The sequence below is a fragment of the Henckelia pumila genome, chromosome 1, assembly GCF_033568475.1.
Source record: "Henckelia pumila isolate YLH828 chromosome 1, ASM3356847v2, whole genome shotgun sequence".
In the NCBI taxonomy this organism is placed as follows: domain Eukaryota; kingdom Viridiplantae; phylum Streptophyta; class Magnoliopsida; order Lamiales; family Gesneriaceae; genus Henckelia; species Henckelia pumila.
In genome coordinates, this window is record NC_133120.1 from 42,367,946 (window position 1) to 42,440,034 (window position 72,089).

At 38.6% G+C, this 72,089-nt stretch overlaps 3 protein-coding genes and 1 long non-coding RNA gene across 5 annotated transcripts in view; 1 reads left to right on the forward strand and 3 right to left on the reverse strand.

Annotated features, from left to right (window-relative positions):
- Positions 1 to 11,262: 11,262 nt before the first annotated feature.
- Positions 11,263 to 13,049, reverse strand: LOC140874870 (uncharacterized). Its single transcript, XR_012148245.1, has 3 exons — positions 12,930 to 13,049; positions 12,199 to 12,383; positions 11,263 to 11,369 (listed from the first exon to the last, which is right to left on the reverse strand). It is a non-coding gene; the product is annotated as an uncharacterized lncRNA (long non-coding RNA).
- Positions 13,050 to 26,309: 13,260 nt separating this feature from the next.
- On the reverse strand, positions 26,310 to 27,657 carry LOC140861607 (uncharacterized). Its single transcript, XM_073264632.1, has 4 exons — positions 27,461 to 27,657; positions 27,076 to 27,250; positions 26,770 to 26,901; positions 26,310 to 26,423 (listed from the first exon to the last, which is right to left on the reverse strand). The coding sequence occupies exons 1-4, from the start codon at positions 27,655 to 27,657 to the stop codon at positions 26,310 to 26,312; spliced, it is 618 nt and encodes a 205-aa protein (XP_073120733.1).
- A 6,781-nt stretch (positions 27,658 to 34,438) lies between these two features.
- On the reverse strand, positions 34,439 to 35,329 carry LOC140861617 (uncharacterized). Its single transcript, XM_073264641.1, has 2 exons — positions 35,191 to 35,329; positions 34,439 to 34,938 (listed from the first exon to the last, which is right to left on the reverse strand). The coding sequence occupies exons 1-2, from the start codon at positions 35,327 to 35,329 to the stop codon at positions 34,439 to 34,441; spliced, it is 639 nt and encodes a 212-aa protein (XP_073120742.1).
- Positions 35,330 to 66,648: 31,319 nt separating this feature from the next.
- The window catches only part of LOC140876328 (probable glucan endo-1,3-beta-glucosidase A6), a 6,510-nt gene continuing 1,069 nt past the window's right edge, over positions 66,649 to 72,089 (forward strand). The window contains exons 1-2 of one of the 2 annotated variants that reach the window (XM_073280267.1): positions 66,649 to 66,672; positions 71,357 to 72,089. The exon at positions 71,357 to 72,089 is cut by the window's right edge and continues 266 nt beyond it. In XM_073280267.1, coding sequence (XP_073136368.1) covers positions 71,393 to 72,089 — 697 coding nt within the window. In that variant the 5' untranslated portion in view covers positions 66,649 to 66,672; positions 71,357 to 71,392. Of the gene's footprint in view, positions 66,673 to 71,236; positions 71,280 to 71,356 lie in introns of those variants that run through there. The other variant, XM_073280266.1, reaches the window with a different exon arrangement.

A 72,089-nucleotide genomic window follows, 5' to 3' on the forward strand; every position in this document is an offset into this window, starting at 1 on the left:
CAACTCTCACAGTCAACTGGGTTCTCAGTACCCATCAACAACGGCGGATTAAACGACTGAAACCTCTTCAGCAAGGTTTCCATGGAGTAGCTGTAGCATCCAACTGATCAACTTCAGTGCTAGCTTGTTTAGTCATAGGAATGACTGGCGATGTGTTTCTGTTAATCACTCGACAAAGACCCATATGATAATCAAATGTTAGGACACAAGATATCTCAATCTCTACAATTCGGTGCCCTTACAGCCGCTTGGAATACCGGATACCAGTCGATAACAGAAGCAGTTATATCTCAAATAGTTCATGCTTTATAAATTAAATCACAAAATCATGTAATTGAATTAATTCTCAAATAATAAAGCATGCTCTCATGGAATTAAATAAACAATTAAATAATTCAAACACATGCGAGGAGCCAGTACATGCAGACTCGAACTACCCCGCTCACTCTAGTTCAACCAAGAATCTTAACGCTTTGATATCACTTAATGTTAGACCTCGGTTCTAAACAACTAATCTCGGATTAAACAACAATTAATCAACCCAGAACCCAAGTTAAAAAGCAATCAAAAGTTTTTTTTTTTTTAAAGAACGCCTCGCGCGCGCGCAAGCTGCTCAACCCGAGCCCAAACGAGGGCTCGCGCCCATGCAAGGTTTCATGCTTGGGCACGCACGGGCCAACAAACCCGAGCCCTCCAGGAAGCCACGCGCGCGCGCGAGGCACCACCTCTCTTGCGCGCGACAGACCTGGGCAGAAATTCTCAGGCTGAAAAACAAAGATTCCGCGCTTGCTTCCGACGTGCATTCGAATACAACCAATAACACAGGGTATAGAGAATACACAAAATCAAACATGCTTTCATCAAGCCTAAGAGAAACAAGAATCTAAATCGATACAACACCACATGCTTCGATTCTAGATTACAATCCGAATACAACAAATTCGAATAACAAACATAACAAGTTCGAGTTCTAACATGCTTCAATCTTAAACTAGATAAACATGTTGATTCGACTTCTAAACCGAGTCCCACTACTAACTCTCCCTCTTGCTGTTAACCAGGTCTTCACTGACTCGATCCTGTCCCACCTGTTTCCAAGTACACATACAAAACAAAGCAACAGCCGGATAAACCGGTGAGAATGATAATCCCAGTAAAAGCAGCATAATAATTAATACAACAACAAACATGCTTCAAGGTAACAACGTAACCAATATCATCGTAATGAAATGCATGTCTTTAAATCGGGATATCAATTCTGATAAACAAGGGATAGCTTCTGTGCTTTTTGGGATCTTGAGGATGAGACCACGTTGCGACTCACCGACTCTCCCAATCGAGGTGGTGTCATGTATCCCAATCCCCTAGACTTCGGTGCGACTATGAGGAGTATGCTAACACTAGGTGAACTTCTACAACCCAGGCCACTCGCAACATAGCCCCCAAAACGTCTAAACAAAAAGGGTTTTTCTGCCCGCTGAAATCAAAGTTGGCTCAAGATGAATGCATAACAAAACATAACACATAAGCCATATAACCAAACTCAATTAATCAACAAAATACGAGTTTCATATGCTAGAACAAGTATTAATGCAATATGTGATTTTAAGGGAAACTCGAGAACCAACTGTCCCGAGTATGCTATCCCGCTACGATGACTGCTTTTACCTTTCAATGCAGCAGTTCCAACTCTAGATAAGCTACAACAAAAGATTGTATCAAAGACTATACAATCTAACAACAACTATGGTTCAAGGTAAATCTCTTTACTATTCTTCGTCCAATCTCTCGAATCTCGAACGATTCTAAAAACATTCGAAAAATAGAATGTATCCGATCGTAGAAAAACTTACGATAGAACGAAGCTCTCGTAGCCGTGATAGCTAATTTGCCTTTAGAAATAAATTCTAACGGACGGATCGTGATCGGGGAGAAATCTGAAAGCTTGGGAATTGTTGGAGGCGGCTTCAATGGAGTATAGGCGAGATGGGGGAGAGATGGAGTGAAAAATATTATTCAACACTTGCTTAAATATCAAACAAATCCAATATTTGCGTTTTAGTCACTGAAAAATCCAAAATTTGCAAAATGGACCCTGATCAAAATTAAGTCGGCTCTTGAATTTTGGAAACTCTGATTATCTCAAATAAGCTTAATTAAGATAAAAACGGGGCGTTACACCATGTCTAGGCTTACAAATCGCTCAATGTACGCAATCATGCGGACACCATGCTCATGAACCGAAGGCCCTTCTAGCATATGTGTAGTCATGAGTGCCTTTACGGCTGTGAACCTTTCAGCTCTTTTTTGTGCACCATACAACTCTTGTAGGTGTATGTGAATGTCAGCAGCATTCATAGAATCTTCAAATCCCCTTTGTAGTTCATTTGACATTGAAGCCAACATATAGCACTTGGTTTTAAGATCATGGTCCCATCACGTCTCAAGATTCTTCAACAAATCAGGGTTGATGTCCTTAGCTGCCTCTTTTGGAGGTGCTTTCGTTAGTACATATGTTAACTTCTCCGACGCGAGTACTATTTTTAGGTTTCTTAGCCAATCGGTGTAATTTGGTCTAGTAAGTTTGTTGGTATCGAGGATAGCAGATAGTGGACTGCGATGAGCCATATTCGAAATATTTACTGAAATTAGAAACAGATAAAATGTTACTGATTATTTAATCAATTTAATAAGACATAAAATATGGTCTTTTATTTTATGAATTATCCTCCCACTTTTTTGACATTTTCACCACCCTTTAATAAAAACGGGAAATCATATTTCTTCAGTGAGAACATGAAGTCCAATTGGCTAATTTTGATCCCTGAATAATATCAGCCGATCTCAATTTCCAAAGGTAGTTTCCAAATACATCCAATGTAACCTTCATGTTATTCGCCTCATGATTATATATTAGCCCAATAATATGACGCCTCATATAAATTTCATGTCAGACCTACCCATCAATGTCGAGTTACGGTGGTCGGTCCAATAAGATCCCCCAATAATATGAGCCGAAGTCATGGGAGCTCCACCTAACTCACATCACGTATGTCAGTGGAAGTCACATGGGCAGCGTTCATCATGCAACCATTGTTGATGGAAGGCAGGAATCATTAAATAATTTAATTTTCTCTTTAACGGTCTTGATATAAATTTTGAATCATATTCAAAATAAGAGATTTTAATTTTGAAATTTATCTCATCTTTTGAACATTTCAAAATCATGCCATGTTTGTAGTATGTTTGCCGGATTCATGCAAATTTGTTATCGTATAACTCACATACTGATTTACTATATATATCGCATATATATCATAAATATTTAGGATGATCGATAACCGAGAGCTATGTCGATCCTTGTTTTACCGAGACAAGGATCTAGGTCGTACCCTAGATAATGCAGGTATGCAATGCAATCCTATTACATTGTATCATTTATTTTACACATCTTCGGTCTTCAATTTTGATCATCATCTCCATCGCCTTCACTAATTCTAATGTCGTACATTAAAATTTCATGGCACATAAAGGGATACATCACAAGCGGTGGGGATTGAGCTATAGAACAAGCTCATTATGCAATGATAATTCATATTTACAAAACCAAATGATAAATAAATCCTAGAATTCACTAGCACATTGGTCATGGTTCTCGATGATCCACGGAATAATAATATCATATATTATATAATCCATCAAGTGATGTATCTTGTAATTTTATCACTAACCGCCACAATTATTAAACGAATTAATAAATTAAATAAACTCCTTTATTTAATTTCTAATTATTTTAATAATAATTGATTTCTTGTAAAACTCATTTTACTATAAATAATTAAAATCATATTAAAATTATTTATTTCATAAGAAATTATTCAAAATTTTAAAATTATAAAAATCGCATCGGGCCCAAAACGCCTTTCGAAAAACCCATGGACGAGGCGGCCCGAAACTTTTCCGGGCAGCCCGCACCTACGCTCATATGATGCCCGAACAATTCGGGCAACCTTGCAATTTGATTGGTCAATATAATTAGGGGTGATTTTTCGTTATATCTTACTACAAATATTGGTATGAAAAAAATTCATATCGATACCGATAGTAAAATTTCAAAATTTGGTACATAAAAAATCCATATTGATACCGTATACATACCGAAAAAAAATTCGATATACCGAAAAAATGTCTCTATATCGAAAAAATTTCGGTACGCTATGCCAAAATTCCAATATTTCGGTACGGTATGCCAGCCCTAAATATTATTATTGATACCATGAGGTGACATTCAACTATTGGATGCATAATTCATCACATCTAGTGATTGAATGTGTGGGGATCCGGTTGCTAATCTCATCTTAGGGAAATAAACGATTAATAAACAATTAATCGAACAATAAAAGAATATTCAAACTAAAAGCTAATTTTTTTTTTTTAAAAAAAAAAACTGAGCACCTCGCTCGATCGGATAAATTCAGCCGATCGAGCGGGCAACAAAGTCCAGCTCTCGGGTCTGAATCCATATTGGTCTCGCTCGATCGGTGAAACTCACCCGATCGAGCGAGCCCAAAAGCTCAATACTCTGTTTTTGCAAACACAGGGCTCGCTCGATCCGCAAAAGTCACCCGATCGAGCGGGCTCCAAATTCTTGAAATTCTGCTGCAACTTAATGCTGTCAAACTTGGAATATAAAGACATATAGTCTTATACAAACTAAAAAATAATATACATGCATTGACAAATAAATCCTAACTCATAAATACATCAATTCATGAATATAAACTAGGATTTACGAAATAGAAACATGTACAAGATTCTTTGTCTTCTAACATGTTATTAACAATACATATCATCTGCTTAAAACTCGAGTCACCACATGCTATGACTCTTCTCGATCTATCCAAACCAACTCTAGCTTGATCATGCCCCAACCTGATGCAATGCACACATACAAACAAAGCAACAGCCGGATAACTCCGGTGAGAATAAATCTTAGTATGAAAGACATGCATATACATCATTAACGCATATGGAATCTATATGCCATAAAACTCTAAAATCATAAAACATGTAATAACATGTAGATCATAGAATCATCATCGACTCTTAAATTCTTACACATAACGATTCATCTAAAGCAATAGCATATAAAGCATAATAAAACCTTCATATCTAGAATGGCATATCACAACATGCTAGCATTTATAACTGCATATTCTAAACCATAGAAAACTCTAGGTTAATGCATAAATGCAAAGCATGTGCCAAGAAATAGCCTATCAAATCTGATACCAATAATCTTAGTTCTTGGGATCTCGGGGAATAAAATCTTTAACTAACCACCGACTCTCCCAATCGAGGTGGTGTTAAATATCTCAATTCCCCTTACTTTGGTGCAACTATAGTGAGTCATCTAGCTCTGGATATAAATCTATATTCCGTGCCATGAGTCATCTGACTCTGGAAGTAAATCTACATTCCATGCCACTCAACTACAGTTCTCCAAACGTCATATGCACTCTAGGCCATTCTGCCCTCTGTGCTATTCAAGGTAGGGTTCAAGATGAATGCAACATAATCTGTATGCATTAATCAAATAAATACTGATAAACATCTTGAACACATAAGTCAATATTCATAGCAACAAAAGCAAGTAAATCACATAAGAGCACTTAAACAACTAAGTATGTGATTTCCGGATAACTCGAAAACCACCACGTTCTCGAGTTGTTCTACCTGGCAAGAATAATTTCAACTCATACCATTCATCGCGATTCAAACCTCTTGAATCTGTTTTCAATGCTGATCATCTCAACGCTAGCCAAATCGGTCATCAAAATTTGATCATTTCAATCAGTGCTACTTGAAGGTGTTTTTTAACTGCAAACACTTCAAGTCATTCGAACTCGAACTCGTCGATTCAACTTCGATAATCTTCAATTCAAATCTGAAATAGATTATACCATATCTAAACATCAATTCCAATCTGAATCGATGATTCTTTAAAGCTTATACAATTCAAATCTTGCTAATACGATCGGAATTCAAACCGACGTCGCAACTATCCGAGTCCGATAATCTTTCGATTCAAATATCATCATATCTACATTCTCAACATAATCTCATATTCAATTCATTCACAATAAACTTGAAGATGAGCTCTAGATATTTAGAATGCATATCAATTCAAAATCTTGAACCGGCAGCATAACGGTACAATTTCGGTCTTTCCAAAAGCTTAAACATCAATATGACAATCATATCAATCTCATATCATCACCAATTCTACAGCTAAATTTCGAAATATGCAGCCCCATAATTTCAGAATTTCAACAATTCTTTCAAAAATCGAAAACATGTTCAAACGACGATCTTTTCACGATCCGCCTTAGATATGCTATCGTCGTATATGCTATAACATGTATATACAATCAAATCATAATTCTAACAAAAACTTAAAATTCAAACATGGTAGAACTTTATAAAACTTACGTCAAAACGTAGCACTCGGAGCTGTGATCGCAAATATATGTTCAATCGGAAATTCTATCGGGCGGATCAAAAGATATCGAAGTTTGAAATCTCAAAATTGGCTTGGAACCCTTTTCTCTTCCTCTCTCGGTTTCTTGCTGGGTTTCTGATCACTTTATTGTATTTACACGTTTTCTATATCAAGTTGCAAGGAGAATTGCATTTTGGTCCTGAACTTTGGCATAATTGCAAATTAGTCCCCGGACAAGCGATATAATTCAATTTCAATCCTAAATAATTTAAGAATATTAGAATTTAATTCTAAACTCTAAATATTCTCAAATTAAATATTCTCAAATTAAAATTAAATCATTTCGGACCTTATCGCATTTTAGTCCTTGAACTACTCAATATTTGCAAATGGGTCCTTGCTCGAATTCCATCCTCATATTAAATCCTTGATATTTTTAATCTTGGAATTACATCTTAAATTCCATAAATATCAATTCAAATATTTTTAATCTTTTACTTTAAGAATTCCGGATATTAAAATCTTAAAATCCGAAAATCCTCAAATTAAATATTTCTGACCCGAAATTGAAATCTCTAATTTCCATATTCTTAAATTCATATTTTTACTTTTATTCGAAATTTAATTCTTAAATCCCGTAATTAAGAACTTAATATTTTCGGGCCTTACAATTCTTCCCCTCTAAAGAATGATTTCGTCCTCGAAATCGCATTCGATCTTACTGCTGATTCTCGTAATCTGTATAGCTGACTGAAGTAGTACGAACTTTAATTCTCTGAGCTTTCGATATCTATTCTGATATCTTCTCTTCTATTGTATCTTAATCTTATTTCTGATTGCTTCTGCAAAACATATAATCATTGAGTCAACTTAGATCTAAGTTGCTCTTTCTCTTAATCTACCTCTGCTTAGGTTAGTCTGCCTTGCTTTCAATCTTATTGGCTTACATATTCTAGCTGATATTCTTCAGCCAATGCATATGGATAACAATTCATCTATCTGAAAATTCATGATTGAGTATTAATCAACTAGCTAGATCAAATACTTATAGCTTCTAAAATCTCTTTCTGAACCTAATGATGCTTGGGAAAGAATTTCTTTTCTAATCATTCTGTTCAGGCTTCACATTTCTATCTGTTACTCATTTTCTCATTCTGTCTATGCTGTTCTGTTCTTATTCTGTTCAAAGCAATCTTCACATTCGCTATCATTTCGTGACTCATAGCTGGTCTGATAGCTGATATTTCTGAAATTTTATTTCAATATAAAGACAATTCTGTGTTTCTGATCAATCAATCATCAAAATACTTTCTTTATATCTATCAAATAGCTGTCACAGGAATCATAGTAATCAAATGGCAAATAATCAATCAATTAGTACCGAATCTAGTACTATCGTTCTGAGAATATCCTCGCAAATCTGGATAATCACATCTGATAATCCACTAATCAGAGGATGGTATAATGAAATCTCATACAACGAAACACTCAGAACATCTGACAATCAATGCCACAATCTAGAAAACAAATCTAAAGTCTCTATCTCGACAATAGAGTTCAAGAATTCCTGTAATCTGATCATCTTGCTAAATACATGACAAGTATCTTCTTATATTTGTATCATATCTAATACAACATATTCATGAATCTGTCAAAATCTACTACACTCTAAACCACAAAATCATGACGATTCGTGTAGATTCAAACTAAAGTCGTTAACAAAGTTGATCTGTTTTCAACTCTTATGTAACTAATTTTTTACATAAACCACTTGTGTTCTTCTTTTCTGCTTCTTTTACTGGAATTTTCGTATTGGTAATGGTAATTCTGTCGTATCTGCTTTCAGTTCTTCTTCCAATACTGATTTCCAAGTAATGACTACATGTAAGGCATACATGTTTAGACAACTGAATAAATATTAAATATGTTTCAATATGCCTCTTTCAGAATCTGATATTCCATATCTAGAATATCTGGCATAATCAAACGATTAATCACCACAAACATTCATCTGTTCTGCTCTGCTGTCTTATCTCTTATCTTAATCTAGCGTTCTCAATCAATCTGTTGCTTTTATCTGTCCAAACTAATTCGAGTTTAGCTTGGATCACAACAATTCTGATTGTTTAAGTATCTGCCAAGCATAAACATTCAACAAGTACAGATCTGTACCCAATAATTCCAGCAATTAGCTAAAACACAGAAATCTTACTAGTATTCTGAATCTGAATTTCTATCAGTTACGAGCCAAATACTTCAAGATACACTGAATAAATTCATCAAATAATCAAAATTCTCAAATCTCAGCTCAAAGGAACTTGCTCAAATCAAGATCATCCAAAATTACATATTCTGAATGATAAAATCTGCTAAGTGATACCATATCACTTGCATCATAAAAATCAAGAAGAAGGAATCAAATCAGACTCTAGTAAAAAAAAAATAAGAGTCCATCAAACTCGATCGAGGTCGAATACAAAAACCTCAGAATCGATAGAAAGAAATTCAAGAATCACGATTTCTATGATGTAATAGCTTCAGCAAAATTGAAGATGACGCTCAACTGTAACTGATCTTTCTTGTTCTCTATTGACATGAGTTCAGTTATTAATTCTTAGCAGACAATAGTCGAATATAATCTTTTCGAATTAACTTATTTTCATAGAATTAATCATCATTTCAGTACTACATAACTCTGTTCTACTCAATCTTCTAGCTGTTTCTGGAGTTCTTCAGTTCACGTAATGCTCTTCAATACAAGTTGTCATAAAACCATTGTACTAGACACCACTCTATATAGAACTGCATTCATGTCATAGAAAAATCGATATATGTCATTGAACTATTTCTGTACATTCTAACCATTGACATATCTGTCAATTCTAGGTTAATTCTGTACTAGTTCAATATATCGACTAGACTTCTACTGACATTCTTCCACGATCATCGTGATATAAACAGTACCGACATAATAGAAATTTATTTCTGCAACTCATATCAAATAGATCTCTACTCATTGTTATTGCTGATCTAACTTAATCACTGCACATAATCAATCAATTCTTATCTGATACTCAGTTATTGCATTAATATCTATAATGCATATTCAATCTTATTTCCTCAAGTCTGCATTTCATCTTCTCTGTCTAATCATTCAAATGCATTTCTTCTACTCAAAGGCAAAAATCTCAGCAAATATATTGAATAAAGGCTCATCAGATACGGATTATAGCATAACAAATCACTAATCTATGACTGTATACTATGCAATCAATATATAAGCGGTTAACTAGAATTAACTCACTTACCTGTAATATTCTTATCTGATACAACTTGAGCCTTTCAATCTTTGCTACTGTTGCCACCATCTCTTGCTTCATAGCTATACTGCTATGGAATTTGTAGTGGAGGTGATGATCATAATTGTGAGGCTTGAATAAACATTCAACTCTGCCTCGTACTACCGGTTCATGATTTCGTTCTTCTGGTACTGGCTTGAAATCAACTTATGCTTCTAGTCTGCAAAGTTTACTGTTCTATCTTCTTTAGCATATACGGAAAGAAACAATTCTGTTTACTTACCTGCCAAACAATTTCAGTACTTCTTCTGGCAACTTCACCAACTTCTTGCTAAGTCTTGAAGTTGATATAAAATCAAGCTGATTCTATGTTCATCTGAATATTCTTTTCTTGAACAACTGATCTAGCTCTTCAAATCAACTCATTTCTAGACATAGCATATTCTGTATCTTTCTGAGTTGGTGAGTCATAGCTTTGGAGTTGTTCAACTCACATACTCCTCAGTGCATCGGCTCAAAAACTTACCTCAACACTGTTCTGTTCTATTTGCGGTTCTGTTCTGTCTGAGGTTCTCATACTCTCTGCATCATCTGTCTTATTCAATACCAGAAGCAATATATATGGCAGAGATTATAAAATACAATTGCAGTATAACATACATATAATCTTATGCTTCTGAATAGAACACATGCTTGCAAATTCTCATGCTTTTCACATAATACATGCTTGCAACGAATTCATTTATTCTAATGAATTCAAGAAATCATGCATACATATCAGCATATAAGCATGTAATTCGCATATCGATAAAGCAATCAATGTTCAATCAAACAATCATCGTCGCATACAATTCTGTAAAGCAAGTAAAGCAATATCATGCAATAATATAAATGCATGCGACTCAATCTACCCCGCTCAACTTCTATCTTATTCCAAGACTTTAAGCTCTGATACCACCTGTTGTGGGGACCCGGGTTGCTAATCTCATCTTAGGGCAATTAACAATTAATAAACAATTAATCGAACAATAAAAGAATATTCAAACTCAAAGCTAAATTTTTTTTTTTTTTAAAAAAAAAAAACTGAGCACCTCGCTCAATCGGGTAAATTCAGCCGATCGAGCGGGCAAGAAAGTCCAGCTCTCAGGTCTGAATCCATATTGGTCTCGCTCGATCGGTGAAACTCACCCGATCGAGCGAGCCCAAAATATCAATAATCTGTTTTTGCAAACACAGGCCTCGCTCGATCCGCAAAAGTCACCCGATCGAGCGGGCTCCAAATTCTGGAAATTCTGCTGCAACTTAATGCTGTCAAAATTGGAATATAAAGACATCTAGTCTTATACAAGCTACAAAATAATATACATGCATTGACAAATAAATCCTAATTCATAAATACATCAATTCATGAATATAAACTAGGATTTACGAAATAGAAACATGTACAAGATTCTTTGTCTTCTAACATGTTATTAACAATACATATCATCTGCTTAAAACCCGAGTCACCCCATGCTATGACTCTTCTCGATCTATCCAAGACAACTCTAGCTTGATCATGCCCCAACCTGATGCAATGCACACATACAAACAAAGCAACAGCCGGATAACTCCGGTGAGAATAAATCTCAGTATGAAAGACATGCATATACATCAATAACGCATATGGAATCTATATGCCATAAAACTCTAAAATCATAAAACATGTAATAACAAGTAGATCATAGAATCATCATCGACTCTTAAATTCTTACACATAACGATTCATCTAAAGCAATAACATATAAATCATAATTAAACATTCATATCTAGAATGGCATATCACAACATGCTAGCATTTATAACTGCATATTCTAAACCATAGAAAACTCTAGGTTAATGCATAAATGCAATGCATGTGCCAAGGAATAGGCTATCAAATCTGATACCAATAAGCTTAGTTCTTGGGATCCCGGGGAATAAAATCTTTAACTAACCACCGACTCTTGCAATCGAGGTGGTGTTAAATATCTCAATTCCTCTGACTTTGGTGCAACTATAGTGAGTCATCTAGCTCTGGATATAAATCTATATTCTGTGACATGAGTCATCTAACTCTGGAAGTAAATCTACATTTCATGCCACTCAACTACAGTTCTCCAAACGTTATATGCACTCTTGGCCATTCTGCCCTTTGTGCTATTCAAGGTAGGGTTCAAGATGAATGCAACATAATCTGTATGCATTAATCAAATAAATACTGATAAACATCTTGAACACATAAGTCAATATTCATAGCAAAAAAAGCAAGTGAATCACATAAGAGCACTTAAAAAACTAAGTATGTGATTCCGGATAACTCGAAAACCACCACGTTCTCGAGTTGTTCTACCTGGCAAGAATAATGTCAACTCAGACCTTTCATCGCGATTCAAACCTCTTGAATCTGTTTCCAATGCTGATCATCTCAACGCTAGCCAAATCGGTCATCAAAATTTGCTCATTTCAATCAGTGCTACTTGAAGGTGTTTTTCAACTGCAAACACTTCAAGTCATTCGAACTCGAACTCGTCGATTCAACTTCGATAATCTTCAATTCAAATCTGAAATAGATTATACCATATCTAAACATCAATTCCAATCAGAATCGATGATTCTTTAAAGCTTATACAATTCAAATCTTGCTAATACGATCGGAATTCAAACCGACGTCGCAACTATCCGAGTCCGATAAGTCTTTCGATTCAAATATCATCATATCTACATTCTCAACATAATTTCATATTCAATTCATTCACAATAAACTTGAAAATGAGCTCTAGATATTTAGAATGCATATCAATTCAAAATCTTGAACCGGCGGCATAACGGTACAATTTCGGTCTTTTCAAAAGCTTAAACATCAATATGACAATCATATCAATCTCATATCATCACCAATTCTACAGCTAAATTTCAAAATATGCAGCCCCATAATTTCAGAATTTCAACAATTCTTTCAAAAATCGAAAACATGTTCAAACGACGATCTTTTCACGATCCGTCTTAGATATGCTATCGTCGTATATGCTAGAACAGGTATATACAATCAAATCATAATTCTAACAACAACTTAAAATTAAAATATGGTAGAACTTTATAAAACTTACGTCAAAACGTAGCACTCGGAGCTGTGATCGCAAATATATATTCAATCGAAAATTCTACCGGACGGATCAAAAGATATCGATGTTTGAAATCTCAAAATTGGCTTGGAACCCTTTTCTCTTCCTCTCTCGGTTTCTTTCTGCTTTTCTGATCACTTTCTTGTCTTTACACGTTTTCTATATCAAGTTGCAAGAAGAATTGCATTTTGGTCCATGAACTTTTGCATAATTGCAAATTAGTCCCCGGACAAGAGATGTAATTCAATTTCAATCCTAAATAATTTAAGAATATTAAAATTTAATTCTAAACTCTAAATATTCTCAAATTAAATATTTTCGAATTAAAATTAAATCATTTCGGATCTTATCGCATTTTAGTCCTTGAACTACTCAATATTTGCAAATGGGTCCTTGCTCGAATTCCATCCTCATATTAAATCCTTGATATTTATAATCTTGGAATTACATCTTAAATTCCATAAATATCAATTCAAATATTTTTAATCTTTTACTTTAAGAATTTTGGATATTAAAATCTTAAAATCCAAAAATCCTCAAATTAAATATTTCTGACCCGAAATTGAAATCTCTAATTTCCATATTCTTAAATTCATATTTTCACTTTTATTCGGAATTTAAATTTTAAATCCCGTAATTAAGAACTTAATATTTTCGGGCCTTACAGAATGTCACCTTATATTGGGCACATTAGGTGAGCATGAAAAGTAAACAACATAACAAAACTCTCTCTATATATATCATAATTATATGACCCACAGTTGCAATCAAAGCAATTTCAAATTGCAATCAATCCACGCTGCAATTTGCAATCAAATTGTAATTTGCAATTCACAAAAGTTCACGAATTGCAGATCACGACAATTCGTTAACTGAAATTAAATTTTTTTTATTTTATTAAAATTTTGGAAAAAATAAATTTGAAGGCGTTGCAATTTTGCTGAATTTTCTTATACGGTTAGAAATAAAAATATTCAATATGAAATAAATCATACGGTATAGAGAACACGGTTCTGATACCATTGCTGGATCTCGGTTCTCTCGTGCCCAAGACGCATCAGAAGTTTAAAATTTTTTATCTTGACGTTCAAAATAATCTTGGACACTCGTATGATTTAAATAACATTCGTAGGGAGTTTATGAAATTATACCTTCGGTGAACAAATTCACTGGACTCCAACTATTTCGAAAAATTGAAAATAGCTCTTGTTGTATATCCCTACGAACAATCAACTGGATTTTCTCCTTTCTTCAATCTCCGAATTAGGTTCACGACTGGATTTCTTGTTCCTCTTCTAAATCGCACTTAAAAATAGAAGAGATTTTGTGTTGAGATTGAATGAAGAAATTGATCGTATCAATTCTTCTGAATGGCCGAATAGAAAATAGAGAGCAAAAGAGGGAGAGCCTCTCATGTTATGGCCGTCTGAATTAATTCATACTCACTACTGCCCCTCTATATTATTGCATCTAATGCAATCAATTGCAATATTTCATCTAATGCAATAAATTGGGTGTCGGCCAATAATTTTTTTATTTAAATATATAATATAAATATTTATAATAAAAATATGGTCCCACCATATTTTATATATATATATATATATGTGTGTGTATATTTCATGGGTGGTTTTTTTAATCCAAGTACAACTCGGAAAAAATTAATTAAACTTTTTAAATAATTTTTCATGATAAACTTATACTTTTATAAGTCTATTAATCATGCAACCATTACTTTTCTCTCAAAAATTTCTATAAGCTCTTATAAACTATTTATAAGTTTATCTATCGATCCAGTCAAATTTGTTTATCATAAATTCAACTATTTGAATTTATTATCTCAACAGAAACAGGAAAAATCAGTACTTGTGTGAGCCTCAATGGTTCAGAGATACAGCTAGCTGTGAGTTCATAACTCTTTGTAATTCATGACATTTTTCTTTATGTGGGCTTACCCTTATTAGCCCCATTTTATGTATCAACTCCTTGATCATAAAATGTCAGAACTCATTTTTGATTTGACCTATCGAATCATGGTAAGAGCGTCAAGTAGCATCATCCCATGATTCCCTAGGTATCACTGATAGTGTCTGCAAGAACCAGTAGATTATGGTTAACGTACAGTACAATCTCTTCATCTCATATATCCCGATCGAATCGGCAACCATTGATATATCGAGAATTTCCTATGATTCGATAACTATTTTATATCATTTTGGATAATGCATAGTGATATCGTATATACAACTAGAGAAACCATTTCTCTAAAACATATATCATGCTCTGGCAAGAGACTGAATACACTATCATTTACTCAGATCATATAAAATATCCACAGTTTATAAATGTGCGGTGAATTTCCGACTACAACCACTGACTCTCATGTATATCATAGCTACACCCAACAATGCCACTGTGGTGCTCTCCTGGAGCTAGTAAACTGGTGAAAGTGCAGTATTAGTACATAAATCCTAGTATTGTCTCGGGTCATAAGGACTAATGGTGTACAACCATAATGAAGACTTCATCCACTCAAAAAACTGATAACCACTTGGAAAGTCCTACGTGAGTAGTTCAATGAACACATACTATGTGTCATCATCTGTGTGACGCCTAGAATTTCTTAATTTAAGTTCATGTCTTATCAGTCTTTAATATTTATGATTTTAATTATTTTGACTTTCTATGTTAATTGGCTAAATATTATATTTTTTTCTCCCGCGCATTAGAATTTATTATTTTTTACTTTTGCGAAAAATTAGCATTTTAATTCCTGGACTAATAAAATAAATTTAATATTTTAAATTAGGATTTTTAAACTTGTATTTTTATTTAGTGCGATTTAATTTATAGTCCTAATTGCTAGTATTGGTTTAGCACTTTTTAAAAGTGTGTTGCACTTTTTCATGAATTTCATACACTCCTATTTTTCTAAGGTTTACCTACCTATACACTTGAGTTCAAGATTTAATCCTAGCCACACACACATACACTCAAAACTCGCACAACACATGCACACACACACACAAAGCGCCGACCTCCCTTGTTCTTCATGGAATCTGTTGGCTTCGCTTCTCTTCTTCATTAGCTCTTCAATCTTCATTTCCTTCTCCGGTGAATCACTCCAAGCAAGCTAGACGAGCTGGTTTTTCCCTTTTGAGCTCGGTTTCATCTCACTTTTGGGCACCTAGCAAATCACGGCCACAGCTCTTCGAGCTCTGGTGTCCTTCGATTTTTGTTTTTCTTTCTAGCATAGGCAAGGATAATGGAATTCTTTGCTTCACCTTGTAGATTATTATATGATGTGTGTTGCATTTTTGAAGTTTTGAAATTTATAAGCATGTTCTTGGCCCTGTTTGAAAGACTTTTTTTGCCCTGCACTTCGATTGATTTTCCGAAGAACTCTTGCATTTTATTTGACTCGGTTTGCTGCTATGATTTATGGATTTATGATTTGCATTTGATTGGTGGTTTTTCATAAGCATATGGTTCGAATACTTCTCAGATTTTCTTCGTGCTTGGTGTTCGAATTTTGTTCAGAAATTTGCCTTGGCTTGTTGTTCGAACGCTTTCCAGTTTATTGCCTATCTTGGTGGTTCAAAATTTCAGAGCTTTATAGCATGTTGTTCGATCATTTTTTTTTCCAGATTATTCTTTGGTTTGGGGTGTTCGAACATTTTCCAGAATTTTTCCTTAAGCATTGTGTTGGAATTTTCAGATTTTGTTGGCTTATGGTTCGACTTATATATCCAGATTTTTATGCATGTTTTGGTTCGAACACTTGGTGTTTGTTTTGTTTATTTGGATGGTGATTTATAGCTACCATGGATGATATGTAGTTCACATGGTAGAAACTAGGATGACTTGAAAATAGCTTGTGGAATGGAGTTGAGGTGCATTCGAATTTTGAGGATATGGGGCTCGCTTATGATAGGCTTTGAGGGGCTGCTTTCGAGCTGGGTTTAAGGTGATTCAAGGTGAGTTGTAGGTGCTGGAAATGTGGTGGAATGTTGGTCTTGATCCTAGGACTAGAGTCTTGGAAAATTTATTGCTAAGTTTTGGTTGAGTTTGAAATTGAATCTTGAGCAGAATTTTAAGAATGTTGGGGACGTCCTGTAATGTATATCTAAGGTGGGGTTAAAATCAAAATTTGGATAAGGGCTCGGGCCGGTAATTAGGCCAAGCGGGAATTAATTCGGTTAAGTTTTGGTCGGGTTATAAGCTTATGAAGGAATAGGTTCAGAATTTTAGTGTCTTAAGCTTGCTGCCCGGAAATGGAATTTTTATAAAATGATTGCTTAAGAATAAAATTCCATGGATGATTTTTCTACTTAGTTCTAAGTGTCATGGAGTCGTGGTTTCAAGCGGAATACTTTTTGAATAAGAATCAAGCAAGTTACAAATTTTATGTCGAACCGCTCCAATTTGTCTTAAGCGCTAAATTATGTTTTAGTTTCCCATATTTTGGTTTGTTTCCTAAATTATCATCCCGGTCATCCATATGTGAGTCATTTGTATGAATATCGATCAAACATTTACATGTACGTAATATTTACCTATGCATGCTAAGTCCCATATTCAAGTATGAAAGAAAATATTTTTTTAGGAACGAAGTGAGATGATTGTGATGGTTTGGACGGGTTGGGAGACGTTCTGGCTTCCCTTACCAAATTTATGGGTTTGGACGGGCCGGGAGAAATCCTAGCTTCCCTTACCAAGTATGGGTTTGGATGGGATGAGAGAAATCTTGGCTTCCCTTACCAAGTATGGGCAAGACGGGTTGGGAGAAATCCTAACTTCCTTGCGGCATAGTGCACTGCAGCCATGATCATGATCGAAACCATAGAGTCACAATCCAAGGATCTAAGTTAAATATTTATGACTATGTTCAGATCAGTTTATTCAGTTATTTATGTTCGACTTAGACATGCATGTGTTTTATTCATGTTCACTCCTTTCATTCAGAAATCATTTATTTAAGTTAAGGGAACAAAAGTATTTTATTACAAGTTATTTTTAATCTGTCTGTGCTTGTATTTATGTAATACTTGTTACCCCCCCCCCCCCCCATATTCTTGCTGAGTCTTTTAGGATCACTACACTTAGTGATTTTAGGTGAGGAGTATTTCACTGAGATCGAGGGTGCTGGCCCTTGACCGTCGTGCTTTTAGTTGTTCCGCAAACTCTGATGTTTTTATTTATGAGTTGTATTATTTCATACACTGTCAGTCATTTGCAGGATGTGTTTTCCCTGCTTTAGAATATTTGGCATGTAAACTTAACAGTTTATTTTTTTCGCAACTGTTTGGGATTAACTTCCCTTTCTAGATTCTATAATTATCGTATTTGGATTTATATCATGTATTTATTTTATTTTGATTTGAATTGCTGAGTGTGTCAGTTGGGCTTACAATATTTTAAATCGTGTCATGGCAAATTTTTTTTTAAAATTCCGCAATTCTTTATTTATTATTTATATTTAGAGGATTAGGGTCGTCTCAATCTGTATTCTTCGGACATCCAATGTCCATTACCAATGAAACATAAAGGCAAATTTTATTACTGTCTCAATATCAAGCGATCCTTATCCCTCTTTTGGGCGACTTAATCGGCTATGAACTATATTTAGAATATACAGTGGAATAAAGATGTGTTTCATGACTATCATCCAATGATGTCTCATCTTTCATGCACTATAGTATATTCAAGGTTTTTATCAATGCAGCTTGCATGGATATAGAGATAAAGATTGCCATATATAGAAGATAAATTGTATTAAATAAAGATTGTTTGTTCATAGAGTCAATAATGTCCTGCCAACAATTGGCCTTATGGGCACCTACTCTTACAGATCGGACGGTCCGAACTCTATTGGACAGATGTCAAAATCTAGTCAGATGGATGATGTCATGTTTGACATCACTAGGCCCGATCGGATGATCCGAAGAGGGATCAGACCGTCCGACTTGCATGCATGCGATGTGGATATCATGCAAAGATCGGACCGTCCGAACTGGCGATCGGACAATCCGAACTCTGTCTATAAATAGGGCCGAGATTTCTCATTACAAATGCAAAATGAATCCTGTCCTCTCCCGTCATGGATCTATTTTAAGGGCTTCGGGACAATTTTTTAAAGAGTTGAAGTAGGAAGTAATATTTTTAAAACGGACAGTGTCCGGAGTGGTGTCCAAGCAGTGGAGCTTTGGCGATGTGTCCAGGGGTCATAACAAGGCTGTGCCCAAGCTCTGGGACATTCGACATCATCGGGCTGACGACGGATGAAGGTATAGCTCTGGCTATTTATAGTAAATAGGGAGTATCCTATAGTTTAATTAAGGCTTTTAGAGCATGATAGATGATATTTGGTATGTTAGATAATACATGGTTATTATATGTTGTAGTGCTACATAGTAGGCTTGGAACCTAGATGGGAGCTTCTAGGATCTGCCTTAGAAAGGTACGATAGTACTGTTCGAGATACCCTGACTGAGTATTCATGTATTATGTGTTGCATGATTTATATGATTTATATGGCATGATTTTATTTGCATATATTATGAAATGTTATTATGCTGCATGCATGATCATCTTGAGCTTGTATCCTTGTGATATCTTGTAGTAGGGTGTTTACCCTATCTTATTAATGGATGGTTGGACACATGGAGTTGTGTCAGGTCACCATCAGTTGGGTATGTAGGTCACCTCCTGAAGCGACGGCACAACGTGCTACCTACCAAGGTCCCAAGTCTGTTCTTGATCAGATATTCTTGACTTCGTACCCGTACACTTTCATACATACACATGTAATATTGTATACTCATACTCTTGTACTGGGTTTTTTATGCTCACGTCTTCGTACTATTGTTTTTGGACACCCCATTCGATAGGCAGTTGCAGGTAGTTTTCCTAGAGATCTGGAGATTAGGAGGTGCAGGATTGCAGGGTCAGCCACTAGATTTTACCATGCTAATATTAAGTTATTCTAGTTTCCGTAGTTTATCTCTAATTATGATTATTTATTGTTTAATTGCATGCCTAAGTTTCTAATTAGTAGGTGATTCCGATGCGGGTCACTACAGATAAACTGCAGAAACTAGAATAAATTAATACCAGCATTGTAGTAACCCGTATCCAGAATTATTGATTTTTGAGTTATTTATAATACGATCATGTTTAGATGTAATAAAACATGATTAAGGGAGTCCCAGATGGATTAGCAGAGTTCGGAAATGGATTCAGAACGCTCGATAATGGTTAGAGGGTTGTCGAGTTCGGAGGCTCCGATGTTGAGTTCGGAGGCTCCGAAGTCAGAGTTCGGACGACCCGAAGAGGGTTCGGACGCTCTGATTGTTCTGCCGACAGACGTCATGGATGAAGTCATTATGCTGACATAAGCAATGATGTATTATTGGGTTCGGACGATCCGAACATGTTCGGACGGCCCGAACTCCGTCTATAAATAGGAAGGCCGAGATTCAGTTTTGAGCACACCGATCACCTCTTCTCTCTAGTTTCTTCAGTCTTCCAGCTTAGATCTAGGGCATTCTAGGTGTCCCGTTGGGAATCCGGAAGTGGCATAGCTGTTTAGGCATTGTAGCGAAGCTGTGGCCTAGTTTTGAGGCATTCGACAGCAAAGGGCTAACGACGGACGAAGGTATAGCTTTTTCTTCCTAAAAATATTTAGGAGTATGCTTTAGATTAGTTAAGGCTTTTAGAGCACTATAATGATATTCGTATCATTTGGCAGTGTAGTGTGGATTATAGGCGTGGATCTAGAGCTGATAGCACTAGCCTAGTATTTGAGGTACGAAAGTACTGTTCGAGATATCCTGACTGAGTATGCATGTATTATGTGACTGCATGATTTATATGTCATTGATTTATACTGCATACATTTGCATATTGAGCTATCTCGTTCGAGATGTCTATAGTAGGGTTTTACCCTATCCTGTTAGTGGTTGGACTTCTATCGATTTGGGTCCGGCATATCCACTGGTATTTTGGCATGGGAGCCATCTCCTGAAGCGACGGCACAACATGCTATATACCAGGGCCCGGTCTGTCACTGTTATCTGATACTTGACCTCGAGTTTATAAGGAGTTCACTTTGCATGCATGTATACTCATACTCTCGTACTGAGCGTTTTATGATCACGTCTCGTACTCTGTGTTTCTGGACACCCTATTCCATGGGGCAGGTTTGCGATTGGACGAGGCGGGTGGATCCAAGAGGGGCTAGGCAGTAGTTGATCAGCTGGAGCTTCGTTCTGTTGTTTTGGATATTTACAGATTCCTTTTCTTGGGATTGTATTAATGTTATGGTTTTTGCAGTTGAATTATGATTTTTGTTTAATTAAGTTAATTGCATGCCTAAGTTCTGTTTAGTAGGTGATCCGGGTAAGGGTCACTACAAGCATGGTAAAATCTAGTGGCTGACCATGCAATCCTGCCTTGTTCACCACCTAATCTCCAGATATCTAAGAAAACTACATGCAACTGTCCCATCGAAAGGGGTGTCCAAAAACAGTACGAGGATGTGAGCATAAAATGCTCATCATGAGAGTATGAGTATACAAATATTTTATGTGCATGAATGCAAATGTACGGGTACCAAGACACAAGGTCAAGAATATCTGATCAAGAACAGACTTGAGCCCTGGGTAGGTAGCACGATGTGTCGTCGCTCTAAGAGGTGACATACATACCCAACTGATGGTGACCTGACACAAGTCCATGTGTCCAACCATCCACTAACAAGATAGGGTAAACACTCACTACAGGATATCACAAAGATACAAGCTCAAGATGATCATGCATGCAGCATAATAACATGTCATAATATATGCAAATAAAATCATGCCATATAAATCATGCATCACATAATACATGCATACTCAGTCAGGGTATCTCGAACACTATTATTGTATATTTCTAAGACAGATCCTAGAAGCTCTCATCTAGGTTCCAAGCCTACCAAGCAGTACTACAATACATAATAACCATAAATTATCTAACATGCTCTAAAAGCCTTAATTAAGCTATAGAATACTCCATATTTTCTATAAGGAGCCAGAGCTATACCTTTGTCCGTCGTCAGCCCATTGATGTCGAATGCCCAAAAAATTTGGCACAACCCTGCTACGACCCCTGGACACCTCACCAAAGCTCCGCTGCTTGGCCACTACTACGGACACTGTCCGCTAACTAAAAAAATACTACTACCTACTCCAACTCTTAAATAAAGAGTCCCGAAGCCCTTAAAATAGAGTCATTACGGGAGAGGAGAGGATTGGAATGATTCAAAAATGGTCAAATCCGCCCCTATTTATAGACATAGATCGGAAGCTCTGTTCTTTGTAATCGGACGGTCCGATCTGCATGGCATACCACGTGTCACCATCTATTTAACACCTGTCTCGACAGCTGATCGGACGCTCCGATCTCCTCCATACGTCAGCTCCAACTTGACACCTCATTGGACACTTAGAAACAGGTTCAGACGCTCCGTTCTTAGATCGGACGGTCCGATCCTGTCCGAGTTCATTTTACAAGTTATTCTCTTAATCAATTCCTTAATCACATTTAAGTCTCTTAATCTTGTAAAATGAGATCGGACTACTACAGCGGGCCAATATGCAGGTCGTAGTGGTTCTCCAAAAATAACTTTAGAAGTAGTAGCTGATTACGATATTTGAATATGACATGCATATTTTGGTATGCCTGGATCCAATAATGATATAAATGAGTTGGAGGCGTCAGATTTATTGTCCAACCTTGCACAAGGTATTTATCCTATTGCTCATTGTATAATTGGAGGAAAATAATATGATATGAGATATTACTTATTAAACAACCCTAACTTCTAACTTTTAAATAAATAAAGAAAATACGGAATTTTAAAAAAATAATTGGCATGACCTATTTGTTTGAATAATAAACCCCTGTCACAAACAACAATTTAAGATAAACCTCAACCCAAGGTGAACATCACACAAAAGCATGCATAAACAGTAACTATTTTGACACCGGACGAAAAACATAAAAATAGAGTTTACATACTAAACATAATTTCAGGGAATAACACATTCTTCTACTAGAAAGGAATCAACATACACAGGTGTTACTTATTACAATAACAATATGCGGAAAGAAAAGAGCGGCAACGGTCGAGGGCGTTCCACCGAACACCTACGGACCCTGGAAATCCTGTCCCGCAACCTCGTTTGCATACTCACCTGCACCAAGTATAGTAGTGAGCCTAAAAGCCCAGCAAAATTTAAATAATACAGCAAGGGTTCAAAATAATGCATCAATACTAAAAATAATACTTAGTACACATATGAATCTCTCACGAAGAGGGAAAAATGTCATAATATTCTCGAAGTAAGAACAATAACAATATGCGATAAAAAAAAACACATTCATGATTCATTCATCCTTTACTTTTACTTTTGAATTCGTATCCTCGATTGTGACTATGGTTTTGATCGATCAATGGCTATAGTATACAATGTCGGCAAGAAAACCGAGTTCTTCTCGGCCCCACATTGCCCCTCTGATTTGGTAGGGAAGTCGAGATTTCTCCCAACCCCGATCTACACGTCTAATTTGGTAGGGAAGCCGATATATCTCCCGACCCCAATCTACACGTCTCATTTTGGCAAGTGACCCAGGGCATCCCCTGACCCATCATTGCACGTCTAAGTCACAACCAACTCACTTCATTCTTTAACTTTTCCTTTCATTCATCATTTTCTCATTTCAACATTTATATTTACAAGCATTCTTTAAATAAGACTTCGGGACTAGCATGAATTTGAAGTCACACATGCGAATAAATGGGCGTTGAATAATTTAAATGACATAAACTCAAAAGATAGCATAACATGAATTTTATGTATGATTGGAGTGTATGGGAGCACTCTCAGCTTAAAGGCTTTTCTCCTTACACTTAAGTTTACGCTCACAAAGGCCTAACTCGAGCGGTTAACCCATAAGATCCATAACTCATCCTATTAAATTCAAAAGGCTTTCTGTTTGAACCGACACCTCAAACACACCTTAAAATACTCCTATGACCAGTATTTACATTTTTATAATGGATCAAACAACCCCAACAATTTAGACTTTCGGACAGCCCATAGACAATAGAAAAATCTGTTCACGACACTCCAACTTAAAACGCACATAACTTAATAGATTCTTATCCGAAATAGGCCCAATTTTCCCCGACACGATCCTAACATCACATAAATTAAAACAATCAGAGGTAGCCCCTGTCCAGACCTTTAAAACCGACCCTAGAAGACCTGTTTCCCCGAGACATGACGCGATGGAAAAAATTCTGTTTTGGACAACTTGAAACTAGGGACTCCCAAGCTCATCCCTCAACCTATTGCACCTCAAAACCCACGAGAACAACTAGTAAATATGCCTAGACAACCAGCTAGGGCCCTTGGACAAGTCTCTGGCCCGACGCTACTTTACTTCTCCCTTTTTGCCCAAAACATTAGCCCAACGCCTTCCAAAACTCTACTAAACGGCCATCCAACTTAGTTACTCCATGACCAGCCTTATAGCCCATCTCTAACATATCCAAATACACATGTTTAACCCCATGAATATCCCATGGCAGCCCCTCAACTCCATTCATCCATTCACACAAAATTTCCAATTCAAACGCCAACTCAATTCGATTTACTTCATTTCAAAGCATATGCAATACATAACTTAACCAACATCATGTGGGCTTAAAAACCAACCAAACACACACGAAAATGGATCAACTCAATATGATGCATTCTGATTTTTCCTTCGAATCATACAAAATCTCATTTAGATGCAAGTAAATCGCTCATACAAGCTCACTATGTAAGCTAGAAATTAAATTATGCAAAACCAACCCTACAACCTATTGGCCCTGCTGAAACGGAACTCACACACACCCAAAATCACGTTCATTCTGTAGAAATTTCAAAGTAAGGCCAAGAACCTTAAAATATATAATCTATACTTGGGTTTTAAAGAGAGAAGAAGAACTCTTTCCTAAATCTTGCAAGACATGGGAGAAGAGAGGGGCGGCTGCCGTTGTAGGTCACGAACAGCAGTTTTTGTAGCTTCCTAAGGTGGCTTCGGGGTGGCAACACGGCGGCTAGAGGCAGGGAAGGTCAGCCGGCAGCAAGGAAATAGGAGGAAGGGGCGGCCGAGGGGCTTTCTTGGTTGGAAAGGTGAAGTAGCGTGAGGAAGGGGGAAAAATGGAGGGGGTGGCGGCTGATATGGGGTATGGAGGGCTAGGGTTTAATTTTTTGTGTGATATATTAAGTGTATGTATAGGTGTGAGTGTGTGAGTGTAGGGCAAGTCCAAAAAGTGCTTTTTAACTAATAAAAGTGCTAGTTTAGGTTTTACAACTTTGACTTGTAGAATTTCCTCTAATTAAAATTTATAATTCTAAAATCTTTAAATTTAAATGCCAAGAATGAAATTTCAGTTGTCCGGGTCCAAAAAGACGAATTTGGAAAATTTAAAGAATTATGCGCGAAAATGCGCTTACGCGATTTTTCTTTACAAGAAAGTTTTAAAAATAAAAATTTTATTTTATTTTCCTCATCTTTCAAGAATTTTTGTCACCTAAATTTAAAATGAATGATTTTCCCGCCGTGTTCGCCTTTGCCACGTGCCGAAGCTGAAAGTCACCAATTCAAGTATCTCAAGCAATTAAATTTAAATATCAACACAATTAAATTCCAAGGAGATTTAAATAATTTAAATTACCATGAATTTTAGAATTTCAAACATTAAAGCTAATTTAGGCATGGAATTTAATCTTATGGATTTTAGGCATCACAATTCCTCCTCCCCTAAAAGAAATTTCGTCCTCGAAATTAAAGCTTACCGAAGAGCTCCAGGTAGCGAGTCCTGATGTCAGCCTCTGACTCCCATGTAGCTTCCTCATCTGTATGATGCAACCAACCAACCTTGACCATTGGTATCGACTTGTTGTGAAGCCTCCTCTCTTTCCTTCCAAGAATCCGATCGGGCTTCTCCTCATACGTCATGTGGGAAGATAACTGAAGAGGTTCACAACTGAGCACATGGGATGAATTCAAGATGTACTTCCTCAACATCGACACGTGGAAGAAATTATGGACATCAAGGCTAGGTGGCAAGGCTACTCTATACGCCAATGCCCCTACCCTGTCCAATATCTTGAAAGGTCCAATGAACCTAGGTGCCAACTTCCCTTTCTTTCTGAACCTCATCACGCCTTTCATAGGAGCCACTCGGAAAAACACGTGATCTCCCACCGAAAATTCCAAGTCTCTCATCCTATGATCAGCGTAACTGTCTGCTCTGAGCACTCCTCATCCTGTCACCTCAGCTGTCTGCTGTACAATCTCCGGTCCTAACTCCGATCTCTCACCGGCCTCGGTCCACAACACCGGTGATCTACATGGTCTGCCATAGTGGCCTGATAGCTGTTATTAAACGCAAACTCCACCAAAGGTAATATCGATTCCCAACTGCCCGGAAAGTCAATAACACAAGCCCTTAAAAGATCCTCTAATATCTGAATTACCCTCTCGGATTTCCCATCCGTCTAAGGGTGAAATGTTGTGCTAAACAGAAGCTTCGTCCCTAACGCTGAATGAAGAGTCTTCCAAAACGACGAAGTGAACCTTGGGTCTCGGTCAGTCACTATGGAGACAGGGATACAATGAATTCTGACTATCTCACGGATGTACAACTCCGCATACTGAGCCATGGAGTAGTTCTTCCTTGCTGATAGAAAGTGCGTTGACTTAGTAGGCAGTCTACAACAACCCAAATGGCATTTGAACCCCTCACTGTCCTCGGCAAACCCACAACAAATTCCATCCTAACATTCTCCCATTTCCACTTGGGAATGGGGAGCGGCTTGAGCAAACCAGCGGGTCTCTGATGTTCCGCCTTAACCTGCAGGCAAGTCAGACACTCAGCCACAAATCGAGCAATATATCGCTTCATGCCCGGCCACCAATATAACTACTGAAGATCACGGTCCATCTTCGTACTCCCTGGGTGGATGGAGTACGGCGACGCATGAGCCTCTGACATGATCGTAGTTCACAAAGAATCACTTGCAGGCACCCAAAACCGTCCTTTGAACTTCACAATCCCGTCAACCACCGAGTACAAACCACTACTCCTCTCCTCATTTCTTCGTCTCCACTTACCTAACTGCTCATCATTAGCTTGCTCAACACGGATACGGTCAAACAGTGTAGTCCCCAGTGTCAATGAAGATAATCGGGGCGCTCTACCCCTGACATAAAACTCCAAATCAAACCTTTGAATCTCGTACTGGAAAGGTCTAGACACTGACAAGGAGGAAATTATTGTTGCCTTCCTACTCAAGGCATCCGCAACGACATTATCCTTACCCGGATGGTAACTAATGTTGCAGTCGTAGTCCTTCACCAACTCTAGTCATCTTCGTTGCCTCATGTTCAACTTCTTCTAGGTGAAGAAGTACTTGAGGCTCTTATGGTCCGTAAAGATCTTGCACTTTTCCCCATACAGATAGTGCCTCCAAATCTTGAGTGCGAAGACTACGGCGGCCAACTCCAAATTGTGAGTAGGAAAATTCTTCTCATGTCCTTTCAACTGTCTGGAAGCATAGGCAATCACTTTCTCCCGCTGCATAAGAACTGCTCCTAATGAAACGTCCATAACCTCTAAGCTTAAAATTAATGAGAAGAAAATACGGATTTTAAAAAAAATTTGCCATGACTTGTCTGTAAGTAATCAAGCCACCCTATCGCAAGCAACAATTCTAATATAAAGAAATTAGCGCGGTAAAAAGGAATCCATACTGCGATAATCATAAACTCCGAAAGGAAAGGCAACCTCCACATGGTTCAAAAATATCGATAACAAATTGCAAGACTAAAAGTTTAAGCACAGGGAAAATACATCCTAGCTAATACTGAAAGTCCTCAAGCTAAAATTCTTTATTACAAGCTTAGTCTTATGCGGAAACTTAAAAGTAGCAATGGTCATAGGGCCTTGCACCACCGGCAACCTCAACCCCGATGATCCTGCCCCTCGATCTCTAGATACTCCTCCTCACCTGGCAACCAAACAAGCATAGTGAGTCTAATGACTCAGCAAGTATAAACAGTGTAATAACAAGGGTTTAAAGTAACTGCAGTAATACTCAAAATACTGTACATAATATACTTGAAACTTAAACTGTAAAAAAAATGCGCATGCTACAAGAGAATGAGAAAACCTGTAAACAATGAACACACGCCAACTCACGCTATGAAACTCTTGAACTTTCTTAACTTATCATGAAACTGAACATGAGACTTTCATAAACTTTCCATGAACTTTACTTTCTTTTCTGAGAACTTAGATCCTTGAATTGTGACCCTCTGTTTTTTATCGATCAATGGATGCAGTGCACTATGCCGGCAAGACGCCGAGATTTCTCCCAACGCGACTTACCCCTTTATCTGTCATTTGGTAGGGATCTCGAGATTTCTCCCGATCTCACACTACCCGTCTATTTTGTTAGGGATCCCGGGAGGTCTCCCGATCTCGTTCTACCCGTCTATTTGGCAAGTGAGTGAGACATCCCCTAACCCATCAATACCCTGTCTTGTCACAATCAACTCACTTCGTTCAAAAAAATATTTTCTTTTTCCTTCTTTGACTCGACTCAAAATACTTAGCATGCATGAATAAAAACGACTCCCTTTATAAACATTCGCTCGGCTCAAAGACGAGACTCAAGCACACAAGTATGCAACTTTAGGAAATAAAATTCAACACAAAATTGTGGGTTTTAGGTGAGAGAGTGTCTGCCCCTAGGTGGAGATACCGAACCTTAGCTCTAATTCTCACAAACAAGGCATAACCCGAGCAATCAAACCGAAAAGCCCTTATCTCAACCTTACATTAACCGAATTCGACCCCGCTCAAGCCGACACTCTCCAAACACTACAAACTAACCATAGGACCAGTTTGTGACTTCATTTGACAGCCCAAGAAATCCAAACAAAAACAATTTCCGGTCAGCCCCTTAAACTTGTCAAAAATTCTGCACTAGACACCTCAACTTGAGAAACTCCTAACTTGACCAATACTAACTCGATTCGCTCCCAATAACCGACACGACCAACACATCCTAAATTTAACTTAGGACCAGGCCTCACCCATCCATTATTGCTCAACACGTTCAGTTTATTCAATCACTTAACAGCATAGACTTTGCTCTTAAAATTTCTGCTCCGACCCTTCAACTTAAATGACCCTTAACCTATCTAAATCTTAACCGAAACGAGCCTAATTTATACAAACGCGACCAAAACATCATAACCTTGACCTAGGACCAGACCATGACACAACCAGACCTGATTTGATGTCTCCCCTGCCCCTAATTCAGACACCCTTTCACAACGCATCCAACACTCTACTTTACTTCTACTTCCAATTCCAACTCTATACTTCTTTTACCTTAACTCTAACCCATTTCCAGCCCTTAGCAACATTCAACACCATCTCTTAGGACTTATACAATCACTAGGCAGCCCTCCAACCACACCACAACTCATTTCTTTGAAATTAGCAAAACACACACCAACATGCACCAAATGCTTGGACAATCAAAGAGACCCATGGTTTTTCAATGAATTACTCAAGACACCAATCAAAACTCAATCAAAACACAATGAACATTTCGAATTTAGGCCACGACACTTCTGAAATTTTCTGAAAAAAATTCGATATGAATCAAACTCTACATGCCTCATACCTAAATTCACCATACAACTCCTTGAACTTCAAGCCATGAGCATAACTCGATTTTTTTGAACATAACATGCTCTGGAAATCAGTAAAATCAAACACCACAATGCCAAAATCATAACCATCTCAAAATTTAAACAAGAACTATAGAAAGAAAATTAAATAGCTTTCTTGGAGCCCAATGGAAGCTCATACTTGCCTCAACCAAAAGAAACCACTACAAACCGATGGAAAGAGAAAAATGGCTGCTAGGACACGGCTACACAGCTACAGCACCTCCTAAACCTGAGCTCTGGCCAGCTATGGAGGCTACTGGACGGTGGCGGTGGTCGGAGAAGCTTGGAGGAGGAAGGAGCGATGGAGCGGTTAGGTGAGGGAGTGAGAAACGTGAGGGAGAGTGTGAGGCGTGAGAGAAAGATTTCTTTTGGGGATAGGGTTACAATTGAGTTGTATTTTAAGTTTAAGTGTATATGTGTGTGTATATTGGTATATCTGTCTATTGATAGGTGTGTGAGTGAGTTAAAAAAAATAGAACTTTAAAGTACTACAACTTTTGCCTACTAACTTACACTAATAAAATTCCTAAGTTTAAAACTCCAAATTAAAAAAAAAAATATTATATTGGGTTTTACTAATCCAGGTTTATGAAAATTCTAACTTTTGAAAAAAGTTAGAATAAGCTAAAAATGCAATAAAAATGATTTTTGACACCTGGAAAATTCTAAAAATTAAACTTTCATCTATTTTCCTCATTTATCCCAACTTAAAATTCTTGAAATAAAATCTAGGAATTTATCGCCGAAATCCACCATCGTCGTATGGCGGAACCAGAAGTCACCGAACTCAAGAATCTCAAGAATAATTAACTTAATAATTAAACAAATAACATCTGAAGGAATTTAAGCACTAACTTAGGAATTAAAATCAAAACTTTAAATATTTTGATGTCGCAACGATAAATAAGATTTTTAAATAATAAACAGAGCGATTAAAATAATTTAAACAAACTAGACGAATGTTTAAAAGTAATTTAAATAAATACACAAACGGAATAAAAATATTTAAAACGACTTGGACAGTTAAAAGAATTTAAAATAAATAAGCTAGACATTTAAAATAATTTAAAATAACTAACCGCAAAATTTAAGTTATTTAAAATAAATAAGTTGAGCAATCAAAAGTATTTAAATAAATAAGCTAAACAGTAAAAATCATTTAAATGAATAAACTAAACAATTAAAATCATTTAAATATGCAAGCTTAAACCTTTAAAATATTTAAAACAATTTAAATTGCACAATAAAATCATTTGGACAGATAAACCTAAACAATTAAAAATATTAATTAAATAGTTAGTAAAATAAAATCATTTGAATAAATATTAAAAATATTTATTAACACATAATTCACATAAAGAATTTTAATCAATTAAACTTAAAAAATAATAATAATTCCATATTTATTAAATTAATTGATGCGATTTAGTAGATTAGATTTTAGACGTCATGCCTAATCCCATCTTAGAAGCATCCGTGTAAACAACAAAGTCACCTTGCCCAGATGACATGGCTAAAACTGGCGCTGTCGTGAGAGCTGTCTTCAATACGTCAAAGCTCTCTTGACACTCCGGACACCAATCAAACTTAGCATTCTTCTTGGTCAGTGCGGTCAAGGGCACTGCAATGGAAGAAAAGCTCTTGATGAACTTCCTATAATAGCATGCCAAACCAAGAAAGCTGCGAATCTCCCATGTATTACTAGGTATAGACCACTCCTTCACTTCTTGAACTTTAGAGGGATCAACCTCTACACCACTCTTGGAGATTACATGACCCAAGAATGCTACTCTATCCAACCAAATGTCACACTTGTCGAACTTAGCAAACATTTTCCGATCTCGAAGCAACTCAAGAACTGTCCTCAAATGTTGGGCGTGCTCCACTCGGTCCTTGGAGTAGATGAGGATGTCGTCAATGAAAACAATGACAAACCGATCTAAATATGGTTGGAAGACGCGGTTCATGAGATTCATGAAGAACGTGGGCGCGTTTGTCAAGCGAAACGACATCACAAGAAACTCATAATGACCATAGCGAGTCCTAAAGGCCGTCTTAAACGCATCCGACTCCTTCACCTTCAACTGATGGTAGCCCGCACGAAGATCAATCTTTGAAAATACGGAGGCTCCTTGTAACTGATCAAAGAGGTCCTCAATCCTGGGAAGCGGGTACTTGTTCTTCACAGTCACTCCATTCAACTCCCGGTAATCAATACACAACCTTAGGCTCCCATCCTTCTTCTTCACGAAAAGAACAGGTGCGCCCCATGGAGAGAAACTAGGGCGTATAAAACCCTTATCTAGCAACTCTTGAATCTGCTCTTTCAACTCCTTCATTTCCGTAGGAGCCAACCTATATGGTGCCTTAGAAATTGTGGGAACCTCGGGTGCTAATCTAATCTTACAGGGCAATTAATTGCTAGAAATATTCAATCTGAATATTAGTCTGCTTAATAATCAAATAAATAATACAGGACATTTGGCGACGCAAAACCTTACATTTGGCGACGCGAAAACACGTCGCGAAAAGAATAATTTTTTTTTTCCCGCGCAAACCACACACGGACCTTTGTCCGGACCCTGCATGGACCAAGGCACGGGGTCCGTGCCTCTACTGGACCTGGGTCCGTGCCCAAGGCTGAATTCGACAACAAAGGGATTTCAAGGCAGAGTACACCCGGACCCCTGCACGGACCTTGGCACGGGGTCCGTGCCCTGTACTAAAAATTCGGAATTAAACATTGCAAAGCTGTAAACATGAGATATACAAGTCTTATTCAATCTCAAACCTCATTTACATGCATTCTTATGCAACTACACAGTCATAAACATGTAAACTACATTAATCCCTTCATCTAGGATACACAACATAAAATATAAACGAGTACTCGCAAACATATATACAAAGGTTCTTGTTTGTGTTCTAACATGTTTAACAACTCAAAAAAAATGTTCTCTTGCTTAAAACCCGAGTCCTCATGCTAAAACTCTATCTCGAGCTATCCACGTCGAGTCTGACCAGCTCCTGCCCCACCTATTTCCATGCACACATACAAAACATAGCAATAGCCGGATAACTCCTGTGAGAATAAAATCCCAGTATAAACAACAAAACATTCAATATAATAAACATGAATGCAATGCATGTTTCAAATAAAGGCTATCAAGTCTGATATCAATCGAATATTGGTTCTTGGGATCTCGGGAAATAAAATTCTCAAACAATCACCAACTCACCCAATCGAGGTGACGTCAAGTATTTCATATCCCCTGACTTTGGTGCACCTATAGTGAGTCATCTAGCTCTGGAAGTAAATCTACATTCCGTGCCACTCAACTACAGTCCTCCAAACGTCATCTGCACTATAGGACTTTCAGCCCTCTTTGCTTTTCAGGCTAGAGTTCATGATGAATGCAACATAATCTGTATGCATAAAAGACTGTAAAACATCTTGAACATCTACGCAAATAAGCAAGCAAAGCAAAAAAATCATCTAATCACATAAGGCACATCATCAAACAAGTATGTGATTAACAAGGGAATACTCGAAAATCATAACTATTTCGAGTATTCTATCCCATCTGGATTAGCTGTCATTTATACCTTTCAATGTCGAGTCTGAAAATACTTCAAATCTGAAAACATAACATGATGAGCATGTATCAAAATCTGTTTGAAGTCGTTGCAATTCAATCAATCAAACTACTTCAAACCTCAAGCTTTTCTATTCCGATTCGAACGTTGAATTCCCGAGTTCGAACACTTCAAAACAAATCTGAAATGAAGTACCATCAGCTCAAAGATCAACTAATCATTCAATCTAAAGCATAGCTAAGTCAATAGGCTTGAACATATATCAAAATCTTGATAATTCTTGACCCGATGACATAACGGCTAAAAACCGCTAACCGAAACCATATCAAAATCAATCCAACAATCAATACAACTAATAATCTTCAAGATATCAACATGTAATCACACGTCCAATACAAATCAGAAATTGGATATTTTCGAAATAGCTTCAGAAATTCATATAAAATCTGAACAACAGTCATTTTCAGAACCGTCTGAGAATACGTAACCGGTACTAGCTCAATCACATATATAATCAGAAATAAGAACATCCCATCTTCAACATAAAAAATAAAGTATGAAAGAACTCAATAAAATTTGTACCAAAACGAAGGTCTCGGAGCGGTGATCGCAGATATATATTCGATTCTGAATTCTGACGGCCGGATGAAAAGATATCGAAGCTTTTACAGGACAAAAATGGTGTTTTCTTGTGTTTTCAGCTTTCTCACTTTTGCTTCTGATCCTTCCAGGTGAATATGCTAAATAGTAAGTGTGATTTTAGATATATATTGCATATTTATAATTTAGTCCCTGAACTTTTGGCTATTTGCAATTCAGTCCCCAAAAAAGCGATTTTATTCAATTTCAATCCTTATTCATTTAAAAATATTAGAATTTAATTCTAAACTATAAATATTCCTAAATTAAATATTCTCGAATTAAAATTAAATAATTTCGGGCCTTACAAAAATTGGCGCGGTTACTGGAATCAGGTCGATAGAGAACACAACCTCTCTATCGGGCGGAAGACCTGCAACGTCATCCGGAAACACATCACCAAAATCTCAAACTACTTCCACATCCGCAATCACGGGTCTAATTGGCAATTCTGACAAGGTCAAGCTATCCAAGAATGACTCACAACCTTCCGATATGAGTTTCTTGGCTTGCAGAAAGGATATGACCTTGGCTTTCCTCCAACTCTTGGCTGCCTCAAACCAAAAAGGTTCTGCACCCTCCGGTCTTACCAACACCGACCTCTGCTGAAAATCAATAATCACTGCATTCTTCACCATCCAGTCCATCCCAAGAATCAGATCGAACTCGGGCATGGGTAACACTATCAGGTCTGCATCCACCGTCTGACACTGTAAGAGAAGTTCAATTCTTCTGACTAAGCTCTTGGTGGTCAGCTCTTCCCCTGACGGGATAATAACTGAGAATCCCACCAACAACTCCTCTTGCTGAATACCCCACTTGAGCACAAACTCCTCAGAAATAAAAGAATGTGCAGCCCCCGAGTCTAATAATGTTTTGGTGGCTACACCAGCTACTAAGATTCTTCCTGCAAAAACCACAGTTACAACGTAGCATTTGGGTTTCCTAACCACAAGTTATATCTATGCTCATCCAGATGCAATCAGTTCTCAAATTCCTAAGCATGCAGTTAATAACCAACAAAATCATGCAATAACACACAAAATCTTACACAAGTTCCCCAATGGTCTCAAGAATCTAGCACTTAGTATAACCAATTTCTCACTTAAAATAGTTCACAAACATAAATACACAAATAAATTCTAAGGTAAAGCATTACCTGTGATCAGGGTGGTATCAGGGTCGGCCTCCTCAGCCTTCATCACGAAGACTCGCCCACTCGCGGGCCTCCGGATCTCTGGACAATCAGCAACCACATGTCCTGGTTTCTTGCACTTGAAGCAAACCCTCGCTCCCATCAAGCATTTCCCAAAATGGTGACACTGGAAATCCCTGCAAAACGGTTTCTCCCTAGAATTGGGAGGAACGGGTCTCTATGTTGGAAAACGCGGCGATCAGATCAATCAGGATTGATACCCGGTGCAGCGGAAGTTTAAAATTTTTATATGGAACAATTCCATAATGGGTATCAACCTTACGATTAAATTGTGTGTGTGTAAAAATTAAATAACGATTATAAATTTTTACCTTTAATCTCGAATCGAGATTTTGGACACCAACAGATTTCTCTGCTCTTGTTGTATATCCCTGGAACTGATGGACGAACTGTTCTTCAATCAGGTCCACGAACGGATATTTAATCCCTCTGATAGATTGCACTAGAAAATCTATCAGAAGTTTCTACGAAGAGATTAACGAATTTGATCCGTTAAACCAGACTGTAATTCAAAATTCACAGACTGGATTTTGCCGAGCAGAGGGGGAAGGGGGGCGGCCACTACTGAGAGAAAATCACTAGGTTTTCAAAAATTTGTGACCTGTTGTGTATAATTTCTGTACTGCAATAACTTATTTATAATGTAGGCCACTAACAGCTTAGGGCCCATTAGTCATAAGTTCAAGCCCGACAAGCAAAGCCCGCATGTTCAGAAATTAATATAAAATTCATCGTGACTCCGATTGATAAACCGATTTCACCAATGTGCACAGAAACCATTTCTGCACCTTTTAAAGTCAAGATAAATTTTTCTGAATCCGAATTCAGTGATTTCCAAAAATGCTCATCCCTATATCATTTTAGGAAATCTTACTCCTCTACTCATAATTAAGAAGTCCAACTTCTTTGTTCATTAAATTTAACTCTTTAAATTTAACTATCTCAACGGGGATTAAAAATCCATTACTCTGTGTGACCCTCAATGGTTCAGGGATACAGCTAGCCGTGGGCTCACAACTCCTTGTGACTCGGAACAACAATTTCCGACTTGCCCATCGAATCATGGTAAGAGCGCCTAGCAACATCGCCCCATGATTCCCTAGGTATCACTGATAGTGCCTGCAAGAACCAATAGATTTTGGTTAGCGTACAGTACGGTCCCTTCATCCATATATCCCGATCGAATCAACAACCATTGGTATATCGAGAGTCGTTCGAGATTCGATAACTATGCAATACATCTTGAAGATCAAATAGTGACATCGCATGTGTTACTAAGAAACCATTTCTTAAAACACATCATGTACTCTGGCCAGAGATTCGTCACACTAATATCTCCTCAGATCGCATAGGATATCCACACTCGCAAGTATGTGGTGAATCCTTGACAACAAAGCATCGACTCCTATATGTGTCGTAACTGTACCCAATCCCGACACCTGATGACCCAATAGAGTCGGTAAACGAATCAAAGCACAGTACTAGCATATAGAGTCTCAATGATGTTTCAAGTAGTAAGGACTAATGGTGTACAACCAAAACCGCGGACTTTATCCACTCGATAAGTGATAACCACTTGGAAAGTCCGGATAGGGTAGTTCGATCATTCATCGTATGAATATCCATTTGCATGCTTCGAACATCTCTATGTTCCTTACCAATGAAACGTGGTACTCTGCATCGCAAATTCTAGTCTCAAACTCGAGCGATCCTTATCCTTATTATCGGACGGCTCAATCGACTAGGAACAATTTAGAATATACAGTGACTATAAGATGTGTTTCATGATAGACATCTCCATGTTCTACCACATCTTACATACACTATAGTATATTCAAGGTCTTTATCAAAACAACAATAGTATATCACAATATAACAATATGAAGAAAGATAAAGTCATTGCCATTAATAAAAGTGTAAATTATATTAAACAAAAGATTGTTTATACAAAGAGTCATCAAAGCCCTTAGCCACAAGTTGGCTCACCGGGCACCCACTCTTTCAATCTTCCACTTGCCCTAAAGCCAACTAGTCATACTACGTAGACCCATTGCTTCGCGATGTTTGTCAAATAATGGTCCTGGCAAGGGCTTAGTAAGTGGATCAGCGATATTGTCTGCAGAGGCCACTCTTTCGACAGTGATGTCTCCTCTTTCCACAATCTCCCGGATGATGTGGTATTTCCTCAGTACGTGTTTGGATCTTTGATGAGACCTTGGTTCATTTGCCTGAGCAACGGCACCCGTGTTGTCACAGTACACCGGGACTGGACCAACAACTTCAGGAATGACGCCCAACTCTTGGACGAAATTCCTCATCCAAACGGCCTCTTTAGCAGCAGCTGATGCTGCAATGTATTCTGCCTCAGTGGTGGAATCCGCTGTGGTGTCCTGCTTGGAACTCTTCCAAGAGACAGCACCGCCATTGAGCATGAACACAAATCCAGAGGTTGACTTCGAGTCATCCACGTCACTTTGGAAGCTAGAGTCGGTATAGCCTTCCAATTTTAGTTCTCTTCCTCCATATACCATGAACATATTCTTAGTCCTTTGTAAGTACTTAAGAATGTCCTTCACGGCTTTCCAATGCATTTGACCGGGATTAGCTTGATATCTGCTCGTGACACTCAGAGCAAATGCTACATCCGATCTGGTAGATATCATCCCATACATGATACTACCTATGGCTGACGCATATGGTACATGTGTCATTTTCTCTATCTCTTCATCCGTCTTGGGACAGATAGACTTGGATAGAGAAACTCCATGACACATGGGTAGATGTCCTCTCTTGGACCCATCCATTGAAAACTGTTTCAATATGGTGTCGATGTAGGTTGATTGAGTGAGTCCTATCATTCTCTTAGATCTATCTCTATAGATCTGTATCCCTAGAATATAGGATGCCTCACCCAAATCCTTCATCGAGAATCTACCTGATAACCATATCTTTGTTGACTGCAACATCCCTATGTCATTCCCAATGAGTAGGATGTCATCAACATAAAGTACTAAGAATGTCATAGCATCCTTAACTACTTTCTTGTACACGCATGGTTCCTCCGGGTTCTTGATGAAACCAAAATCCTTTATTGTTTCATCAAATTTCTGGTTCCAACTTCTTGATGCTTGTTTTAGACCATAAATTGATCTCTGAAGCTTGCATACCTTATGCTCGCTTCCCATGGATGTGTACCCCTCAGGCTGCTTCATATAGATTTCTTCCTTAATGTCTCCATTAAGAAAAGCAGTCTTCACATCCATTTGTCATATCTCATAGTCATACCAAGCAGCTATGGCAATAAGGATTCTTATGGACTTGAACATTGCAACTGGTGAAAAGGTTTCATCATAGTCAACTCCTTGTCTTTGAGTATAACCTTTCACCACCAATCGCGCCTTGTAGGTCAATACCTTACCATCAGGCCCAAGCTTTCTCTTGTAGATCCATTTACACCCTATTGGAACAATTCCATCGGGAGGATCTACTAAAGACCAAACTTGGTTTGTATGCATCGAATCTATTTCCGACTGCATAGCTTCAAGCCATAAATTTGAATCCGCATCAAAATTGCTTCCTTGAAGTTTCTTGGATCACATCCAACATCGGGTTCATCTTGATCCCCTTCAAGAAGAAGACCATATCGAATAGGAGGTCTAGAAGTCCTCTCGGATCTTCTAGGTACAGGCGTGTCTATCAATGGTTCCTGAGGTGTAGGATCGTTATTTTGTATTTCGGGTTCTTCTCGAATTTCTTCGAGTTCCATCATCTCGCCTTTCTTATCCAATAAGAACTCCTTCTCCAAGAAGGTGGCATTCCTTGAAACAAACACCTTTGTTTCAGCAGGATAATAGAAATAATATCCGATTGAATTCTTCGGATACCCTACAAAATAACATAAGCTGGATCGACTATCCAACTTATCTCCCACTGTCCGCTTCACGTAAGCAGGACATCCCCAAATCCTCAAGTACGAATACTTAGGAGCTTTGCCATTCCATAACTCGTATGGTGTTTTGTCCACTGCTTTAGTGTGGACGTTGTTCAACAACAATACCATCGTTTCAAGCGCATAGCCCCAAAACGAAGGTGGAAGCTCAGTGAAGCTCATCATGGATCGAACCATGTCCAACAAAGTTCGATTACGACGCTCCGATACACCATTTAGCTGTGGTGTCATAGGAGGAGTCCACTGAGAGAGAATCCCATTCTCTTTTAGATAGTCCAAAAACTCGGTACTTAAGTATTCTCCACCTCGATCCGATCGAAGTGCTTTAATACTTTTACCTAGCTTGTTTTCTACTTCAGCCTTGAATTCTTTGAACTTTTCAAATGCTTCAGACTTATATTTCATTAAATATAAATACCCATACCTAGAATAATCATCAGTAAAGGTAATGAAGTATGTGTGGCTATATTGAGTACCAACTCTAAATGGACCACAAACATCTGTATGGATCAAATCCAACAGATTTTGACTACGCTCAGGTTTCCCCTTAAAAGGAGATTTAGTCATTTTTCCTTTTAGGCAGGATTCACAAGTAGGTAGAGAGTTAATATCAGACATATCAAACATGCCCTCTCCCACTAGCTTGTTCATCCTCCTTGAGGAAATATGACCTAGCCTAGCGTGCCAAAGGTTTGCCGGGTTTTGGCTATCGATTTTCCTTTTGTTTGTTGTTGCTGGTTTATCAACATAATTGATTGGAACGTCTTTTAGTTTTAAGTTATATAGATCATTTTCAAGTTGTCCATTTCAAATCAAACATTCGTTCTTGTAAATATTGCAAATCTCATTCACAAAATTGCAAGAATAACCATCTCTATCAAGCATAGAAACAGAAATAATGTTTTTAATCAAATCCGGAACAAATAAAACATCTTTCAAAAGTAACTTAAAACCGTTCTGCAAAATTAAATAAATATCTCCCACAGCTTTAGCTTCAACTCTGGAACCATTTTCGAGCCTCAGCTGGGTCTCACCCATTCTAAGCCTGCGACTTCTTGTCATCACCTGCAAATCATTGCAAATGTGAGATCCACATCCGGTATCCAATACCCAAGAAGTAGTATTAAGTGAAACATTATTTCAATATAGAACATACCCTTCGCAGTTCGCAACTGCTCTAGATATTCCTTGCAGTTACGCTTCCAATGACCGGGCTTCTTGCAGTAATGGCAAACATCCTTGGATTTTTCCATGTTTGAAACCTTTGTCTTGTACTTCTTCTCGGGTTCGATTTTCTTGGGTGGGGCAGAACGTTTCTTACCCTTTGTACTTGGCCCCTTCTTAGCAGAAGAAGAGGAGCCCACCAAGAAAGCTGGTTTATCCTTTTTTAATGTGGATTCATATGTCACAAGCATATTGACCATCTCTTCAAGGGAGGCCTCTATCTTGTTCATATTGAAATTCACGACAAATCCGTCAAACGAAGAAGAAAGAGACAAAAGTAGTAAGTCCACGTTGAGTTCATGCTCCAACACCAAATCAAGGGTTACCAACTTCTGTATGAGCCAAATCACTCGTACCCCATGATCACGGACCGAAGTCCCTTCACGCATGCGACACGTCATTAGCTCCTTTACAGTAGCGAACCTTTCAGCCCTCGATTGAGCCCCAAAAAGTTCCTTGAGTTGTATGTGAATGTCAGCAGCATTCACGGTGTCCTCAAATCGCCTCTGGAGTTCATCAGACATCGAGGCTTGCATATAGCATTTGGCCTTGATATCATGGTCCCACCATGTATCTGTTGGAAAACTGGCGGTCAGATCAATCACGATTGATACCCGGTGCAGCGGAAGTTTAAAATTTTTATCATGGAACAATTCCATGGTGTGGGTATCAACCGTTCAACGATTAAATTATTGTGTGTGTAAAATTTAAATAACAGTTATTAAATTTTACCTTCAATCTCGCAACGAGATTACTGGACACCAACAGATTTTATCTGCTCTTGTTGTCTCTCCCTGGAACCGATGAACTCCTTCAATCAGGTCCACGAACAGAGGTTTAATCCCTCTGATAGATTGCACTAGAAAATCTATCAGAAGTTTTCTGCGAAGAGAATAAACGAATCTGATTCGTTATTCCTTACTGCGATTCAAAATCACAGACCGGAAAATCTCGGGCAGAGGGGGAGGGGTCGGCCGAACAGAGAGAGAGAGCTAGGGTTCGAAAATTTTCTCTGTCTCAAAAATTATGACCTGTTGTGTGTAATTTCTGTACTGAAATAACTTATTTATAATGCAGGCCACTAACACCTTAGGGCCCATTAGTCATAAGCTGGGGCCCGACAAGCAAAGCCCGCTCGTTCAGAAATTAATATAAAATTCATCGTGACTCCGATTGATGAACTGATTTCACCAATGTGCACAGAAACATTTCTGCACATTTTAAAGTCAAAATAAATTTTCCTGAATTCGAATTCAGTGGTTTCCAAAAATGTCCATCCCTATGTCATTTTAGGAAATCCTACTCCCTTACTCTTATTTAAGAAGTCCAACTCCTTAGTTCATTAAATTTAACTCTTTAAATTTAACTATCTCAACGGGGATTAAAACTCCATTACACTGTGTGACCCTCAATGGTTCAGGGATACAGCTAGCCGTGGGCTCACAACTCCTTGTGACTCGGAACAACACTTTCCGACTTGCCCAACGAATCATGGTAAAGCGCCTAGCAACATCGCCCCATGATTCCCTAGGTATCACTGATAGTGCCTACAAGAACCAGTAGATTTTGGTTAGCGTACAGTACGGTCCCTTCATCCATATATCCCGATCGAATCAACAACCATTGGTATATCGAGAGTCGCTCAAGATTCGATAACTATGCAATACATCTTGAAGATCAAATTAGTGACATCGCATGTGCTACTAAGAAACCATTTCTTAAATCACATCAAGTACTCTGGCCAGAGATTTGTCACACTAATATCTCCTCAGATCGCATAGGATATCCATACTCGCAAGTATGTGGTGAATCCTTGACAACAATGCATTGACTCCTATATGTGTCGTAACTGTACCCAATCTCGACACCTGATGACCCCCATAGAGTCGGTAAACGAGTCAAAGCACAGCACTAGCATATAGAGTCTCCATGATGTTTCAAGTCGTAAGGACTAATGGTGTACAACCAAAACCGCGGACTTTATCCACTCGATAAGTGATAACCACTTGGAAAGTCCGGATAGGATAGTTCGATTATTCATCCTATGAATATCCATTTGCATGCTTCGAACATCTCCATGTTCCCTACCAATGAAACGTGGTACTCCGCATCGCAAATGCTAGTCTCAAACTCGAGCGATCCTTATCCTTATTATCGGACGGCTCAATCGACTAGGAACGGTTTTTAGAATATACAGTGACTATAAGATGTATTTCATGATAGACATCTCCATGTTCTACCACATCTTACATACACTATAGTATATTCAAGGTCTTTATCAAAACAACAATAGTATATCACAATATAACAATATGAAGTAATATAAAGTCATTGCCATAAAAGTGTAAATAATATTAAACAAAAGATTGTTTATACAAAGAGTCATCAAAGCCCATAGCCACACAGTTGGCTCACTGGGCACCCACTCTTACAATCTCCCACTTGCCCTATAGCCAACTAGTCATACTACGTAGACCCATTGCTTCGCGATGTTTGTCAAACAATGGTCCTGGCAAGGGCTTAGTAAGCGGATCAGCGATATTGTCTGCAGAGGCCACTCGTTCGACAATGATGTCTCCTCTTTCCACAATCTCCCGGATTATGTGGTATTTCCTCAGTACGTGTTTGGATCTTTGATGAGACCTTGGTTCCTTTGCTTGAGCAACGGCACCCGTGTTGTCACAGTACACCGGGACTGGACCAACAAATTCAGGAATGACGCCCAACTCTTGGACGAACTTCCTCATCCAAACGGCCTCTTTAGCAGCAGCTGATGCTGCAATGTATTCAGCCTCAGTGGTGGAATCCGCTGTGGTGTCCTGCTTGGAACTCTTCCAAGAGACAGCACCGCCATTGAGCATGAACACAAATCCAGAGGTTGACTTCGAGTCATCCACATCACTTTGGAAGCTAGAGTCGGTATAGCCTTCCAATTTGAGTTCTCGTCCTCCATAAACCATGAACATATTCTTAGTCCTTCGCAAGTACTTAAGAATGTCCTTCACGGCTTTCCAATGCATTTGACCAGGATTAGACTGATATCTGCTCGTGACACTCAGAGCAAATGCTACATCCGGTCTGGTAGATATCATCCCATACATGATACTACCTATAGCTGACGCATATGGTACATGTGTCATATTCTCTATCTCTTCATCAGTCTTGGGACACATAGACTTGGATAGAGAAACTCCATGACACATGGGTAGATGTCCTCTTTTGGACCCATCCATTGAAAACCGTTTCAATATGGTATCGATGTAGGTTGATTGAGTGAGTCCTATCATTCTCTTAGATCTATCTCTATAGATCTGAATCCCTAGAATGTAGGATGCCTCACCCAAATCCTTCATCGAAAATCTACCTGATAACCATATCTTCGTTGACTGCAACATCCCTACATCATTCCCAATGAGTAGGATGTCATCAACATAAAGTACTAAGAATGTCACCGCATCCTTAACTACTTTCTTGTACACGCAAGGTTCCTCCGGGTTCTTGATGAAACCAAAATCTTTAATTGTTTCATCAAATTTCTGGTTCCAACTTCTTGATGCTTGTTTTAGACCATAAATTGATCTCTGAAGCTTGCATACCTTATGCTCGCTTCCCATGGATGTGAACCCCTCAGGCTGCTTCATATAGATTTCTTCCTTAATGTCTCCATTAAGAAAAGCAGTCTTCACATCCATTTGCCATATCTCATAGTCATACCATGCAGCTATGGCAATAAGGATTCTTATGGACTTGAACATAGCAACTGGTGAAAAGGTTTCATCATAGTCAACTCCTTGCCTTTGAGTATAACCTTTCGCCACCAATCGCGCCTTGTAGGTCAATACCTTACCATCAGGCCCAAGCTTTCTTTTGTAGATCCATTTACACCCTATCGGAACAATTCCATCGGGAGGATCTACTAAAGACCAAACTTGGTTTGTATGCATCGAATCCAATTCGGACTGCATAGCTTCAAGCCATAAATTCGAATCCGCATCAGAAATTGCTTCCTTGAAGTTTCTTGGATCACATCCAATGTCGGGTTCATCTTGATCCCCTTCAAGAAGAAGACCATATCGAATAGGAGGTCTAGAAGTCCTCTCGGATCTTCTAGGTTCAGGCGTGTCCGGCAATGGTTCCTGAGGTGTAGGATCGTTATTTTGTATTTCGGGTTCTTCTCGAACTTCTTCGAGTTCCATCATCTCGCCTTTCTTATCCAATAAGAACTCCTTCTCCAAGAAGGTGGCATTCCTAGAAACAAACACCTTTGTTTCAGCAGGATAATAGAAATAATATCCGATTGAATTCTTCGGATACCCTACAAAATAACATAAGCTGGATCGACTATCCAACTTATCTCCCACTGTCCGCTTCACGTAAGCAGGACATCCCCAAATCCTCAAGTACGAATACTTAGGAGCTTTGCCATTCCATAACTCGTATGGTGTTTTGTCCACTGCTTTAGTGTGGACGTTGTTCAACAACAATACCGCCGTTTCAAGCGCATAGCCCCAAAACGAAGGTGGAAGCTCAGTGAAGCTCATCATAGATCGAACCATGTCCAACAAAGTTCGATTACGACGCTCCGATACACCATTAAGCTGTGGTGTCATAGGAGGAGTCCACTGAGAGAGAATCCCATTCTCTTTCAGATAGTCCAAAAACTCGGTACTCAAGTATTCTCCACCTCGATCCGATCGAAGTGCTTTAATACTTTTACCTAGCTTGTTTTCTACTTCAGCCTTGAATTCTTTGAACTTTTCAAATGCTTCAGACTTATATTTCATTAAATATAAATACCCATACCTTGAATAATCATCAGTAAAGGTAATGAAGTAGGTGTGGCCATGTTGAGTCCCTACTCTAAATGGACCACAAACATCTGTATGGATCAAATCCAACAGATTCTGACTACGCTCAGGTTTCCCCTTAAAAGGAGATTTAGTCATTTTTCCTTTTAGGCAGGATTCACAAGTAGGTAGAGAATTAATATCAGACATATCAAACATGCCCTCTCCCACTAGCTTGTTCATCCTCCTTGAGGAAATATGACCTACCCTAGCATGCCAAAGGTTTGCCGGGTTTTGACTATCGATTTTCCTTTTGTTTGTTGTCGCCGGTTTATCAACATAATTCACTGGAACGTCTTTTAGTTTTAAGTTGTATAGATCGTTTTCAAGTTGTCCATTTCCAATTAAACATTCATTCTTGTAAATATTGCAAATCCCATTCACAAAATTGCAAGAATAACCATCTCTATCAAGCATAGAAATAGAAATAATGTTTTTAATTAAATCTGGCACAAATAAAACATCTCTTAACAATAATTTAAAACCGTTCTGCAAAGTCAAACACACATCTCCATTGGCCGTAGCTTCAACTCTGGAACCATTCCCGAGCCTCAGCTGGGTCTCACCCATTCTAAGCCTGCGACTTCTTGTCATCACCTGCAAATCATTGCAAATGTGAGATCCACATCCGGTATCCAATACCCAAGAAGTTGTATTAAGTGACATGTTTATTTCAATATAGAACATACCCTTTGCAGTTCCCAACTGCTCAAGATATTCCTTGCAGTTGCGCTTCCAATGACCCGGCTTCTTGCAGTAATGGAAAACATCCTTGGATTTTCCATTGTTTGAAGCCTTTGTCTTTTGCTTCTTCTCGGGCTCGACTTTCTTGGGTGGGGTAGAACGTTTCTTGCCCTTCATACTTGGCCCCTTCTTAGCAGAAGATGAGGAGCCCACCAAGAAAGCTGGCTTATCCTTCTTAAGTGTGGATTCATATGTAACGAGCATATTGACCATCTCTTCAAGGGTGGCCTCTATCTTGTTCATATTAAAATTTATCACAAATCCATCAAATGAAGAAGGAAGAGACAGAAGCAATAAATCCACATTGAGTTCATGCTCCAACACCAAATCTAGGGTCGCCAACTTCTGTATGAGCCAAATCACTCGTACCCCATGATCACGGACCGAAGTCCCTTCACGCATGCGGCACGTCATCAACTCCTTAACAGTAGCGAACCTTCAGCCCTCGACTGAGCCCCAAAAAGTTCCTTGAGTTGCGTATGAATGTCAGCAGCATTCACCGTGTCCTCAAATCGCCTCTGGAGTTCATCAGACATCGAGGCTTGCATATAGCATTTGGTCTTGATGTCATGGTCACACCATGCATCAAGTTTGGCCAATTCCTCCGGACTTATGTCAGCTGGTGCTTCCTTCGGAGGTGCTTTCTCTAACACGTAGAGCATTTTCTCCGAAGTTAAGACAATCTTCAACTTCCGGAACCATTCCGTATAGTTGGCGCCAGTCAACTTGTTTTGTTCGAGGATCGAGAATAATGGATTTCGCGAATTCATTGTATGAAATACTGAAAAGAAAAACAGACATATATCAATGATTGTTTAACAATTTACTAAGACATAAAATAGGCGAATTTAATTTTATGAATCTCACTCCCACTATTTTAACGATTTCACCACCCTCTAGTGAAAACGGGAAACTTTTTCCTTAGTGAGAACATGGAGTCCAATTGACAAACTTATGGTCCCGAATAATATCAGCCAACCATAATTCTCAAAAGGTAGAGCCCAATTGCTTCCAAAGCAACCCCCATGTATTTACCTCATGTCCAATAAGGGCCCAATAATATGACGCCGTTTAAAGTGACATGTCAAGATGACCCACCAATATTAAGTTGTGATGGACGGTCGCCATGTGGATCCCCCAATAATATGAGCCGATCCCATGGGAGTTCCACCCAACTTACAACATTTGTCAATCCAATGTACAGCTTTCCGACGGACGGGCCCTCCCAATAATATGAGCCGGACCGTATCCGCGGGTAGCATCACATACATTGACCGTTGATGGAAGGTAGGAACATTTAAACAATATTTAAATTTCCTTTATTTATCTTGATATAAATTTTAAATCATATTTAAAATGAGGGATTTTATTTATAAAAATATTTGTCTCATCATATTTAATTTATTGCATGCATTGCCGGATTCACGCAATTTATGTCTAAACATGCATACAATCATAATATCACATATTATATAGGATGATCGATTCCATTTCTAATTGACCCGTGGTTGCCAATCACGGGTCTTAGTCCAATCCTAGGTAATATGCAGTATGCAAATGCAATCCTATTACATATGCTTCCAATTTACATTTCTTCAGTCTTCATTGTCTGCTGGGCCCACCATCTTCAAATCTTGATCTCCCACTAAATCTAATGTATTTACAATAAATAACAATGACAAGTAGGGGATACATTTTTAGGGGGTGGGAACGGGCTATAAACCAAGCCCACTTTTATTACATATGACATTCATATCGGGCCATAAACCAGGCCCATTAATAAAACCAACAATAATAAAGACAAAATGTAAATTCCTAACATACACCTACAAAATTGGTCATGGCAATCGATCATCCTTATCCAATAACATTTAATTCAAAATTAATTTATTGGATAACATGCTGTGGCAATTCAAATTTAAACAAGATAAAATCATATTTTATATATAAAATCTCATTTCACATATAAAATCATATTTTATCTCTATATCAAATAAAATCATATTTTATCTATAAAATCCAATTTTACAAATAAAATCATATTTTACTTAATATATCATAAGATCATATCTTATCATCAATTGTACCAAAATAATTGATTTCAAAATTCAATTTACGGATAAAATATTAAAATTTTCCAAAAATTCAAATTTATCCAAAATCAATTTTAAAATTTACGGACTCGAACAATTCGATCCGAAATCTCGTGAACCAATCAAAAACAATTTTTGACCGGACCAAAAATAAAATTTTAAATATTAAAATTAATTTTTAAATAAAAATATAATTTTTCCCGCGGGCCGCCCGGTACACTCCCGGGCCGGCCCGCACCCGGGGCGTGGGCCGGGGGCAGCCCGGCTGCCCCCTTAGGGCAGCACTCTCGCTGCCCTGGCGGCGCCTGGCGCCTCCCCTGGGCGGCGCCGTGTGCCGTCCTGGGCGGCGCCGAACGCCGCCCCTGGGCGGCGCCGAACGCCGCCCCTGGGCGGCGCTGTGTTCCGCCCTGGGCAGCGCCGAGCGCTGCCCTGCGCAGCGCCCAGCGCTGCGCTGGGCCGCGCACAGCGCTGCCCTGGGCGGCACCGTGCGCCCCCTTTGGGCGGCGACGTGCGCCCCCTTTGGGCGGCGCCGTGCGCCTCCCCCGGGGGCAACGACCATCGCCGCCCCCTCCGGGCAGCGATCCAATCGCTGCCCGGGTTTTGCCCCGAAAATTTTTTTTTTTTATTTATAATTATTTATTTTGTTTCAAAAACCGAGACTCAAAAATTTTGTACAATTGATTAATTTAATCGTTTGATCTGAGCAACCTGGCTCTGATACCACTGTTGGAAAACTGGCGGTCAGATCAATCACGATTGATACCCGGTGCAGCGGAAGTTTAAAATTTTTATCATGGAACAATTCCATGGTGTGGGTATCAACCGTTCAACGATTAAATTATTGTGTGTGTAAAATTTAAATAACAGTTATTAAATTTTACCTTCAATCTCGCAACGAGATTACTGGACACCAACAGATTTTATCTGCTCTTGTTGTCTCTCCCTGGAACCGATGAACTCCTTCAATCAGGTCCACGAACAGAGGTTTAATCCCTCTGATAGATTGCACTAGAAAATCTATCAGAAGTTTTCTGCGAAGAGAATAAACGAATCTGATTCGTTATTCCTTACTGCGATTCAAAATCACAGACCGGAAAATCTCGGGCAGAGGGGGAGGGGTCGGCCGAACAGAGAGAGAGCTAGGGTTCGAAAATTTTCTCTGTCTCAAAAATTATGACCTGTTGTGTGTAATTTCTGTACTGAAATAACTTATTTATAATGCAGGCCACTAACACCTTAGGGCCCATTAGTCATAAGCTGGGGCCCGACAAGCAAAGCCCGCTCGTTCAGAAATTAATATAAAATTCATCGTGACTCCGATTGATGAACTGATTTCACCAATGTGCACAGAAACCATTTCTGCACATTTTAAAGTCAAAATAAATTTTCCTGAATCCGAATTCAGTGGTTTCCAAAAATGTCCATCCCTATGTCATTTTAGGAAATCCTACTCCCTTACTCTTATTTAAGAAGTCCAACTCCTTAGTTCATTAAATTTAACTCTTTAAATTTAACTATCTCAACGGGATTAAAACTCCATTACACTGTGTGACCCTCAATGGTTCAGGGATACAGCTAGCCGTGGCTCACAACTCCTTGTGACTCGGAACAACACTTTCCGACTTGCCCAACGAATCATGGTAAAGCGCCTAGCAACATCGCCCCATGATTCCCTAGGTATCACTGATAGTGCCTACAAGAACCAGTAGATTTTGGTTAGCGTACAGTACGGTCCCTTCATCCATATATCCCGATCGAATCAACAACCATTGGTATATCGAGAGTCGCTCAAGATTCGATAACTATGCAATACATCTTGAAGATCAAATTAGTGACATCGCATGTGCTACTAAGAAACCATTTCTTAAATCACATCAAGTACTCTGGCCAGAGATTTGTCACACTAATATCTCCTCAGATCGCATAGGATATCCATACTCGCAAGTATGTGGTGAATCCTTGACAACAATGCATTGACTCCTATATGTGTCGTAACTGTACCCAATCTCGACACCTGATGACCCCCATAGAGTCGGTAAACGAGTCAAAGCACAGCACTAGCATATAGAGTCTCCATGATGTTTCAAGTCGTAAGGACTAATGGTGTACAACCAAACCGCGGACTTTATCCACTCGATAAGTGATAACCACTTGGAAAGTCCGGATAGGGTAGTTCGATTATTCATCCTATGAATATCCATTTGCATGCTTCGAACATCTCCATGTTCCCTACCAATGAAACGTGGTACTCCGCATCGCAAATGCTAGTCTCAAACTCGAGCGATCCTTATCCTTATTATCGGACGGCTCAATCGACTAGGAACGGTTTTTAGAATATACAGTGACTATAAGATGTATTTCATGATAGACATCTCCATGTTCTACCACATCTTACATACACTATAGTATATTCAAGGTCTTTATCAAAACAACAATAGTATATCACAATATAACAATATGAAGTAATATAAAGTCATTGCCATAAAAGTGTAAATAATATTAAACAAAAGATTGTTTATACAAAGAGTCATCAAAGCCCATAGCCACACAGTTGGCTCACTGGGCACCCACTCTTACAGTATCAAGTTTGGCTAACTCTTCCGGACTTATGTCTGCTGGTGCTTCCTTCGGAGGAGATTTTTCTAACACGTAGAGCATCTTCTCCGAAGTCAAGACAATCTTCAACTTACGGAACCATTCCGTATAGTTTGCGCCAGTCAACTTATTTTGTTCCAGGATCGAGAAAAGTGGATTACGCGAATTCATCTTTATGAAATACTGAAAAGAAACAGACAAATATCAGTGATTGTTTAAGTAATTTACTAAGACATAAAATAGGCGAAATTTATTTTATGAATCTCACTCCCACTATTTTAACGATTTCACTACCCTCTAGTGAAAACGGAAAACTGTTTTCCTTAGTGAGAACATGGAGTCCAATTGACAAACTATGGTCCCGAATAATATCAGCCAACCATAATTTTCAAAAGGTAGAGCCCAATTGCTTCCAAAGCAACCTCCACGTGTTTACCTCATGTCCAATAAGGGCCCAATAATATGACGCCGTTTATTGTGACATGTCAAGATGACCCATCAATATTAAGTTGTGATGGACGGTCGCCATGTGGATCCCCAATAATATGAGCCGATCCCATGGGAGTTCCACCCAACTTACAACATGTGTCGATCCAATGTACAGCTTTCCGACGGACGGGCCCCCCCAATAATATGAGCCGGACCGTATCCGCGGGTAGCATCTCATACATTGATCGTTGATGGAAGGTAGGAACATTTAAACAAATTTAAATTTCCTTTATTTATCTTGATATCAATTTTAAATCATATTTAAAATGAGGGATTTTAATTTTGAAAATTTGTCTCATCATTTTTTAAATTTTGTATGCTTGCCAGATTCACACAATTTTGTCTAAAACATGCATACGACAATAATATCACATATTATATAGGATGATCGATTCCATTTCTAATCGACCCGTGGTTGCCAATCACGAGTCTTAGTCCAATCCTAGGTAATATGCAGTATGCAATGCAATCCTATTACATTTTGCTTCCAATTTACATTTCTTCTGTCTTTATTGTCTGCTGGGCCCACCTCCATCTTCAAATCTTGATCTCCCACTAAATCTAATGTATTTACAATAAATAATAATGAAAAATAGGGGATACATTTTTAAGGGGTGGGAACGGGCCATAAACCAAGCCCACTTTTATTACATATGACAATTCATATTGGGCCATAAACCAGGCCCATTAATAAATCCAACAACAATAAAAACAAATGTAAATTCCTAACATACACCTACAAAATTGGTCATGGCAATCGAACATCCTTATCCAATAACATTTAATTCAAAATTAATTTATTGGATAACATGCAATGGCAATTTAAATTTAAAAGGATAAAATCATATTTCATACATAAAATCTTATTTTACATACAAAATCATATTTTATCTTTTTATCAAATAAAATCATATTTTATCTATAAAATCCAATTTTATACATAAAATCATATTTTACTCAATATATCCATAAGATCATATCTTATCATCAATTGTACCAAAAATAATTAATTTCAAAATTCAATTTAACGGATAAAATATTTAAATTTTCCAAAAAATTCAAATTTATCCAAAAATCAATTTTAAAATTTTCGGACTCGAACAATTCGATCCGACGCCTCGTGGACCAATCAAAAAAAATTTTCGATCGGACCAAAAATAGAATTTTAACATATTAAAATTTAATTTAAAAATTAAAAAATTAATTTTTCCCGCGGGCCGCCCGGGACATTCCCGGGCTGCCCGCGCCCTAATGGGGTCGGGCCGGGTAGCCCGGCTGCCCCTAGGGCAGCAACTATCGCTGCCCTGGGCAGCGATCACATCGCTGCCCTGCGCAGCGCCGTGCGCCGCCCTGTGCGCTGCCCGGGGCAGCGACCATCGCTGCCCCCCCGGGCAGCGATCCAATCGTTGCCCGGGTTTTTGCCCGAAATTTTTTTTTTTTTTATTTTTAAAATATTTATTTTGTTTCAAAAACCGAGGCTTAAAATTTTTTTGTACAATCGATTAATTTAATCGCTTGATCTAAGCAACCTGGCTCTGATACCACTGTTGGAAAACGCGGCGATCAGATCAATCAGGATTGATACCCGGTGCAGCGGAAGTTTAAAATTTTTATATGGAACAATTCCATAATGGGTATCAACCTTACGATTAAATTGTGTGTGTGTAAAAATTAAATAACGATTATAAATTTTTACCTTTAATCTCGAATCGAGATTTTGGACACCAACAGATTTCTCTGCTCTTGTTGTATATCCCTGGAACTGATGGACGAACTGTTCTTCAATCAGGTCCACGAACGGATATTTAATCCCTCTGATAGATTGCACTAGAAAATCTATCAGAAGTTTCTACGAAGAGATTAACGAATTTGATCCGTTAAACCAGACTGTAATTCAAAATTCACAGACTGGATTTTGCCGAGCAGAGGGGGAAGGGGGGCGGCCACTACTGAGAGAAAATCACTAGGTTTTCAAAAATTTGTGACCTGTTGTGTATAATTTCTGTACTGCAATAACTTATTTATAATGTAGGCCACTAACAGCTTAGGGCCCATTAGTCATAAGTTCAAGCCCGACAAGCAAAGCCCGCATGTTCAGAAATTAAAATAAAATTCATCGTGACTCCGATTGATAAACCGATTTCACCAATGTGCACAGAAACCATTTCTGCACCTTTTAAAGTCAAGATAAATTTTTCTGAATCCGAATTCAGTGATTTCCAAAAATGCCCATCCCTATGTCATTTTAGGAAATCTTACTCCTCTACTCATAATTAAGAAGTCCAACTTCTTTGTTCATTAAATTTAACTCTTTAAATTTAACTATCTCAACGGGGATTAAAAATCCATTACTCTGTGTGACCCTCAATGGTTCAGGGATACAGCTAGCCGTGGGCTCACAACTCCTTGTGACTCGGAACAATAATTTCCGACTTGCCCATAGAATCATGGTAAGAGCGCCTAGCAACATCGCCTCATGATTCCCTAGGTATCACTGATAGTGCCTGCAAGAACCAATAGATTTTGGTTAGCGTACAGTACGGTCCCTTCATCCATATATCCCGATCGAATCAACAACCATTGGTATGTCGAGAGTCGTTCGAGATTCGATAACTATGCAATACATCTTGAAGATCAAATAGTGACATCGCATGTGTTACTAAGAAACCATTTCTTAAAACACATCATGTACTCTGGCCAGAGATTCGTCACACTAATATCTCCTCAGATCGCATAGGATATCCACACTCGCAAGTATGTGGTGAATCCTTGACAACAAAGCATCGACTCCTATATGTGTCGTAACTGTACCCAATCCCGACACCTGATGACCCAATAGAGTCGGTAAACGAGTCAAAGCACAGTACTAGCATATAGAGTCTCAATGATGTTTCAAGTAGTAAGGACTAATGGTGTACAACCAAAACCGCGGACTTTATCCACTCGATAAGTGATAACCACTTGGAAAGTCCGGATAGGGTAGTTCGATCATTCATCGTATGAATATCCATTTGCATGCTTCGAACATCTCTATGTTCCTTACCAATGAAACGTGGTACTCTGCATCGCAAATGCTAGTCTCAAACTCGAGCGATCCTTATCCTTATTATCGGACGGCTCAATCGACTAGGAACAGTTTAGAATATACAGTGACTATAAGATATGTTTCATGATAGACATCTCCATGTTCTACCACATCTTACATACACTATAGTATATTCAAGGTCTTTATCAAAACAACAATAGTATATCAATATGAAGAAAGATAAAGTCATTTCCATTAATAAAAGTGTAAATTATATTAAACAAAAGATTGTTTATACAAAGAGTCATCAAAGCCCTTAGCCACAAGTTGGCTCACCGGGCACCCACTCTTTCACTCTAGGCCTGATGCCCCTGGGGTCTCTGGGCCTGATTCCCCTGAGGCCTAAAGGGTCCCTGTTGTCACTGCGGTCCAATGTACGGCCTCTTGCCGTGATGCTGCTACTGGCCATGTGCTGGGAATGGCCTCTTACCCTGTGCCTCAGCGCTGATGACCCTCAACGTCTGCTCAGACCTCAAAACTCTCCTGAGCGCAGAAGTATAGTCAGCTGGCTCTGCCATAAGCACATCCCGATGGATAGCGGGTCGTAACCCCGCAATGAAGTGATGGATCTTATCATCCTCGTCGTCTCCAATCAAAGGCACAAAGTTGCAACCCCTCTCAAACTTCACCACAAACTGAGCCACTGATAGATCTCCCTGTCGCAGGCTCATAAACTCCGTCTTCAAACGGGCCCTCACATCTGCGGTAAAATACTTCTCAAAGAAAAGTCTCTTGAATTCAGTTCAAGGTAGGGTAGTCGGATCCACCATCTTCTCAACTCCCTCCCACCAGAGGGCGGCATCATCCTGGAGAAGAAATACAGCACAACGTACTCGATCTAGATCTCCCAACTGCATATAGCAAAAGATCACCTCCAGCGAACGAATCAATCTTTCCGCTAACAGCGGATCAGTAGTGCCAGCAAAGTCCTTCTGATTCATCTTCCTAAACTACTCATAAACTGTGGCTCCTAAAATCCAATATACTAAATCGCATGCATTAATTTAATAAATATTAGGATTTTATTATTTTTAAGTTTAATTGATTTAAATTCCTTATTTGAATTATGTGCTAATAAAATATTTTATTATTTATTCAAATGATTTTATTTTACTAACTATTTAATTAATGTTTTTTTAATTGTTTAAGTTGATTTGTCTAAATGATTTTATTGTGCAATTTAAATTATTTTAAATAATTTAAAGGTTTAAGCTTGCATATTTAAATGATTTTAATTGGTTAGTTTATTATTTTAAATGATTTTAACCATTTAGATTATTTGTTTAAATATTTTTGAGTGTCCAACTTATTTATTTTAAATAACCTAAGTTTAGTGGTTAGTTATTTTAAATTATTTTAAATACCTAGCTTATTTATTTAAATGCTTTTTGATTGTCCAAATCATTTTAAAGATTTTTATTCCGCTCGTGTACTTATTTAAATTGCTTTTAAACGTTAGTCTAGTTTGTTTAAATTATTTTAATTGCTCTGTTTATTGTTTAAATATTTTATTTATCGCTGCGACATCAAAATATTGAAAGTGTTGATTTTAATTCCTAAGTTGCTAAGTTTGGTCTAGCACTTCTTAAAAGTGTGTAGCACTTTTTACTAAAATGCATACACTTACATTCCCTATAGATTCACCTATACATATACACTCAACCTCATCCTTAAACATAGATTAAACCCTGGCTCCAAACTATCTCTCATTTCACGCCTCAAACACACACACACACACACTCAAAACTCTCGACATCTCCCCTGTTTTTCCAAAACTCACGATTTCCCATTCTCTCAACCTAAACCATCGACCTCTTCATCCCTTCTCCTGTAGCTTGCCGCCGCCGAACAACCCATCATCACCATCGCCAGCCGCCGGTCCGGCGTAGCTTCATCCCTAGTCAAGCTGTTCGAAACTCCTGCATATTTCCTTGGCCGATTGCAGCTCCTTTTAGCTCCTCTTCTTTTCAATTTTTGGTAGCTAAGGCAAGGATAATGGGTTTCTTTCTTCACCATGTGGATTATTATAGTTTATGTGCTTGCATTTCATGTTTTTAATCGAAAAAATTTCAGTGCCCTGTTTCGGTTTTCCAGTTTATTGGCCGAGAGATTTCTGCTTTCTTTTGTTTTGAAATTCTTGTGCAGTTCGCTTGAGGGCTGTTGATGCTATGATATTATGTTGTTAGATTAGGATTTGAAATGCTTATTGAACTTGGAATGTGATTGCATTGAAGCCATGTTACTTTCGAAAATTCCAGATTTTTCTTCATGTTGGTTCGAAAGTCTTCAGTTCATTACCTATTATGATTGGTTCGAAATTTTCAGTTTATTCCTTAGCATGTTGGATCGAAATTGTCCAGTTTATTACTCATCATGTTGGTTCGAAATTTCCAATCTATTTCTTTAGCATGATAGTTCGAGCATTTCCAGATTTTTTCATGGCTTGATATTCGAAATTTCAGAGTTGTATCATAAGCATGAGTTCGAAAGTTTCCAGAATTTTTATAGCATGATGTTCGATCATTTCCATCTTTTCTTCATGCTTTGTGGCCGAATTTGGTTCAGAATTTTCCTTTTCTTGTTGTTCGATTATATTCCAGATTTTTCCTTCATGGCTTGTTAGAATATTGGTGTTTTTATGTGTTGATTGGATGGTGAATTTAGGGACTACCATGGTTGAAATGTAGTCACATGGTAGTGCTTAGGATGGCTTAGAATTAGTTTGTGGATTGGAGTTGAGGCATTTAGTATTTGAGGATGGTGGGCTCAGTTTTGGTTGTGTGTAAGGGCTGCCTTTGAGCTTAGTTTAGGTAGGTTTGAGGGGCTGGTTTAGTGTTGGAAATGAGTCTAATGCATTGGTCTTGGTCCTAGTCTAGTAGCTTGAAACATGGGAGTTTTCATAGCTAAGTTTTTGGTTCAATACAAGAAAGGGTCTTGTGCAGATTTTTCTTAGTGTTGGGGCAGTCCGGAAATGTATAACTAAGGCAGGGTTAAAGTGGAATTTTGTTATGGGCTCGGTTCTAGAACTTGTCTTAGATGTCGGGATTATGTCGGTTCAAGCGAGAATCAATTCGGTTAAGTCTTGGCCGAGTTCTAGATTTTTGAATGTAAAAGTGCAGAAATCTAGGCTTTTAAGCTTGCTGCCCGGAATCAAAATTTTATAAAATGATTGATTAGGAATAAAACTCCAAGGATGATTTTCCTACTTAGTTCTAAGTGTCATGGAGTCGTGGTTTCCAGGGGAATCCTTTTTGAATAAGAATCGAGCAAGTTACAAATTTTACGGACGAACCGCTCGATTTGTCTTAAGCACTAAATTATGGTTCAGTTTCTCATCCTTTGGTTTATCTCCTAAATCAACCTCCCGGTCATCCATGTGTGAGTCATTTGCATGATTATCGATCAAATATTTACATGTACGTCATATTTACATATGCATGCTAAGTCTCATATTCAAGAATGAAAGAAAAGTATTTTTACGAACAAAGTGAAATGATTGTGACTACATTTATCACGTGTTTGGACGAGTTAAGAGACGTCTTATCTTGCCTTACCAAAATATTCATGTGTTTGGACGAGTTAAGAGACGTCTTAGCTTCCCTTACCAAATTTATGGGTTTGGATGAGTTGAGAGGAATCTTGGCTTCCCTTACCACCCACAGGGAAAGACGAGTTGGGAAATATCCTGACTTCCTTGCGGCATAGTGCACTGAAGCCATGATCATGATCGAAAACCACAGAGTCACAATTCAAGGTTCTAAGTTAAAATCATTTATATCCATGTTTCAGTACAGTTTCTTCAGTTACATTGCTCATGCTCGACTTAGCCATGCATATGTTTCATTCATGTTCACTTCATTCTTTTAGAGATCATTTGTTTAAGTTAAGGGCACAAAGTATTTTATTACAAGCTATTTTTTATCTGTGTGTTCTTGTATTTATGTAGTACTCGATATTTTCTCATATTCTTGTTGGGCTCCTAGGCTCACTACATCTACTTGGTGCAGGTATAAGTTATCTTTGAGATTGAGGGGTAGAACTATCGAGTGGGCTGCGATGCGGGCATGACACATCCCTCTGACCATGCTAGTCTTCCGCAAAAGTTTATTTTAGCACTTTAAAGTATTTCATTTTATTGATGGGATATGTAGTGACCCTTACCTAGATCACCTATTAAACAGAACTTAGGCATGTAATTAACTTAATCAAACAGTAAACCAGAATAAGCTGTGGAAACAATAAACATTAATACAATCCTAAGGAAAGGAATCTGCAAATACCCAAAAATTTATACAACCAAATCGAACGGTGTATCAACCCAATACAAAAATAAGTCCCTAGGCAAAGCTCCAGCTGGCCAACCACTACCTAGCCCTTATTGGATCCACCCGCCTCATCCAATCGCAAACCTGCCCCATGGAATAGGGTGTCCAAAAACACAGAGTACGAGATGGAGCATAAAATGCTCAGTACAAGAGTATGAGTATACATGCATGCAAGTGTACCGCCTACTGACTAGAGGTCAAGAATCAGATAACAAAGACAGACAGGGCCCTCGTATGTAGCACGCTGTGCCGTTGCTTCAGGAGGTGGCTCACATACCGATAACCAGTGGATATTCTGGACCCAAATCGATTGAAGTCCATACACTAACAGGATATGGTAGAACCCTACTAACAGACATCTCAAAAGAGATAGCTCAAGATGCAAATGTATGCAGCATATAATCATGTCAAATAAATCATGTAGTCACATAATACATGCATACTCAGTCAGGATATCTCGAGCAGTAATTTCGTACCCTAAATACTAGGAAAGCTCTACCAGCTCTAGGTCCACGCCTATAATCCGCACTACACTGCCAAATGATACTAATATCATTATAGTGCTCTAAAAGCCTTAACTAAGCAATTGCATACTCCCAAATATTTTTAGGAAGCAAAAGCTATACCTGCGTCCGTCGTCAGCCCGTTGCTGTCGCTTGCCTCAAAACTAGGCCACAGCTCCGCTACGACGCCTGAATCGCTATGCCACTTTCGGATTCCCTATGGGACGCCTAGAATTCCCTAGATCTAAGCTAGAAGACTAAGAAATCAAGAGAGAAGAGGTGATTGGTGCATCTGAAACTGAGGCTCGGCACCTCTATTTATAGACAACGAACGGAACGTTTGTTCCTCATTGTTGCGTCCGTTCATCCGACGAACATTGCTTCCGTTCTCCTTCGTTGCTTCCGATGTCCCATCAAGTGCGTAAGCAATGATGCATTCTGATGGCATGAATGTTGCGTCCAATCCTCGGACGTTGCGTCCGTTCTGTCTGACCCTCCGGACCATTTCTGATCATTCTTGGTCTATTCCCGGACTCCGTTAATCCATTAGAAGTCCCCTTAATCATGTTTAATCAAAACTAACATGATTTGTTGGATTAATAACAATTACTCACTAAGTTTGGGTACGGGCTACTACATTCTCCCCCACATAAGATATTTCGTCCTCGAAATCAGATCTTAAGAGCTGAATGTAAAACAAGATGCAGAAACATTCATTTATTCAAATGCGAAATTCACGGAGTTTACAACTGAATACAACTCGAAAAGAAAATCAAAACAAATCAGGATGTTCTGAACGCATCCTTCTTTCCAACTCCCAAGTGGATTCCTCAGTGCCTCGGCGCTGCCACTGAACTAAAACCAAAGGAATGACTTTATTTCGCAAAACTTTATCCTTATGATCCAGGATACGAATAGGTCTCTCAACGTAGGTCAAATCCGTATCCACTTGAACCTCTGACGGCTGCAAAATATGAGACTGATACGCCACATACCGAACACGTCGTGAATATTGGACAGATACGGTGGCAAAGATAACCGATACGCTAAATCGCCAATGCTCTCCAAGATCTCAAACGGACCGATAAACCTGGGATACAACTTGCCCTTGAGGCCAAATCTGAGAATCCTGCGGAAAGGTAAAACTCTCAGAAATACTTTCTCCCCAACATCAAACTGCAGAGGTCTACGCTTAGTATTAGCATTGCTGGCCTGACGATCCTGTGCAGTCTTAATCCATTTTTTGATCTGATCAACAACATCTTCTACCTGCTAGATTAACTCAGGTCCCTCCGGCTGTCTCTCCCCCACTTCTTCCTAGAAGAGTGGAGTATGACAACGTCGCCCGTACAACGCCTCAAAAGGTGTCATCCCAATGCTAGTATGATAGCTGTTGTTGTACGCGAACTCAATAAATGGCAAATGATCTTGTCAGGCTGAACCAAAGTCCATAGTGCACGCTCGAAGTATATCCTCCAAAGTACGGATAGTACGCTCTGACTGACCATCTGTCTCCGAATGATAGGCAGTACTCAAACTGAGAGTAGTGCCCATCACACGTTGAACACTCCCCCAGAACCTAGAAGTAAACTTGGGTTCTCGATCGCTGACAATGCTCACAGGCACTCCATGAAGTCGAACGATCTCCTGAATGTACAATCGCGCCATGCAATCCACAGAGTACTCTCAGATATAGGCAATGAAATGCGCTGACTTGGTGAGTCGATCCACCACAACCCAGATAGCATCACAGTTCCTCGAGGATACCGGCAAATGGGTCACAAAATCTATCGTGATAAGCTCCCATTTCCACTCAGAAATAGGTAGACTATGAAGCAAACCTCCACGTCATCGGTGTTCTGCCTTGACCTGCTGAAAAACCAAGCATTTTGAAACATACTGATACACGCTGCGTTTCATTTCCTTCCACCAAAACCGAGTACGTAGATCCTTGTACATCTTGTTGCTTCCCGGATGAATACTCAACTTAGTGTGATGTGTCTGAGATAAAATCTCCTCTCGCAACTATTCATCCTCCGGGATCACAAGCCTACCAGAAAAACACAGAAAACCATCTGATTGATAGTCAAATCTAGACATGCTACCCTCGTTGGCTAGACGAGCCAAACGTTGGGTCTTCGAATCAGACATCTGAGCATCTCGAATCCGCGAATACCAAGATGGCTCAGATAGTATCGCAAACATCTGGATACTCTGCATACCCTTCTTGTGCTTGAAGGTATACCCTGAAAAACAACAATACTCGATTGCACTAGACATCGAACAAGTATGCAGTGCGGATAGTCGCACCTTGCGACTCAAGGCATCAGCAGTGATATTAGTAGCTCCCTGATGGTACTTAATCTCGCAATCACAGTCCTTAAGCAAGTCCATCCAATGTCTCTGTCTCATGTTCAACTCCGCCCGATTAAACAAATACTTGAGACTCTTGTGGTCGGTGAAGATCTCAAATTTCTCGTCATATAGATAATGACGCCAGATCTTCAAAGCGAACACAATAGATGCCAACTCCAAATCATGGACTGGGTAATTGTCTTCGTGCAAATTCAACTGTCTAGAAGCGTATGCGATCACATGCCCATTCTGAGTCAGAACACAACCTAACCCCTGAAGAGAAGCATATGTGTACACCACATACCCTCCAGACCCTAACGGTAATGCCAATACTGGCGCAGAAGTCAAACATCATCGAAGCTCACAAAAATTCTCCTCACACTCTGAGGACCACTCAAAATAAACACCCTTGCGGGTAAGCTGCGTCAATGGTCGAGCTAGCTGTGAGAAGTTCAATATGAAGCGACGATAATATCCTGCTAGACCCATAAAACTACGGATCTCAGTAACCGTCATCGAACGCGACCAATTAAGCACAACCTCGATCTTGCTCGGATCAACAGAAATCCCCCCCCCCTGAATATGATGTGGCCAATAAATACCACTCGATCCATCCAGAATTTGCACTTACTCAGTTTGGCGTACAACTGCTCACTCCGAAGAGTCTGCAGTACCAACCGCAAGTGAGAAACATGCTCGTCTTCATCACGTGAATACACCAGAATGTCTTCAATGAAAACCAAGACAAACTTAACCAGAAACTCCCTGAAAACACGGTTAATCAAATCCATAAGTATAGCCGGCGCATTAGTCAAACCGAAAGGCATCACTAGAAACTCGTAATGACCATAGCGAGTACGGAATGCCGTCTTGGCTATGTCCTGGTCTCGGACTCTCATCTGATGATACCCAGATCTCAAGTCAATCTTGGAGTAAACAAAAGTACCCTGCACAACTGATCAAACAAGTCATCAATACGAGGCAAAGGATACTTGTTCTTCACAGTAACTCGATTCAGCTGCCGATAGTTAATGCACAACCGCATAGACCCATCCTTTTTCTTCACAAAGAGAACAGGAGCTCCCCAAGGAGATACACTAGGACGAATGTACCCCTTGTCCAAAAGATCCTGTAACTGATTCTTCAACTCTCGCATCTCTGACGGAGCCAGACAATACGGTGCTTGAGAAATAGGCGAAGTACCTGGCATCAACTCTATTCCAAACTCAGCTTCCCTAACAGGAGGAAAACCCGGAATCTCATCAGAAAATACATCTGGGAATTTATTCACAACCGGAATACTCTCTATCCCAATGCTCTCAGCGGACAAATCAACTTCATAGATGAGGTAACCTTCCCCGCCAGACTCCAGAGCTCAATAGGCTCTCAAAGCTGTTACCAAAGGCATCAGGGGTCGCGCTCCCTCACCATAGAAAAACCAGCTATCACTCCCATCCGGATGAAAGCGTACTAATCTCTGATAGCAGTCCACTGAACTAAAACCAAAGGAATGACTTTATTTCGCAAAACTTTATCCTTATGATCCAGGATATGAATAGGTCTCTCAACGTAGGTCAAATCCGTATCCACCTGAACCTCAGACGGCTGCAAAATATGAGACTGATCCGCCACATACTGAACATGTCGTGAATACTGGACAGATACGGTGGCAAAGATAGCCGATACGCTAAATCTCCAATGCTCTCCAAGATCTCAAACGGACCGATAAACCTGGGATACAACTTGCCCTTGAGGCCAAATCTGAGAATCTTGCGGAAAGGTGAAACTCTTAGAAACACTTTCTCCCCAACATCAAACTGCAGAGGTCTACGCTTAGTATTAACATAGCTGGCCTGACGATCCTTGCAGTCTTAATCCGTTTTTTGATCTGATCAACAACATCTGCTGCCAGATAGATTAACTCAGGTCACTCCGCCTGTCTCTCCCCCACTTCTTCCCAGAAGAGTGGAGTACGACAACATCGCCCGTACAACGCCTCAAAAGGTGCCATCCCAATGCTAGTATGATAGTTGTTGTTGTACGCGAACTCAATCAATGGCAAATGATCTTGTCAGGCTGAACCAGAGTCCATAGTGCACGCTCAAAGCATATCCTCCAAAGTACGGATAGTACGCTCTGACTGACCATCTGTCTCCGAATGATAGGCAGTACTCAAACTGAGAGTAGTGCCCATCACACGTTGAACACTCCCCCAGAACCTAGAAGTAAACTTGGGGTTTCGATCGCTGACAATGCTCACAGGCACTCCATGAAGTCGAACGATCTCCTGAATGTACAACCGCGCCATGCGATCCACAGAGTACTCTCGGATATAGGCAATGAAATGCGCTGACTTGGTGAGTCGATCCACCACAACCCAGATAGCATCACAATTCCTCGAGGATACCGGCAAATGGGTCACAAAATCTATCGTGATAAGCTCCCATTTCCACTCAGGAATAGGTAGACTATGAAGCAAACCTCCAGGTCGTCGGATGAATACTCAACTTAGTGTGATGTGCCTGAGATAAAATCTCCTCTCGCAACTCTTCATCCTCCGGGATCACAAGCCTACCAGACAAACACAGAAAACCGTCTGACTGATAGTGAAATCAAGACGTGCTACCCTCGTTGGCTAGACGAGCCAAACGCTGGGTCTTCGAATCAGACTCCCATCCGGATGAAAGCGTACTAATCCCAAGATTTGCATCGCGACCTATCAACCTAGACCACTCCCATCCCATGGAAAATCCTACGCTCAACCTCTGAATATATTAGACAGTACTTAGCGCAAAAATTGGACTCAATATCCTTGCCTCGTTCATTCAGGATGAACATCACGATTCATCAAGTCCAAGAATCGTAACTAACAAATCCCAAAGATTTTCACAATCTTCGGACAAGCTCCTGATCATATCCCTTGCTAAGACTGTACAACAATTTAAGACTAAGGTAGCCTACCACGATTTCCCACCTGGAATCACCACCAAGTGTACACTGGCACAAATCACGCTTCCCTCACGCCTCAATTAGTCTTATACAATCCTTAGCGTCTGATATAATCCATCACAGATGAATTCAATCATCATGGAGTAGTCCTTGTATTCGAGTCGAAGTCTCGAAACAACATCCCATCCAGAATCTTGGATAACTCCTATCACAGGGAAACTCTAACCGCACTCTGATGATAACACGTAGTCATCGCTGGTAGAAATCCGTCCACCTACTAGATCAACACGTCTAGCAGTAACCCAAAGGTTAAAATCTATCTGCTCAGAGTACACACTCGTCAAGAAAATCCCTCCAAGACTGGTTCCCACAATATAATACTCGACCTATATCTCTGGCACACCAGACGATATCGAACCATAGATATCAAACCTGATATCTAATCCAAGTTCATGCCCTGTTGTGACTGCTACCAAATCCCTAGACTGAGTAGGGTCGTGCCCCATCACGTCTAGTCATGGTTATATTCCACAACGCTCGGCATATACTGGACCTGGCATCCTGATTAAAACCCAATCATCACAAGTATTGAAAGAGTAGGTGCCCGGTGAGCCAACTTGTGGCTAAGGGCTTTGATGACTCTTTGTATAAACAATCTTTTGTTTAATATAATTTACACTTTTATTAATGGCAATGACTTTATCTTTCTTCATATTGTTATATTGTGATATACTATTGTTGTTTTGATAAAGACCTTGAATATACTATAGTGTATGTAAGATGTGGTAGAACATGGAGATGTCTATCATGAAACACATCTTATAGTCACTGTGTATTCTAAACTGTTCCTAGTCGATTGAGCCGTCCGATAATAAGGATAAGGATCGCTCGAGTTTGAGACTAGCATTTGCGATGCAGAGTACCACGTTTCATTGGTAAGGAACATAGAGATGTTCGAAGCATGCAAATGGATATTCATACGATGAATGATCGAACTACCCTATCCGGACTTTCCAAGTGCTTATCACTTATCGAGTGGATAAAGTCCGCGGTTTTGGTTGTACACCATTAGTCCTTATTACTTGAAACATCATTGAGACTCTATATGCTAGTACTGTGCTTTGACTCGTTTACCGACTCTATTGGGGTCATCAGGTGTCGGGATTGGGTACAGTTACAACACATATAGGAGTCGATGCTTTGTTGTCAAAGATTCACCACATACTTGCGAGTGTGGATATCCTATGCGATCTGAGGAGATATTAGTGTGACGAATCTCTGGCCAGAGTACATGATGTGTTTTAAGAAATGGTTTCTTAGTAGCACATGCGATGTCACTATTTGATCTTCAAGATGTATTGCATAGTTATCGAATCTCGAACGACTCTCGATTTACCAATGGTTGTTGATTCAATCGGGATATATGGATGAAGGGACCGTACTGTACGCTAACCAAAATCTATTGGTTCTTGCAGGCACTATCAGTGATACCTAGGGAATCATGGGGCGATGTTGCTAGGCGCTCTTACCATGATTCGATGAGCAAGTCGGAAATTGTTGTTCCGAGTCACAAGGAGTTGTGAGCCCACGGCTAGCTGTATCCCTGAACCATTGAGGGTCACACAGAGTAATGGATTTTTAATCCCCGTTGAGATAGTTAAATTTAAAGAGTTAAATTTAATGAACAAAGAAGTTGGACTTCTTATTTAAGAGTAGAGGAGTAAGATTTCCTAAAATGACATATGGATGGGCATTTTTGGAAATCACTGAATTCGAATTCAAAAAAATTTATCTTGACTTTAAAAGGTGCAGAAATGGTTTCTGTGCACATTGGTGAAATCGGTTTATCAATCGGAGTCATGATGAATTTTATATTAATTTCTGAACATGCGGGCTTTGCTTGTCGGGCTTGAACTTATGACTAATGGGCCCTAAGCTGTTAGCGGCCTACATTATAAATAAGTTATTGCAGTACAGAAATTAGACACAACAGGTCACAAATTTTCGAAAACCCTAAGTATTTTCTCTAACAGTGGCCGCCCCCTCCCCTCTGCTCAGGAAAATCCAGCCTGTGAATTTTGAATTACAGTCTGGTTTAACGGATCAAATTCGTTAATTCTCTTCGTAGAAACTTCTGATAGATTTTCTAGTGCAATCTATCAGAGGGATTAAATATCCGTTCGTGGACCTGATTGAAGAACAGTTCGTCCATCAGTTCCAGGGATATACAACAAGAGCAGAGCAATCTGTTGGTGTCCATAATCTCGATTCGAGATTGGAGGTAAAAATTTATAATTGTTATTTAATTTTTACACACACAATTTAATCGTAAGGTTTTGATACCCATTATGGAATCGTTCCATATAAAATTTTTAAACTTTCGCTGCACCGGGTATCAATCCTGATTGATCTGATCGCCGCGTTCTCCAACAAGTATAAACCTAACAAAGGTCGGGCAGCCTACTATTCTAAGGAAACAACCTAGAACAAAGCTCAATGTTCTAAACCGAACAATATCCCCATGCCTTCGGATGAATCACCTCATCATTTGCACTAATTTAGTCAACTGACTAACTAGGTCAATCCTAGGAAAACGCCTAGACTAACCACAAGTCACACGGTTACAATCGACCCACTCAAACCCCATGAGTTACCACGGTTGAACACTAATCAACTAGAACCAAGCCAAACTTAGCAAAATCACTTGCAATCATTCACGATTTGCTGGATAAATAAAACATGTATCATTGCTTCAAGTTATGTACAATTATCTTTATTACAATCTCATGTAATACAATTACAGTATTCCAAAAATACAATGAAATTTACAAACGAACTTGAAATGATACAACCATAGTATGATGATTCATTTCAACTGAAATACTGTTTACAATTACAACAATGCAGTATTTAAATCATCGTACTCGTCTCCGTTTCTTGAGCATGAAGCTTCTAATCGACACACACATCGATACAAGCATACTCCCGACCAAGTCTCTCTACATGTCCTCCCGCAAAGAACTCCAGAGAAATGACACGTGATAGCTAACCAGCTATTCTCTGCATCAGTGCCTGTCAGTCGACCTCTTTTGCTCACGATCTACCGTCATCTTTCTTCTTGTAACCAAATCATGCTTTTGAACATGAAGTTTCCCGTATGCCTACCAAAAACATCGATACAGGCATACCGGCAAAACATGTTCCGCATGAGTTTAATGACCTTACGCTCAAAACCTGTCATGCCTTAGGCACTCGAGGCATTCCCTGGTAAAGGTCTATCTGACAATCTCTCCAACTACGACTGGAGAATATGCAGAGTAGTGTTATCATGGTAATGACTATACAAATGCAAACATCAAGTAAGTACCCACCAATCCTCTGCCACTTCCTCTAACATCCATTACTCGATCCAAAGCTAGGATCCACATGAGTAGAAATCTCGAAAGCTTGGACACGATCCATCGCTCCTGTCCGCACTTGCTGGAATCCCATAAGCCAAATCTTTAGAAATCCTGCCGATGATGATAGTCTTTGGGAAAACTAATTGCCGCATCATCACCTCTTCCAGGGTCTCATCCATCCTACAAGGATTACCCAAAGTCTTAATACTATATCCCAAATCTCTTGCATGCATGCTCTGATACCAATAAATGTAGCGACCCAACCCGGATCCGCTACCTAATCAGAGTTAAGAGCATAATTAAGCATGCATTAAATAAATCGCTGCGGAAGACTTAAATAAAAGTAGACCGGCAGAATACAACCGTTTAAAAAAATTCGATTATACAACCCAATCGAATAAATAAGCCTAAAGGGCAAAAACCTACAGCTAATCCTGCTGTCTTCACAGGTCACTGCTACTCCAAGCTCCTGCTGCTCAATCCTGCACCTACATCTGCCCCGTCGAATGGGGTGTCCAGATAAACAGAAAATACTGGACGTGTGCTCTAAGCTCAATACGAAAGAACGGGTAAAACATACAAATATGATGCATGCACATGACAGGGTATCCATATATGGGATAACTGTATACAACTGCTCAGTAATGGCGCCTAGGACATTAGTGGTACAACCCGAGGAGAAAACCCTGTGTACACTGCTCATTCGTAATGAACGTAGACCGTGTCTTCCAGATGCCAGTGCCGGCTAACCTTTCGGTCGCGAGGCGCTCGACATCAACCGTCCGAACAGGGCTGAGCTGCCCTACATGACTCATCTCAAAAATGGACAGACACAATATGATATGCACATGCTGCATAATAATATGACACACAAATGCAACATATAAGCATGAAAAACCCGCTGACTATCTCAGTCGGTATTTACGTACCTTATTGCAGGCAGTTCCTAGCAGTCCCACTCTAGGTTCCAAACCTATCATCAACTCTGCAATGCAAATACTCATGCATCATTAATTAAGCTATAAAAGTTTTAACTAAGCTATTGCATTTTTCTAAATAATTTAAGGAGACCATAGCTATACTTGCGTCCGTCGTCAGCCCACTGATGACGATTGCCTCAAACTTAGGCACAGCTCCGCTTCGACACCGTGATCGCTCCGCTACTTCTGGATTCCCAATAGGACGCCTAGAACTCCCTAGATCTGACTAGAAAGGCTAAGAAACGAGAGAGAAGAGAGGAGAGGTGCGAGTTGAAATGAAGCCTCAGATCCCATATTTATAGACACGGAATGGAATGTCCTTTCTTCATCGTTGCGTCCGTTCTCGATCGTTGCATCCATTCTCCCCATCGTTGCGTCTGATGTCCCATCACGTGCGTAAGCAATGACGTCATCTTGCTAACGTCACAGATGACATCAGTAGGCCAGAACGTTGCTTCCGATCCATGAACGTTGCTTCCGTTCCTGGTCACCCTTCGGGCCTTTTCCGATCATTCTGAATCCATTTCTGAAGTCGGTTAATCCAACAGAACTCCCTTAATCATGTATTAATAATTTAAAAACATGATCACACGATTAATATAGTCATTAATCGTTAATTACGGATACGGGTCACTACACAGCATGTGGTTAGAAGAAATGTCATTTACAAGACATAATGACATCAAGTATCATAATGAACAACATGATTATCGAAGACGAACGTGACCTCAGTGAACCCATTCAAGATGCGAGAGAAACACCAACTCCGGACGTAAAAATGATTGTTAATGATAATTTAAAATTTCAAGAATTTCTCAGTCGATACAAAAGAATAAAAAATGAAAATGCTCACTTCGCACTACGAAATGTTTTAATTGATCATTTGTAAGATGAATATAGTCATTCAAATGTTTGAATTTGTACTCGTAGTGTATCCGCATTATGTTTGGATTTTTATTCGCAATAAAATTTTTGTTATATAAAAAAATATTAATTATATATATTGATAAGTTTTTAAAAAGATATTAAATAAAGGATAAGAATTAATATATTTAAATAAAATAAATATTTCGAAAATACTCCTATCGGAGTAAGATTTCAAGGAAATGGGTTGGAGATGTATGTAGTATTTCGTGCAGAAATTACACCATTTTAATGCAAAACTTGCATCAAAATAAAGTTTGTGATTGAAGATGGCCTAAATTTGTAATTGTAATCGTAATTATGTTATTATTTTTTTTTATAAACTTTTTCATTCAAATTACTTTGTCATTCAATCTAACATATATATATTTATATTATTTTATATTTTTATTATATTAATATTATATTATATTATATTATATTATATTATATTATATTATATTATATTATATTATATTATATTTATACTTATATTTATTTATATATTATATATTTTATTTTATTTTATTCTATACAACCTATAAAAATATATAAATATATTTATTTATTTTACATATAAATATATCACTTTCAATTGTGAATTTATTATTGTACCCTTTATTCACTTCATATCATGTGTAATGAACACTTGATCTTCTTCTTTTTAATACAACATTAATTTAAATATTATCTAAATTTCTTATTCATATTTTAAAATTTTGGTCTCGTAACTTGTGAGACGGGCTCATTGATCTTTATACGTGAGACATATCAAACCTATCCTTATTTACAAATATTTTCTAAATTTCTTACTCATATTTTCAAAAGTTGGTCTCTTAGCTTGTGAGACGGGCTCATGAATCTTTATCCGTGATACGGATCAAACCCACCCTTATTTACAATAAAGAGTTATACATGTGGCATAAAAAGGAATACATTATCTTTGTGACTCAATTTGAAGACCTATCTCACAAAATTTACCTGTGAGACCGTCTCACAATAGTTTTATATATTTTCAATGGTTAATTATCCACGTGTAACGCATGTTCACTTTCCTAATTTTACATTTTTTTAAATATAAATATATCACTTTGAATCAAGAAATTCCTCTTGTACCCTTTATTTTCTTCATATTATGTGTTAATAAAACTTGTCATCATCTTCTTTGTTACTCCACCATTAATTTAAATATATATTATCTAAATTCTTACTCATGTTTTCAATGATTAATTATTTAAGTGCAACGTACGTCACTTTTCTAGTTTACTTAAATATTCCACTGGACACAATTTCTCATTCTCAGTTGTTTAAGATCTCATAATCTTTGTCTTTTTGCTTTCAATAATGCCATTTTCTTGATATATAGCAATAATGTAGGAACCAACTCCTCTTTAATTAAATTCTCACAAAGATCATCGAAGAACATAACTTCCAACAAATATAAAGTTTGGTAGTTCAACAGTTTCTTGATCCATTTCACTGCCTATATATAGATTTCATTATTTTGCAATTAAGAGACCATAAACTCGAAAATGTACACATACAAAGCAATGTTTGCTCTCTTTTTATGTTCTATCTTGACTTCCACATGTAAGTTCAGTAAAGATTTCTAGTTAATTCCAAATACTTGTTTTTTTAAAAAAATTATTCTACATTTTTCTGTTCACTTTTTTTCCTTTACAGATGCATCGAACATTTCGAGCATGATCGGCATAAACTACGGTCGATTGGGGACGAATCTCCCTTCTGCATATGAATCGATCAAGTTGCTCCAATCAATGAACGTGGGACGTATTAAACTCTATGATGCGAACCCAGAAGTCCTAAAGCTCTTATCCGGGACCAAACTTCATGTTTCGATCATGGTCACAAATGAACAAATCTCGGGCATCGCCTCGAGCCAAGCCAAGGCAGAAAACTGGGTTCAGGAGAGCGTCTTGGCCTACTACCCGAACACGCGAATCCGGTTCATACTTGTTGGAAACGAAGTTCTAAGCACCAAGGATCGGAAAATGTGGCTCGATCTCGTGCCGGCCATGAGAAATATCAAGAAATCTTTGAAGGGACATGATATCCACAACATAAAAGTTGGGACTCCATTGGCTATGGATACATTGGAGTCTACTTTCCCACCTTCAAGTGGCAAATTCAGATCCGATATTCCGAGCCAAGTTATAATACCATTGCTAAAATTCTTGAATGGGACTAAATCATTTTTCTTCTTAGATGTTTACCCTTATTTCCCATGGTCTTCAAACCCCACAAACACCAGTCTTGATTATGCATTGATTGAGGGTGGAAATGTGACATACGTGGACTCGAAAACCGGCCTCGTTTATACGAATCTTCTCGACCAAATGCTGGACTCTGTCGTATTCGCGATGAGGAAATTCGGGTTCG

Coding starts and splice junctions, on each gene's coding strand:
- LOC140861607 (XM_073264632.1), bottom strand. CDS start 27,657: ATGGACGTTTCATTAGGAGCAGTTCTTATGCAGCGGGAGAAAGTGATT. Junction 26,902..27,075: donor AGTTCAAAGGACGGTTTTGG/GTGCCTGCAAGT, acceptor ACTTGCCTGCAG/GTTAAGGCGGAACATCAGAG. Junction 26,424..26,769: donor GGGGTTCAAATGCCATTTGG/GTTGTTGTAGAC, acceptor GTTTAATAACAG/CTATCAGGCCACTATGGCAG.
- LOC140861617 (XM_073264641.1), bottom strand. CDS start 35,329: ATGGGAGCGAGGGTTTGCTTCAAGTGCAAGAAACCAGGACATGTGGTT. Junction 34,939..35,190: donor TGATACCACCCTGATCACAG/GTAATGCTTTAC, acceptor TGGTTTTTGCAG/GAAGAATCTTAGTAGCTGGT.